General features: G+C 32.6%; 3 protein-coding genes across 3 annotated transcripts; 2 read left to right on the top strand and 1 right to left on the bottom strand.

Annotated features, from left to right (window-relative positions):
• The first annotated feature begins 14247 nt into the window (after positions 1-14247).
• On the top strand, positions 14248-17587 carry LOC103499234 (protein MOS2). The gene is made up of 3 exons (XM_008462189.3): positions 14248-15822; positions 16705-16890; positions 17310-17587. Exon 1 carries the CDS (start codon positions 14329-14331, stop codon positions 15763-15765), a length of 1437 nt encoding a protein of 478 aa, XP_008460411.3. The 5' UTR covers positions 14248-14328; the 3' UTR covers positions 15766-15822; positions 16705-16890; positions 17310-17587.
• A 70-nt stretch (positions 17588-17657) lies between these two features.
• Positions 17658-23421, bottom strand: LOC103499235 (beta-amylase 1, chloroplastic-like). Its single transcript, XM_008462190.3, has 4 exons — positions 22755-23421; positions 18857-19067; positions 18652-18768; positions 17658-18555 (listed from the first exon to the last, which is right to left on the bottom strand). Exons 1-4 carry the CDS (start codon positions 23273-23275, stop codon positions 17764-17766), a joined length of 1641 nt encoding a protein of 546 aa, XP_008460412.2. The 5' UTR covers positions 23276-23421; the 3' UTR covers positions 17658-17763.
• An 18731-nt stretch (positions 23422-42152) lies between these two features.
• LOC103499233 (formin-like protein 1) lies at positions 42153-46988 on the top strand. Its single transcript, XM_008462187.3, is given in 5 exon segments — positions 42153-44322; positions 44324-44524; positions 44647-44840; positions 45488-45732; positions 45957-46988. Coding segments are annotated over 5 exon segments (3237 nt in total). The 5' UTR covers positions 42153-42532; the 3' UTR covers positions 46764-46988.
• Positions 46989-60948: the final 13960 nt, after the last annotated feature.

Raw genomic sequence — 60948 nt, 5'->3', positions numbered from 1 at the left:
AACCACCATTTCCCAGATGAGGTGGCGTCCTTAGATGGACCCCAAACGTCACTATGGGTAAGGGTAAACGGTTGTGTGGGTTTATATGGTTATGAAGGACTAACCTAATGTTGTTTTGCCCGAATGCACACTTCAAAAGATAATGAGGAGACATCTATTTTAGGAAAGAGATGGGGAAACAAATATTTTATATAAGTAAAGTTCGGGTGACACAATCGAAAATGCCACAACATAAAGTCATGATCAGAAGTGCTAGTCCTAGAGATACTACTACTGGAGGTATCATCATCAAGGATGTAAAGTCCTCTACTATGTCGGGTAGTGCCAATCGTCCTCCCTCAACTCAAGTCCTGAAAGTAAATAGATTCAAGTAAAAAAGTAGCGTTACAGTGCAACTCACGAGTGATCTTACTGAAAGATAACAAATTGTAAGAAAGCTTAGGCACATGCAAAATATTTTGGAGAGAGAAATTGTCAAAGAGAACTATTTGTCCTTTCCAGAAATCGGGGCTAAAGAATCATCGGCTATCCGAATTTTCTCATCACCGGCTGTTGAATAAGAAATTTTGGAACCAATCACAAATTGCCACATCATTTACTAAAATAATTATATTTGGGATTAACTAAAAATTGGCATGTGTCCCAAATTAAATTTAAAGACAAATTGGACAATTCTAATGATGTCACGTGTCTTTATTATGACAATTGGGTCAAATTAATTATTTTGGTTCAATTAAATATTATTTAGTTAGGCTAAAATTCAATTGAGCCCAAAAATAAGCTTAATTTAGCCTAAAATAAAATATGACCCAAATCCATGTGATTGAGCCCATGGGTATGGTCCATGGACCAGAATAGGCTCAAGTCCATTATAGCCCACCAGGGAACTCTATAAATAGAGGAGTTCTCTTCATTTGTGGGGGTGGGAAATTTTTTACTCCAGAAGGTCTGAGAGAATTCTCCCAAGAGATAGAAGCCTTCTCAACTCCTGAAGTCGACCATCCTCGAAGATTGAAGCTCCTTTGAAGATACAAGCTTTCTTCTAAGTCTCCAACTTCAAGAACATCTTCGAAGATTGAAGCTCCTTTGAAGATCCAAGCTTTCTTCCAAATCTTCAACTTCAAGAACACCTTCGAAGATTGAAGCTCCTTTAAAGATACAAGCTTTCTTTCAAGTCTCCAACTTCAAGAACACCTTCGAAGATTGAAACTCCTTTGAAGATCCAAGCTTTCTTCCAAGTCTTCAACTTCAAGAACACCCTCGAAGATTGAAGCTTCTTCGAAGATACAAGCTTTCTTCCAAGACTCCAACTTCAAGAACATCACGTGCTTCGCTTTCTCAAATCAAACGTAAGCATCCAGCCGAGAGAGAATCAGAGGATCAAATTCTAGAGATCGAACCACATCATATCAAATCAACATAAATACAACATCAACACAAGTTCAACTCCACGAATCAAATTTCTCCGGGAATCTCGTGTGAACACCGGCACAAGGGGTATAAGAGACAAAATGCTCCAAAAAACCTGTTAAGTAATCTGCGGCCCTCGAGTCCAAAATCCAGGGATTCTTCCCATCAACACTAATAAGGCCAAGGGACTGAGACATACCTGACTGAGCAATGACGCTTAAAGTAGGAGAGCTGGTCTTGCTAGCAGTAGGGTCAGTTGGTTGAAAGGTGCTAGCATTCTCTCAATATCGTTGCGCCCTGAGCTCTGTTGCTCGTTGGAGGAACGGTTGTTACCTCTTGGAAGCCGACCGTGGAGTTTTCAACACTGATCCTTGGTATGTCATTTCTCTTCCAGTGCTCACAAATGAGACTTCGTTTTCCATTATTCTTTTCATTATCTTGGGTCTAAAATTGAGCATTAAAGGAAGCAGAGTTAGTTACATAATTTGAAGGCACATTAGGAAGTGAAATTATCGGGTTCTTGGAATACATCGATAGATCGGTCGATTTAGACTGTGTCGAGGATGCACAAACTTCAAAAACAGCTCTCCTATAGGTTTGGTTAATCCCGAGACCACAAACATATAGATGTCTATAACTGGAGGGTGCCGATGACTCGTCCACTTCAATCTCAAATCTGTTATGGAGTTGATCAACCCCGTTCCTATAGGAGAAAGATTGCTCCAAATGGTCGACGGACAGACTTGCATTGCTGTACAGATTTGACAGTTTTAGAGGTTGTTGTCCAACGGCAATGGGCGGTGCGTGTGACGGCGGATGACTAGAAGCATGAGACAGTTGGATAGACGACAACGTGTAGAATCGAATGGGATAGGCGGTGAGATTGACAGACGGCAGCGTGTAAGCCTACCCGCCTGACAGAGGTGGCGTGTGAGGTTGTTTCTGGTCGAAAGGTTGCACAGACGGCGGCGAGGGTTGGTCCATTAGATAGATCGACGATGTCTGAATCCTTTGGAGTAGTTTTTCCATACTGATGTCAACGGCGAGCAGCTTCTGTTTTGGTCTGGGTTTTTCCTAAACCTTTTTCTAAGGTTTCATTGTTGCTTCGCTCTGATACCATATTGAAAGCAATAAACACAAAACCAAGATTACATGGAAACCCAAGAACTGGGAGAATAACCACGATGTTTTTAGTTTTATTATTTTCTGATAATCATACAATAGGTACAATAGGGGAATAAATAGAAAAGTACAAAGAGATAAAAAAAAAAAGAAAGAATATTTAGAGTGAATCTCCCCAATGGGCAAAGCCTACTAATTCTAACAGTATATACTCTTAAAAACTTCCTAGATTCATAAGACTCTAACGGCCCAATTTGGAAGAGTATAAGATTCACAAGGGAAGATGACATCAGTATTCGGTGCATGGTTCTGGCGAAGTTGTCCAAGAGCTTGGTGAAGTGGACAACCCATGGACGCTGTGCAGGCATTATCAGACATCGACGAAGACCTTCTTTTGGTCATCAACCACTTATGAAGCAGGTGGTTTAGGATAAAGTAATTCAATGTAAAACTGGTAGACATGAGCTACAAAATTATAAAAACACTTTGTGTATAAACTTTTAGGGTTTATGAAGCAGCTACAAAATTACATTTTATGAATGTCTATTTTACTTGTTCTGTATCATATACATACAACGCAAAGTTGGTTCGAGGATGGCAGATAACATTTACCTTGTATAACTTTATCGGTTAGTTGTTGTATACGATCATTTAAGTTTCGTATCGTTCTCGAATAGATGTAATAAACGATTGTTTAAATAAATTTAGTATATCGTCTAGTACATTTAAAATGATCGTTTACACTAACGACATTATCATTTAGGATTTAAGATCTTTTGAAATTATTCGGTTTACGTAATTAACGATCGTTTACGTTAACGACTAATCAAAGATTTTTTTGAATTAAATTAGCAATCGTGTAGATTAATTATTGTAATCCTTTTGAAATTATTCGGTTTATGTAATTAACGATCGTTTAACATTTTGACAGCACATTTTGTGAAATTATTTGATTTACGTAATTAACGATTGCTTAACATTTTGTCAAAAGTTTGTGAAAAGGTTAAATACGCATGTTTATGGGTGAAAAAGGATAATTATCCGTGTTGTATTATTATGTAATTGCACGATCATTTAATATGAATGAAAGTGATTTACGATGTGAAAAGTTTAGGGTTTGTGAAAAGGGTAAATACGCGTGTTGTACGATTACGTAACTGCACGATCGTTTAACATTGATTACCATCATGTAAAGTGTATAACAGGATAGTTTACCTTTATTAACTCGATCGTGTAGGTATTTCAACACGACCATTTATATTTAAATCAGATATTGCGTAGATTTCAGTATTATGTAGATTATTGCATAATCTCATCGTGTAATTAATGAAGAGATTAGCGCCACGTGGCAAGCATCTTTGAGTTAAGGCTTTGTGGCTGATAATGGTCAATAAGCGTGTTGAAAATAATCAATTCTCATTTATTATCACAAAAAAAAATTCTTCCTTTTTCGTTCTTTTGTCTTCCTTTAAAACTCTTCTCACATACTATTACATTTAGGGTTTCTGAACTTTTCCTCTCAAACATTTTTCTCTCAAATTTTTCTTCATTCTTAGAAAATAAGTGTAAATGTTGTAATTCAAGATGGTGCTATTTGGACAAAGAATAGTAAATCAAGAAGAAAAAGGAAAAGACGTGCAAGATGCTTTCAAAAATGTCTACAAAAGACTATGGTATGCTCTTATCAACTTTCCTAGATTCCAAAGCATCGTCCCACCCAAGTTGAAAGTGGGCAAAATTCAAAAAGGAAAATATCGGTGCTGTTTAGCTCAAGAAGGATTAGGATATTCGAATCCTCGTACCCATTCTTCTGCAGTGCCTTCAGCAAACAATCCTTTATCTTCGGCTGTTAGAGGCGGTTAAGGTGAAGTCATCCAGCCATTGAAGAAGAGAAAGAAGAAGAAGAAGCACCTATAAAAAGAAGAAGAAGAAATAGCCATTGAGGCAACATGGTGTATGCTAGTGTGCCACAAGTGACAGCGTCTAGTAATCTTAGATATGGTGAATCAAATTTGCAAATATTTAATGTGAAAAGACTTGTTGAGTGTGAAGATTTGTTAAGTGTAAAAACCTTCTTGAGAAGGGAATGAATGCCTAAATGTTTATTGCAATAAATGCAAGCTTACAAAGCTTTGTGAAAATAATGTATAAGAGTTTTTCAGAATTTCTCCATTTTATACTTGTTTAAATTGTGTAACACTATCGCTTACGTGTTGTAAACGATCATTTAAAAAAATTAACATTATCACTTATATGTTTTAAACGATGCTTTAAAGTAATTAACATTATCGATTAAGGGTCTAATGTTAATTTTTTACATGTATTCAAAGATCGTTTTGATTTAAATAAACAATCGCGTAGATTAATTAGTATGATCGTTTTGATAATATTGGGAGATCTTACCTGACGATTGTTTTGAGCGTATCGTTTACATAGAACAATGCGATCATTTACATCTTTTAAAAGATCGTTTTGACTTAATTACACGACCATTTATATATATATATATATATATATATATATATATATATATATATATATATATATATATATATATATTAAACACTAAGCGTAAATGATCGTTTACACATATCGTTTAAAAATACGCGCTGACATTTTAAAAAAGCACACAAATTTACAATATTGTCCCTTTGGTAAAAACCAACAATATACATACCGTCTTCTTCCGTCACTTCACAATATACAAACGCACTAATCATTTAGATTTTCGTCTGAAAGATTTCCTATTCCCTTACTCCTTTTCTCTCAAACATCCATTTTTCTCTTCAATGTCAAAAGGTATGTTTCAGTAAAACTTTAATTTTTCGTTGATGAACTTGTCGTACTATAATGTTACGTTTCGTTTTCTTTATATTTCAAATGTTTCGACTTCTACTTTGAACACAATCATTATGTTGTTAAATTCTTACCCTTAAGCGTTTCCGATTTGTTTAAACTTTTATTCTAGAGATTGTTAATTAAATGTTTCAATTTATCATTACTTGTCGATTAATTTTATTACAAATGTCTTTCTGTTTGGATTAAACGATCTGTTACATCAAGTAAATGTGATACTTTAACCTAGACTAGATAATTGTATATATTGGACTGAACGATACATTATATAGTCTAAACGATGTTTAGTACACATAAAATGATCATGTACATAACGAAAATATATTATGATCATTATTTTTAGGATGGTTGTACCGACGACAAATACTTTCCTGCCACTGTCTCATGTCAAGTGCACAAGATTGACACTCTTATTAAGGATAAATTGACCAAAAAACAGTTGTAGATGTTTCAGAAAACAATTTTTAGTCCATTACTAAATGTCAACATGGTCTTCAACGGCCAGTTGATCCATCATTTCTTGTTGAGGCAGATACCTAAAGAAGCCAACGCTAATGGAAATTGTTTTTCTGTTTTAGGGAAAAATGTTCGTTTCACCCAAAAGGAATTCAATATCATAACCGGGTTGTGGCCAACCAATGTAACATTGGATAAAAATTACGACAATAAGCGCCTACAAAACCTCCTATTCAGATCAGAAAACAAGAAAATAATAACGTGCTTAGAAGTTGAGAAAATTTTCAAAAATTTTGACTTTACGAATGATGATGATGCTGTGAAGATTGTCTTAGCCCTTTTTATTGAAACTATCATGGTCGAGAAGGATAAAAAAACGTAGTTTGATATGGATGTTTTGGGAAGAGTAGATGATGAAGAAATTTTTAAGAACTTTGATTGGTCAACTTTCTTCTACATTCGTTTGCACAGCTTGAAAACAATTCTACAAAGGAAAAAAGAAGCATACGAGTTAAAGAAGGCAAGAAGTTCGAAAGTAGTGGCATTCTACAACGTCAAAGGCTACGTACTTGCTTTTCAGGTGATTTTTATTTGTTTATACACTTTAGTTAAATACAAACTAAACATCAAAGATTAACATATTTGTTTGACTGTTTTAGGTGTGGGCTTATAAAACACTCTCAACTGCAAGTGAGCACCTAGCCACAAAAAACAGTAAGAGATCAATCCCTAGAATATTAAGATGGAATTGTACACAAGCTCCATCAAAATGTTGCAGAAAAACATATTCGACAACAAAAATGTAAGTAAAAATTGTCAGCGATCGTTTAAAAAAATTGCACAATCGTTTACATTTTAAACGTGATCGATCTTGTATCATTTTATAGACGATCATTTAGCTTAATGTAATATTGTTTACATTGAATACCATATAAAGTATCATATGATTTTATAGGCGATCGTTTACTAGCTTAGTTTGATATACAACGTATTAACAATTCTTTGATTATAACTTGATTATAACATTGCAGACTGTTGTTCAACCTAAACTGAAGCTATCAACCCAAGAGAAATCTTTCATGGAGAGTCGAATTCGAGGGGATGATAACATGAAAATTGAAGACAATGAATCCATGCCAGATATTAACAGCAGTGATACCAATACTCTTGCTGATACTATGAACAATCAATTATTGGATCACAATGACTTGAATAACTTGCGATCAACTTCATCTCCACTACTCAGTACAATGAAAATGTTGATGGACTTAATTCTGTTATGCAACTGTCACTATGAAGAAAAGAAAGACAAACAGTGGTTGACTAGTCTGAAATGCATCAAATAACCAACTAGAAACATTTCAGATCCAATGACAAACCAGAACGAAGTTATTTGAAATCCTACAAAAAAACTAAAAAATGACATCAACGAAGTTCGTAAGGATTTATCCACATTAACTTCTATAGTCTATAAGATGGATGACGCAATTAAAAAGCAGTCATTGGAGCTGTCTAAAATGAAGCACATGCTGAATAAATTGGTCTAGGTAAACTTTGGTTTCATAAAGCATTTTGTTTATCAGTTGTTTAAATAAATGATCGTTTAACTAAAATATATGATCGCCTATCATATTTCAATAGTCGCTTATCACAGTTACACGATCGTTTAGATAGGATACATCATCGTATGCTTTTTTATACACAATTGTTTAATTTTAGTTTCAGAAAGTATTTCGTTTATCATTTGTTTAAGTAAACAATCGTTTAACTGAAATATTCGATCGGATATCACATTTCAACAATCGTTATCATTACTTTTGTATACACCATCTTTTAGTCATCAATTTTTTATTTTATTTTCATTTTTATTTATTTATTAGAATCAAAATCAGAATCAAGGGAATGATGATACTCATCACTTCCAAGATGATCTTTATGATGATTTTAATCATGACAATATGGACAAAAATAATGATAATCAGAATAGAAAAAATATCTTTAGCAATGAGCAACCATATGTTGAAGAACAACATACTCAAGAACTTACTAAGGAAACTCAAAGGTTAACATTTCATTCATTATTTATTGATTTAGAATTTTTATCAATATAAAGAAGTAATAATTGTATTTTTTTTTCTCATTTTGTTTAGGGAACAAAAAACAACATCACCTAAACATCAAGAGAAATCAGACATTGATATTAGCATAAACAACAGGGATGCATACTTGCTATTAACTATAAGCAATATATCAGATAATATGAATGCTCAAAGTCAGAAAGAAAAAGACCTACCAGAAATGATTACTACTCTTCCACTTATAAGCCAACTACTTCCACTTTGTGAGATACTACCATCAAGTACTCTCAAAGATCTTGTATTAGCTCCCTTAGAACAAATTTTAAAAATTCACGAAGTGTCACCATCAATTTCAATTGTAAATAAAGAATGTCAACTGGTATGTATACACAACAACTGTGTAGTCCTTTGAATTAAGAGTTTGTTTCTTATCTAATATTATGCGTTATAAGAAATACAAAAAAAATGATCAAGCAGTTACTTTGGTTGAGATACAAAAAAAACGAGCAAGTAACTGGGGAACAAAGTTTAACAATTGACAATGTGCAACAATCTACTTCGGAACAAAGTTTAACAATTGACAATGTGCAACAATCTACTTCAGCTGAAAAAATAGAATCTCAATTGGTATGTATACACAACAACTGTGTAGTTCTTTGAATTAAGAGTTTGTTTCTTATATAATATTCTACATTGTAGGAAATATAAAAAAAAATGATCAAGCAGTTACTTTGGTTGACATACAAAAAGAAAATGAACTAGTAACTGAGAAACAAAGTTCTACAATTGATTTAGAATCTCAAGTGGTATGTATACACAAGAATTGTGTACTTCTTTAAATTAAGAGTTTTTTTCTTCTCTAATATCATACATTACATGAAAGACCTAAACAACAGGTTGAGATTAAAAAAAAAAGATGAAGCAGTTACTTCGATTGAAAATGAACCAATAACTGAGAAACAAAGTTCTATAATTGACTTAGAATCTCTATTGGTATGTATATATAAGAACTCTGAAGTACTTTGCATCATTTTTTTTTTTGTTATTTAACATTATGCATTATAGGAAATGAACGAAGAACAAAAACCAATAAAAATAAGGAAGCTATGTAATATAGCAGATAAAAAAATGCATGATCAACAAGTTAATCCACCCACAACATCTACTGAGGTCATATTACAACCTACAATACATGTCCCAGATGTCAAATTACGAGATATAGATAGTTATGATTCCGTGTGGCCAGTGAATCCAAAATTGTGGAAGGCATACTTATCTTGGAAGAGATCTAGAAAAACAACTAATGAAGAGAGGACAGTAGTGTTCACAACCTGAAAGAAGGAATTTTTCAAAAAGCTTGAAGAAAACACATGGATACTAGGAGACGTAAGTACTCTTTCCAAATTTCATTTTATATATAAAACTAAACGATCAAGTACAATATTCTTTATCTAACTAAACAATCGTTTATATATAATACATGATCGTTTGATTAGATAAGCGAACAAAAACCTTGTACACGATCGCTTAGTATAGAAAAGATTGTTGTAAACGAGCACTTGTATTTGCTAAACGATGACTTGAATTTTGATAAACTATCGTTTCTATTCACTAAATGATCGTTTGATTTTTTTTTGTAGACCATGGATTTGTTATTGTACCACGTGCAAAAAAAAATGTTGCATCTGAAGCATCTTTGCAAATATATTTTTTATTTGTTCTTTAAGACTGGAATCAACAAAGAACGTTGCATAATTAGGCAACGACTTTTTGATAATCATGTGCTGACACCAGACAATAAGAAAGTTAAATAAACAGACACGACAGCACACATAGCACTATGGTCATAACCAGATTTAGATTACTATTTTAGTTCAGCTGTTGGTGATATCCAAGATAAACAAGAGTGGGGAGATGTAACTATGTGATTGGCTGCATCAACATAAAAGAACACTGGTTGGCTGTTGCAGCTGATATGAAGAAATGCAAGATCTATGTGTTTGGCTCAATGCCAAATTATGTTAAAAAAAACTTGTTGATAAAGCTCTTGCAATACCTGTGCGATCCATCCCCTCACTGCCAATTGCTATTGGAATACATGTGCATAGCAAACGTTTCATGTATGGCCCTTGGCCAGTAGTAAGATCAAATACCACATTACAAAAAAAGGCGCTTCATTAAATTACGGGATTTTTTGTGCCAAATTTATTGAATGCCTTGTAATAAATGCAGACCGTGATTGTCTAATTATGGATAACATGAAACTGTTCAGATAACAATATGTAGTAGAATTTTGGGCAAATAAATTATATTGCTAAATAAAATGTTTGTTTTGGTTGATGTACATGTACTGTTTTTACTTTTTAATTTTTATCAACTTTTGGCTGAGTGATTCTTTTCGTTTACATAGATATCAGAAAACAACTGTATAAATATATAAAAATATTAGTGTAGAAAAATATAAAAGATCGTGCATATAGCTTTAAGCGATCGTTTATATATACCACACTAATGTCTAAACGATCGAGATTTTTTAAATTAATCTAAACGATCATCTAAGATATCATAGACCATCACGCACTTAAGTCAAACCGATTTCCTAAACTATATGTAAACATACAATTATCAAGCATAAATGATTAGACGATACAAATCACACGATCATTTAGTAAAGACTAAGCGATCTTCTTAATACATGTAAACAATATTAAACGATTGTTTATATATACCATACTAATGTCTAAACGATCACGAATTTTCGATTAATCTAAACGATATGTAAGACATCATAGACCACCACATACTTAAGTCAAATTGATTTCCTAAACTATATGCAAACGTATAATTATCAAGCATAAACGATTAGACGATACAAATCACACGATCATACTAATTGATAGTGTTTCTCTATAATAAAACTCATATACATAAAAATGTGGTATCTAAATTAAACATTCGTAGAACAGCAAGAGCATGCGCACAAGGAATTTCTTCAACATCCCATACTCGGCAACTACAACATTCCATGTTTAACTTCACAATAAATTGTTGATTTCCATATGTTACTTGATATTCAATCGTACTAATTGGATCAACCTAATACATAAAACAAATAAGAACAATTAATAAAATAATAATAAATAGATTTCAATCTATGTATACATCAGATATATATATATATATATATATATATATATATATATATATATATATATATATAGATAGATAGCAATCTATCTGTGCTTATCTCAGACAAGAATAGAAAAATTGCTATCTTTATCTATCGGATAGACAAAGATAGCAATCTATCTCTAACTGTCCGAGATAAAAAAAAAATCTTACCAATAATCTTCTCAACTTTTCATGTTCTAAACGCAGAACATTCTAAGCCCAAATTCATCAACGGTGTAGGCATAAGCACAGCTAAAGAAATATTTATCAAGTAGTGGATCTTTAAAATGAAGTTTCAAGTTACTTAAAAGATGTTTTGTGCACACACAATACTCAACGTCAGGAAACACTCTTAAAACTCCTTTAGGGATGCTAAGATGCCTATTAGAAACAATGACTAAATTAGCTCGCTCTGAAAAACTACCTTGTATCTTCTCAAAAAACCATGTCCATGATACATCATTTTCAAAATCTACAATGGCAAAAGCAAGAGGGAAAATTTGATTGTTACCATCTTGTGATGATGTTGTTAATAGAATGCCACTAAACTTACACTTCAAAAATGTCCCATCAACAGAAACAATAGGTCTACGATATTTCCACCCTTTAATTAATGCACCAAAAGCCATAAAGAAAAACTTGAAATGACCACTATCATCCAATTCTAAAGCAGTGCTTGTACCTATAATAATTACAAACACATTTCTATTAGCACAAACAAAAAAGAACAAAAAGAATGTGGTAGATGTTAATATTGGTGTATCTAGATAGACTGTGATATTAGTCTATCCTCGTCTATCTGAAAATGAATTTAAATTTGATATACAAAACTGATCATACTTGGGTTAGATTAAACCAATTTATCAGAGAATATTGGAATCAATGCATATGATTCAACTGCGTCACCATGTAATATATTTACCATATGTTCTTTTGCCCTCCAAGCTTTTTGGTAACTTATATTAATTATAAGATTTGTACGAGTCTTATGCACAATCTCTTTAAAAATGGAACGATCACTAGACATGAATAAAAAATCATCTATCAAACAATTGCCAATTACTATTGAAGAAGCTTGCATGTGAGAACTTCAGGCAGTACTCAATGAACAATCATAGTGAGAAGTGTATTTTCATAGCATCCACAAATACTCTTCTTATAACAAGATCCTCTTACATACCATTTGTAGTCTTCTTGCAGACCTAAATTCAAGAGACCTCAAATTTGATACTGTAGTCCTAAATTGAAAGTTGGTCTTCACTACTATTATAAATACTTTGAAAGCACTTCTTTACTTTCAAATAAACATTTTTCCTTCAAATCAGAATAATAAGAGATGTCTCTTATAACTTCATCATTTGAAACAGAAGAAGAAAAATCTATATTCAGTGACATATCAACATTCTTCCGTACACTACTAGATGAAGAAGATATTCCCAAACAATTAACACTTACATGGGCTATTAATGGATGTCTACTAATTGCATCTTTAGCAAAAACTAAATACCAAACATCATTGTCTTTCTTTATTGGCACCACAGTTTGAACATTGGTTTTACCAAAATCAAGTAAAACAGATAATTCTACTGATTCATCCAATTCAATTCGTTCACATGTCAAAGCAACCAAAGAATTAAAGCTGACTTACATATCTACCAAAACTCCATATACTGAGTAATTCTCATAAACATTTCAACCATTCCATTGACGTCCATACAAAACAACAATAGGAATAGACATTCTAATCTTGAAAAAAAATATAATTAAGTATTTAATGCTGAAAGGAAAAATTAGATAGATATCTATCACAGAATAAGATAAGAAAATGTACTAAATAATAAAAATAAACACAATGCAAAAAATAAATAAACGATCATGGAAGAAAGATTAGAAATACTAAACGATCATTTAACAACAATAGACGATCATATAAAATAAATTAAATCATCGTATAGAATAAATTAAACGATCGTTTAAATATGCTAATCGTTTAAATCATCGTATTAACTTAGATACACGATCGTTTAAAGACGTTGATCATACAAAATATTGAAAATTTTCATGTTCATAAAAATGAATGATCGTGTTTATATATCAAAACGATCGTCTGTCTATTGGTAAACGATGATGTTGATAGAGGTAAACGATCAAATAATTCAATGAAAATTATCGTGAAAAACTTCAAACTATCGATCTTCATAATGAAATATACAATTCTTACAGTGATTCTTAAAAGTTCTAAACGAAAAAAAAAAACTTTAAATTCTTACAAACAACAAAAATTAAAAAACAACATTCATACTGAAATATAAATCTTTAGTTTGATATAAACTTTCATCAAAATCTTCAACGATCTTCATAACAAAATAAATGATGTCTGACAGTAATACCTACATATTCTAAACATTTTATCTTGCTGAAATATATAATTTTAAACGAAATTTTATAATCAACTAAATAGTTCAAACAAAAAACAATATTTAAAATACTTACCAGAACCAAAATCACTGAGACGATATTAATAGAGCAATATAGATGATCTTGATTGTCCAAGATGACAAGAAGAGAAACGATGTTACGAAAATGATAGATATGAGAGGAATGTTGTTGAAAATTACGAAAAAGGCAAACAATGATCGAGATGAAAGATATATAAAAGACGAGATGAATAACTCGAAAACGACAATCATGAAAAAATTGAGAAGAAGAAGAACTATCGGATTTGAAAGATCGTTATAAAAAAGTAAAGACAAATAAGGAATTCTGAAAAAAATAAATTGTCTTAATGGACTTGTTATATGAGTCGTAAATAGTTTACAGTTTTATTATATTTATACAAGTTTTCCTTAATTTAGGGTGGATTTGATTATTAAAATTTTGATTATAAATTCTAAAAAAAATTCATATATTATGTTTTTTCCAATGAAAATGATGATTATTATTTAATCAATCTGGACAAAAATTAACTTGTACTAAATTAAAATTTTAGAATACATTCATCCAAATGGTAATTTAAATCTTATTTGTTCATTTCCATTCTAAATGGACTTCGGGATTGAAATAAGGTTAGATCTCCTTTCCACGGAAGATAAACCCGGTTCGGAAAGCCGAAGCGTCGGTCCGTTTCTTAAAAAAACCCGGATTATTGGATTCTCCATATTTTGCATTTGTGGAAGCGGAGCTCCATTCCCAGAAATCCACGGCCACCTCGAAGCCAAGCTCTAGGGTTTCAACCATGAAGCTATCCTTCTCTCTTCCTTCAAAATCCTCTTCTTCTTCTTCCAAGCTAAATCTCGTCAAACCTTCCAAGGAATTTGACGACAAAACCCTTGATCATGGAGCTCTAAACGATTCCAAAGAGTATGTCAACGAGTTTGACGCTTCAAAACCCCTCTCCGAAACCTCTGGCAAGTCCAGAAAATTGGTTATTCCTTCCCTTGAGAACGAATGGAGGCCGCTGAAAAGAATGAAGAATCTCGAAGTTCCGCTTGATCAATCTGATGAGTCCGATCTCAAGTTCGAGTCCGTCTCTGGATTAGATCCGCTCGATGATTCGAAGATGTCGTATGGTCTTAATGTCAGGCAGTCCGTTGATGGTATGAAGATTTCCGATGAGTCTAAATCTGGAGAGGAACCGCCGCGGCCTGCTCCTTTGGAGGTTATTATGTTGGAGAAATTTAAAGCGGATCTCGAGAGGCTACCTGAGGATAGAGGGTTCGAGGATTTTGAGGAGGTTCCTGTGGAAAGCTTTGCTGCTGCTTTGATGGAAGGGTATGGATGGCGTCAGGGTAAGGGAATTGGGAGGAATGCCAAAGAGGATGTTAAAGTTAAGGAATATAGTAGAAGAACTGATAAGCAAGGGCTAGGGTTTGTCAGTGACGTTCCTGTTGGCATTTCAAAGAAGGAGGAAGAGAAAGATAGAGGTAGAGAGCGTGAGAGAAATAGGGATGAAGGTAGAGTGAAGGAAAACAGAGATCGAGAAAGTGATGGATTGGCTTCTATTGACAAACATGTTAGGATTATTCGCGGTAGAGATGCTGGTTTGAAAGGTAGAGTTTTGGAGAAATTAGATTCCGATTGGCTTGTTCTTAAGCTTTCTAAAAGAGATGAACATGTCAAATTGAAAGTTCGTGCAACCGATATAGCTGAATTGGGTTCTAAAGAAGAGGAAAGATTCTTGAAGAAACTGGAGGAATTGAAAGTTAAGGATGAAAACACAGGCCAGAAACGGAGAAGAGAAGTCGAGCGAGTAGTGGAGAAGCGAGAAAATGGTACAAGGGATAAAGAGAAGAGGAACAGTAGATTGTCTTGGCTCACTAGTCATATTCGTGTTAGAATCATCAGTAAAGAATTTAAGGGAGGGAAGTTTTATTTGAAAAAGGGAGAGATAGTAGACGTAGTTGGACCCTCTATTTGTGATATATCCATTGATGGGAGTAGAGAGCTTGTTCAAGGGGTCTCTCAAGAGCTTCTTGAGACTGCACTTCCCAGACGTGGGGGGCCTGTTCTTGTTCTTTATGGTAAGCACAAAGGAGTTTATGGTAGTTTAGTCGAAAGGGATCTTGACGAAGAGACGGGGGTAGTTCGGGATGCGGATAGCCATCAATTACTTAATGTGCGTTTAGAACAGATTGCTGAATATATTGGTGACCCAAGTTACTTGGGATATTGATTATTTGTACCCAAGATGGTGATGGAACTATTTTAGTGGTTACTCTGATATTATCAGGTACTTCTGGTTCTGAAAGTACTTCTTATGCTTGCTTAATTGGTCAATCTGCTACTTTGTTTAACATTTTGGAATGTTTCTCAGTATTTATTTTTTTCATGCCTGTTTTGCCTTGTCCGAAATTGAATACGTAGCATAAAATGCCCAATGATGAGAGATGAGGATTTAATGGAGGAGCACACCTTAATGTAGTTGTTCTTTTTCTTTTTTTCCCGGTCTGACATTTATGCATTAAATCTTTCTAAATCAAAGGGAAATCGCTGGTATTGAGGCTAAATAAATGAGCAGAAGCGATAATGATCTACACTGCAAAACTTTTTGTTGGCAACCTAATACTTTACATGCTCTCAAATATTGAAATAAGTCTTAGCTCTTGGTCTTGGCCCTACATTTCCCACATGTTATATGAGTGATGTTCTATATTCATGTTCTTATTTGTATGTCATAACTCAAGGGACATAGTTGTACGACCTATATGGTAATCTTCCTCTAGCAAGGTTGTATTTGAGCTGATATCATTCTTTCTGTTTTCCTTCATAAAAATATGTAAAATAAAATATATCTTGTCATTTTTTTCGGTTAGTTGTTATATTTCTATTAAGACCTTGTTCGGAGGTATTAATTCAGGAGAGAGAATTTTTGAAATTTTAGGACCCAAAGTAAAAAGAGGGGTTAATTTCTAACCCCAAAACTATATTTCGAATTTTAGTTCTCGTACTTCTTTCAACATATCCATAGCCATGAACTAACCATTGATTTAGTCCATTTGTTACTATTAGGTTAGGATTAGAATTTTGTTCTTGTTGGATTAGCTGATACTGGGAATGGAGACTATGCAAACTGTTCCTACTTTCTGATCGATGATATCTGTGTATCTTTCAGAGTTTTGATAAAAGCCATTCCGTGACATGTGACTCTGAACAAGTTTCTTAACATAAATGAGACGCTCATGTGCTAATGTTCGTCTTAGAATGCTCAAAGCATGAAGGGGAACGCAGAAAGCTCCTGCACCTGCAAAGTGGAGTGGTGATAATTATTCTTACACTCAAGATGCTTCTGAAACTTTTGGTAATTTTCACTTCATTTGTTTGCAATTTTTCACGTCCAAGAATAGTCTGATTGTGTTGGTGATATGCTAGGGTTAAATCTTTCGGATTACAATTTAATCCCCAAAACATGCTTCATTGTCGCCCAATATTCTGAAATGTAATGGAGGGTGGAGGCAGCAAGCTCTATCTTCCTTTCCTGTGTAATATTCATAAGATTTACTATAATTATGTAATAGGTTTAGGTGTTATTTGTTGTGTTCTTGTTTTATGTGAATTTACTGATCAAGAAATAGCAATGTGAAAGTGGCATAACTCTTGAATGGTTTTCCGTTGAATATGTACATATTCTTCCACTCGTTCATTGAAATTGAAATAAAAAATGTAGATATCTTCCTTTTTATTAATGTCTATCTATTCTTTTGACTAATATATTTCCAGATTCTAAATCTTTACCAACAATGTCGAATGCCAAAGAATGCTCACGGCTGGATGAGTCATACATCACATACTCAAGAGATGGTCGAGTCCAAAGCACGTACTTACAAGGGCGTAGTTGTTAGAATCATCTTTCATGCCCAAAGGTGTTCCCCTTATTTGGAATTTTACACATGAACAACAATTCTTTGAACACTAAATGGGCCTTCTTTCATAACACCATAGTATTTTATGCTATCAAAAGAGGTTTTATATTTTGCCCGGTATCTAATACCAAAGAATTTCTTTACTTATTTTTTGGGTAATAATGTTGGCCATTACATATATCAATTTGGGTGTGTATACGGGGAGTTGCTACATAATTTATATATTCTTGACTGATCGGTAGTTTATACAATATTACATTATAGAGCATACTACATCAAGGAACCATTGAATGATTCATGCGACATTAACTTCAGTGATATACAAGGGCCAATCTTGAAGCAGTAATATCTGTCGAGAGGCCTCTGTTATTTCCAGGATCTAGCTTGGCTCGAAAAAGCTTGGAGGTATCAGACATCTGCCTCACAAAACGTGTAAATCGAACCCAATTACTATACTCGAACATGTTCTTGTCCATCCTCACAAAATTGAAAGAAAACAAGGGCTTCTCCAACCCATCTGTATAAACCCTCGACATCTTTACAACCTGTTGAAACGAGTCGTCATCCAACCTCGATGCAGAGTTTTCACCTTCCAAAGGTACGCCACACACCCGAGCAGCCGTCAGCAGCTGCCGAAGAAACCCTTCTGGGCTACTCACAGGGTTCATTTGCTTTTCAACCACGTCTTTCATTTCGAAACATGAACAACAAATGGTAAACTTATACCTACCGAACATGCGAACAATTGGGAGATACCCGTCTCGGATCGAAGTATTGTAGTATCCAGCTGTCAACTCTGATGGGTGAGATTTTGTTCCGTAATGCCAATGAATCCCACCTAGTTTGGCTGACAAATTGACTTCACTACCTCTAAAAATGGTTTCAGCTTCCTTGCATAGTCTCTCCCCATGTAGACGAAGCATTTCTGAGTACCATTTGAGAAAAAATTCACCATAAGGAGTATTCCAAGAACCATCATCGCCTTTAAAAAATTCTGTTTGTTCGGGATTGTTCATCAAATTACTAGCACCAATTGGACCTCCATTTCCCCATTCACGCATCCCAACATTTTGAGCACAAGCATTCAAGGAGGCAAGCATATACTGAACCACAGCATTAAGAATAGAAATCAGAATTAAGTCTTAGAAAATGCAACTACAATGAAAGGAAAGGGTGAAGACGCTCTATTATTCTTCTACCTTATCGTAACACTGAAACTCTCCGAGCTCACGTGAACGCCATGCCCATGCTAGCTTCTGGGAAGGGGATGAAGGATACCTTAGTTCACCAGCTGGACCCATTCCAACTTGAATCCCCTGTAATATTAACATTAAAAAATGAATATAAGTGACCTATTCAGAAGACAGTTTGAAAATTTGATTTAGCGGATAAAGCGGTGTTTACCGTTATAATGGCTCCAAGATAAGGTCTAAAAGTATCTCTAAAATTTCTCATAAAATCTGCATATGCTTGGATAGGCGATCGTCCACGCAAAACGGGAAGAGTGTCACATCCAAGAGTAATATATTCCGAATTTCTCCTTCCAAATCTGTCAGAATATGCTAAATCGGGATCTTTATTAATCTCTTCAAGTACCCATTTAGGAAGGGGAATCCTTAATGTTTTATTGGGGAAACAAAGAGGAAATAAAGGAGACTTCAGATTCAATGGCAGATAAACCATTATCTTAGAATAACAAAACTTAAAGTAGTTCACTTTTCCAGCAAGACAACTCTTATTTCACATGTGAGCATGTTTTCATTTCAAACAAGAAACTAAATCTATCAGCTTCCAATTTTATTATTTGACAAATGTGATTAATAAATGGAATGTACAAACAAAAGGAGGCAAAGCCTCAAGAAAGTGAATACAAAAGGCCCTTCAATTGGCTTTAGTCATAAGAGTATGACAATACTAATAATAAAAATATAATACTAAACAGCCCAGCAGGAATTGACAGCAATATCTATAAACAAACCTGGGAAAGGAAAAGTTCTGGATAAGAAGAAAACTTTGACTGAGTTATTATAAAGTATGATTGACAGATATTGAAAAGCTTCGAAGATCAAGATGTACCAACCGCTAATGGATGCTGAGTCACGGATGGGAATTGAAGCAAGTTAGGAGCCATGCAATGAATGGGCTGAAGGACTATAGAGCGATCAGCCATGTAATGAATCCTCGACTTCATCCTTTTTTATCGTTTCATCTTACAGTATGCATATCTTAGTGTTATTTTATGATCAGTCGATATGATTGAAAATGACCTTTTACCTTTGAAAATCTCTCTTTTAAAAGGATCGTCGTCTTCTTTGGTACTGTCTTGAGGGTTTAAGACCCAAGGGTTCACGTTTTGCATTATTTGAAGAGACACTTTTTAGCTGATTTGATTTTTTTTTTAAAAAAAAAAAAAAGGAATAACAGAGAATTCAGGAATGGTTGAAGAAAAAACCAAAACCTTGAACAATCCAAAAAGAAGCTTACAAAAATAACATACAACTATCAAAATTATTAAGTAGGAAGGGAACCACCAAGTAGGGTATGTGGATTTAAATTTCCAACTTTAAGAGTATATATCAGTTACCATTGAGTATGCTCACTATGGTTCAATACTGAATATATGTGGCTTTATACCTCTTCCCCTCAACCTCACAATGCCAACCCCACAATGGCGTTACAATCCAAATAAAGGCCTCTTATTTCTTTGCATACTTCTGCTTCCATATTATGGTTGACAATTTAACCTCTACTACACAGTCAAAGTGTGGTATAAATTACCCCACAACAACCTTAGAGCCCGAATGAAGACCTCTTATTATGTTGATTTTTGTGGGACATCCTTCCCATAGCGGCAAGAAAATACTATGCCTCTAATCGCTCCTTTTCTGGTCCCTTCGGTGTGAACTTTAAGTGATAATGACTCAACCTTTGACAGCTAGAGATTTGATTATTCTTAATGCTTCGTATTGGTGTAAATGTTCGCAACCTTTAGAAGATCAAAGTCTTTCTATATTAAAATTTTCTTATCCTCCCCTACCCTGGGTTTTATCTTCGGGATGTACCCTACCTTTTTCTTATCCTCCCCTACCCTGAGTGTCCGATTGTATACACTGGTGAAAAAGGTAAGGCACATCCCGCAAAAGGTAAAACAAAACCCTTCCCTTGATCCTCGGTGGACTATAAACTTCAGTGACCCAAAACTCTTCGCCTTTACTGTCTAAGAACGAAATAGACATGGAGAACCTATCTCTAACCACCTCCCTCGTTAAGCAAGTCCTTGTACTCCACAAAAAATCAAAATCCCACCTGATAACCCTTCTGCATCAAGGACCTCCCCACTCAACCCTTCTTCTCTTCCAAATGCTTGCAATTCTCCTACTTCAGAACTGTCTTCTTTTGGTTTCCATTGAAATAACAATGTCCGGAGCTTCCTGTCTAAGCAAATCCTTAACCAAGCTCCTTTTAACTTGACCATTCAGGCCCTGAGATTCCAAGAGACAACTTTTAACATTTTGACGAAGATTGCCCTGCCTCCTTAGAGGTTTTCTTGCTCCCATAATTAACTGAGCTATCCAACTTCCTTAATTCCCTACACAACTTGTTATCACCCTCCTCCTTTTATCTCCGAACCCTTGTCCCCTCTTAACATTTTTACCTTCCTTGACCTCCACTTTGTTAATTCCAACCGAAGCCAATGTCGCCCAACCAGCAGCCTCTTTACCTCGCAAAGCAAGGATCCCTGATTACCAAAATGAAATTGATGGCCTAAAGAATCCCCAACAAAGTCAACATTAGGAAGAGGTACACCTTCAGTCATTGTCCCATCAACCACAGCATGGAACAACGAATTAAACACAGGCGAAAAAAGGTAAGGCACATCCCAAAGATAAAATTATCTCATCCTCCTCTACCCTGAGTGTCCAAGCCAACTTAAGCCCACCTCGACTAATCTCATGAGACAATCTACCTAACCCTACAACTTTTAAGTGTCAAGGAAACTCTTAGAAAATTAATTCGTAGATAGACCACCATGAATTGAACACATGACCTCTTAGTTATTGAGATTATGTCTCCTTTTTTTGCTGACACCTATCGAGAAGAGTTAAATCACACTACCTCCTGAATCTCCTCCTTTGATTTCCCAACCTCTCCGAATATCATGTTGTTTCATTCAAGCCACCAAATACCCTACAAATTAGCAAAGAAACTTCCATGTAGAACCACTTCGACCCACTCCTTAAGGAAGGGTGCATAAGCACCTTTTCTCGCCTATATTGTGAGCCCCACAAACACAAAACCACCTTCGCCAACAATCCCAAAGGTCGCTTGCAAACTGGAATCCCACAACAAATGATTTAGATCCAGCCAATGCCTTCAACAGATAACACACCATTGAGGGAGGAAGATGAAGAAAGAGTGTCATTAAACATGTTTCAAGGTATCAAATCTCCCAAATAAGACTAGCCACAAAAAACCTTAACCTTTGCAGGAATTGCAATAAATCGAAAAGAAACTGAAGCCTCAGCAATGGTCGTCGAAGCAGGGGAAGATAGAATGTGAAAATAGGACTAGCAAGAAAACGCCTAGAAGGTGGGCCACCAACGTACGGAGTGAGAAATTGCTACCATATTCAATGCTTCTTACTCTACTTCTTCAACTGTAACCCATGCCATAGATAAGGATTTACCGCCAATCAATGTAGAGCGTCTTGAAAATACAAGTAGGGGGAAACTGAACGAGAAGCTCAACGTGGAAAGGAAGGGAAATGGAGGAAGATGGAGGTTTAACATTTGATGCTAGGAGTAAGGAGAGAATGAGTCATTTCCCACTTCTTACTTCGCTTAATGCTGAATTTTAAAATATGTATGGATACCTGTGTATGTCAGCTTTTTGTTTCTCTTTTTCTTTTTTAACTCGCTATTAAATATTGAAAGGCTATAGCACTTCAATCAATTTAACACTGAATCATACTCCAAATCTCTAACCTCCCAAAAACTTCTGCCCTAAAGTTGTAATTTAACTCTATTCAATCGAATGCAGCTGCCAAGAAGACAGTTCTTACATAAAACCATATATCTGCAGATTTTTTGTTCTTTATTTACTTATATTCTACAGACAAACTTCTGTGCGATGTCCCCCTATATAGAACCCTCCCCCCCCCCCCCCCCCCCCAACCCAGAGGCTATCCAGAAAGAAGAATTGGGAGAAATATTAATTTTCAGGAATGGAAATACATCCTTATGGTGATGCTACTAACTAGCCAAAAGATAACATTAAGAATAGAGAGATTAAACCGACTAACCAGTGAGGATCGTCGGGCCCCAAGCCATGTTGATTGAATGTAAACACAGCCCGAACTTTGAGGCCAAACCGACGAGCCATAGCCACAATTTCCAAATACCCTTTCCAATTATAACTACAAGGAACATCCGTCTCCACCAAACCCCACCAAAGTTCAATGACAACCCCTTCAACTCCAGCCGCCGCAAGTGCCCTGAAGGACTGCGACATTGCCTTCTTCCTCCGCAGTTGGCCATCAGGAGATACAGCATCGAGAGGAAGTGTGACGAAGACAGCAGAGCCTGTTTTTCGACGTTCCAGAGAAAACCCGTGATGGAGAAGCTCGTACTGAATATCGCCGTTGTCCGGGGCACCAAAGAAACCAGCGGCGGCGGAGAAGATGGAGGAATTGAGACGGGAAGAGAGGGAAAACCTTGGAGGAGAAATGGAGGGAAATGGAGAGAAGGAAGAAGGGTCGGTTCGGGAGGAGGAGAAAGAAGCAGAAGGGGAGAAGGTTGAAGGAGAAGGAGAAGGGATGGCCATGGAAGATTAAGGGAAGAAGAAATGGAAATTGAGATTAGGGTTTGGAATGGTTGTGGTTTAGAGAAGAGGGAAAGAGTGGAGGAAGAGAATCCATTTGGTTGGGAAAGAAAGGACAGTCACCACACTAAGCAACCTCAGCTTTCTTTTCTTTTTTCTTTCTTTTTCTTTTTTTCTTTTTTTCTTTTTTCTTTTAAAGATAATTGTTACTCTAAAGTTTCTAAACCCTACCTTAAACTTTCACTCTTAAAAATATGATAGATTTCTATTAATTTATATATGATAGATTTCAGTTTGTCAACCAAAATTATGTTTTAAATAAATATTCTAAGTTAATTACTATTTGAATGATGTTTCTCTTGAATTTAACACTTTTAATGTTTTAGTTTTAAAAGAAGCCGATCTAGAATAATAGTTTAAAGAGATAAATTTCAAGTTAAACCCAATGGCTAATGGTAGCCCAAACCAGTTAGGTTTGCTTTCGAAGATGGAAATTATGACTTTAAAATGCTTCTTGAGCAAATTGAAACTATGGGGAAGAAGAGAATGAAACTGTAGTGGGAACAATAATTGTTAAAAAGGATAGGTTTATGCTATGCTATGCTATGCTAAGTAGGCAAGAGGAAGTCTAAAATTGTCAAAAAGAAACATTTTTATAGCCTAAAAAAAGTGTTATCAAACTAAGAATAGGTTTATTGGATAAAAAGAAATTTCAATACTTCGGTTGTACGGCACAAAGTATACCAACCACAAAAAGATGCTTAGCTCTATGGTTAAGAAGCTAAACAATACGCATCATCCTTTCGTTGGCTATTTAATTCAATTGTGAATTAAGGCGACTCGTGTTAAAAAAGATTTTTCTTTATGGAGAAATGACCAAAATAAAGTTTCATGTAAAAATCAAGAGGTTTTTTCAATATTCATCTCAACCAAAACATGTTTGTAAAAAAGCTTTGTTAAGTCATATGAACTCAAACAAGCACCAAATGCATCATGGTGCGAGTGTTTTCACATCACATTTATTGAGTTTCTGTGTGTGTAAGTGGCAAAAATCCTTTAAATTTATCATTGGTGCTGTTTGTTTGTTTTTTCTTTTACAAGAATGCTAAAATCACTATCGACCATGCATATTATATTGTAGAAAGAAAAGAAAAACATGTTTAAAAAGGTCATTTATAGGGTAGCTGCTTCAATTTAAAAGAAAAAGATTGTGAGAATTAATTGGGGGAGTAAGGTTATACAAATAATTGTGAATGAGGAAATTTGTTCCGACAAACTCCCAATAATTTCTCAAAAAGTTAATAAATTATGTCTGTAATTAAAGCATGGGAATGCAATTAGGTCCACACCCACAATTTCCTGCCACTAAGTTCCCACAAAACCTCAATCCTCTTTTTCTATTTCTTAATTCTCTCTCCCTCAAAAACAAATGACAATAATACCAGAAATTTTGAAATCCTTACAACACCTACCTATATAATAAATAAATTAATTAAACAAGATACCTTATATACTATTTTAGTATGCTCTATATTTATATTTAATTATGGTTGTTGAATTAAAATATTTATTTTGTTTGGTGTGAGTGTGGCTGTAGGATCAGTAGGGGAAGTGGCAGTTACATTAAAATGAGAATAATATTACTTGGTCCTGGTGGATGAAATTATAATTAATATAACATCCCATCCCTTTCAATATATAGGAAGCTCCATCTCTTGCACACAAATATTCCTTTCCATATATCTAATCGTTGAACTTTTAGTTAAATTTTAAAAACAAAAATAACAAAGAATTGAGATAGAAATAGTATTTATAAACGTAGTCTAAAAAAACAAAATAACTATCTAGACTACCTCAGGGGATGGAGCAATTTTAGTTTGATTTTTTATTTGATAAGTTTGATAAATTGAAAGAGAGATATGTAGATTGAATGTTATTTAGACCTAAATATTAGGTAGAGTAAAAGAAAAGTGGATGATAAAAGAGAGAAAAGTTAAATAAAAAGAATGTTAAAGAGTAAAAGATGGGTAGAAAAAATAAATCCTTCACAAAAAAAAAAAAAAAAGTATATATAGATTTGTTGGGGGAAAAAAGAACTTTAGGAAGAAATATTGTAAATAGATTGTCCTTAAAAAAAAGTTTATAAATAAATAAGATAAGATAATATGAATATATATATATATATATATATATATATATATAGAGAGAGAGAGAGAGAGAGAGAGAGAGATAAGAAAAGTTTAGAAAGAGAAAATCTTGGGAAAATATTATTTATTATTATTTTAGAGAAATTGAGAATAGTAGAGAGAGATTAGAGAAAAAGAAAGCAAAATTACATAAAGACACATTTTAGAGAGAGAAAGAAAAAAAGATAAATTTAGAGAGAAAAGCTTGGAAAAAAGAAATTTTAGGAGATAGATATGCTAAAAGTAGAAAATTTTTGTTTTATTTTTTTGTGGTTTTAAAAACATTTTTTAAAAAAATAAACATAAATAGAATAAATCATCGAAAAATTTGATTATAATTAGGTGTGTCTTGAAATACAAACTATTTTTGTTTTAATTATAATTATATGTATTTAAGATATAAACTATTTTAATTCAAATAAAAAAAGATAACACGATAAAAAATTTTAAAATAGTAATATTTTGATTAATTATATATTATAATAGTTAGAGATTATCAAAATTAAAGATCCACGTAATGAATGAAGTGGGTTATAAATTTATAATAGTCCTACATACTTCACTCCATTCATTTAAACTTACAAATTCTTCCTACGTTTTATTAAAATAATGTTAATTAAGCTAAATGTTTGCGTAATTTAGATTCGACAGATAACTATGCATATATATATATTGTTCCTACAAACACAATAATATCACCCATATCTCAAAAACACTAGTTTTCTCCAATAATTTAAGTTGTTTTTGCCTTCTATGGTGTAAATGTGACAAATCCTAACACAATAATTCACAACAACACCAGAACATTTTACTTAAAAAAGACATTGTTACTCCAATCCATATAAAAACAACAAATTTGTTGGATTTGGACAAATCCAAATAGGTGTGTTATTAAGTATTATATAACAACAACTTACAAACCTTTGCTCTTCAAGGCCAAGTTGTCATCCATGTGAGTGTTTGTTTCATCGTTAAGCCATATGGGAAAATAAAATCAATAAACAGCATCTAATAATGATTAAAGTTATCCAATTTTGAAGTGTAAGGACAAGAAAAAAAAATGGTTATTGAAGAAAGAGAGGGAAAGAAAGGTAATTAATCTCTTCCATCTTTAAAGTTTAAATAGCCCAAGTATCCAACTTCATTATATATTGCTTTATTTAAGTTTGAATTTTACGTGATTGCCAATGAACTTATAATGTGCATGACTTTGTGTTTTGCATTAATCATTAGAAATTTGTTAATGGGTGTCCTTTGTTTTGATTTAAGCTTTGAAATTACAACTTCCAATTTTTAACTTTTGAATCAAATATCTAAACTTTAAAATGCATTAATAAGTTTTAGTGATTTTTTTCAAAATTTTAAAAGAAAAAAAATCAAACTATTTACACTCCATATAAAAAACGATTGAAAAGACAAAATTCACGATACTTGATTATTATACAGTGTAAATATTTTGTAAATTTTTCTATTTTTGACAATTTTTCTTAAGTTGTTCAAACATTTTTATCTTGTGTGTTAACAATTCTAAAACTTTAAAAGTACCGAATAAATCTCTAAACATTTTGATTTTGCATATAATAACTTCTTGAACTTTCAACTTCGTGTATATTTGAATCTTTTTAACGAACTTATGGCTTTTTTTTAAAAAAAAAGTCATTCATATCATACATATTAGAAGCAAAATTAATATTTTAACAACCTACTTGATACTTTTATGGATCAAAAACTTATATTAGACACTTCTTAAAGTTTGAATTTATTAAACGCGTCAAAATTTAGAGATAAAACTTATTTAATGTAAATTTTTTCAATACTATAAATAATTTAACACTAGATTTAATCTTTCCAAATTGATCCACTAATTTTCACCTAATTACGTTGCTTCCTTTTGAATGAAGTCTCCTCGGAAGTTTATTATTATTATTATTATTATTATTATTATTATTATTATTATTATTATTATTATTATTTATTCTTTTTCTTTTTGACTTGCTATGTTACACTTTATAAACTTTTGGAACTTTATTATTTCTTAAAGGTGTAAATATATGACATTAACTTATAGTAGGAGACGTTATATTTTCATTGTTTGTATTTGTATATATTTTAGTCAAAAAGTGAATTAACAACAATAAAATTCGAGAAGAAAAAAACAAAAAAGAATTGCAAATGAGTAAATTCCTTTTTTTTTTCTTTGGATTATTCAAACAAAGTGAATATTTCATCAACATCAAGAAGCTGTTGGAATCACTATCAAGATAAAGATAAATAAAGTTGATGGATGATTTTTTTTTTTTTTTTTTTTTCTCTCTCTCTCTCTCTCTCTTTATAAATCTAAAGGATTTTATATGATCTTTGATTATATATTTGGTCCAATTCAAGTATAATTAGAATATTGATATGAATATTTTAATTTTATGAATATATCTGTATATCAACTAATATTTTTTTAAATGATAAAAAATATGTAAATTAAATACTTTTACGTTTAAGTTTAAATTTAGATGAAATTGTTTTTATTGTTAGATAAATTAATGATTTAGTCTAACATGAAAGAAACTTTATAAATATATTAAAATATTTGTATGTGTTTGTGAAAGATATCGACTGACGTGTCTACTTCTAATATTTTGTTTCTTATATTTTATAACACACTACATGAAGTTATTTTAGACTTATATAATAATTTTAATAATTTAACAAAATAAAGAGAGAGAAAAAAAATACCCAAAATTTAAGTTGTTTCGATTTAAACTCTATACTAACAACTTTTAGATTATATCCATTTAAACAAAAAAAATGAATAGTTATATCAATCTAAACATTTAACTTTCATAATTGTTTGATTTAAGTCCTCTACTTATAAGGTAGCAGAAAAAAAATACAAAGGTTATTCAAAACTCAATACATCTTCCTTCCAAAAGAGGTTCGGTTGGTTTCCTATCTTGGTTTTGATATCAGTTGCTAGATCAATTTTCTTTGGTGTTACAACCAAAGACAATGAAAACCCAAAGAAGAGACAGAAATAGAGAGAGAAAATAAAAGTTCATTTATATTTTATATTTTGTTTGGATATACTTACCAAGATTGATAATTTAAATTAATACATTTATATAAATTAAAAAATTTAAATTGATACATTTTTATATCTAATTTGATATAAGTTTGAATTTATAATTTAAATTAGGACAATTTGGAAACTTACTGGGAACTAAAAGTCAAATTGATATTTATATATATAAGAAAAGAATGAAAGTTGAAGAAAAACGATAACAATAAAAGAAATTTAAAATCAATGGGAACGAATGTGAATATGAATGTGTAGAGAGATTTTGAGGCCTGACGGTGGCCTGTGGCAGTGTGGGTGCAGCGTTGGGCTTAGCACCGACGCCGCCTTATGAGACTTTTGGGGAACCATTATTAATATTAATAATATAATCCCATCTTTTTATTTAAATTATTTTAAAATACTATCCTATCAAACTTTTTTCAAATATTGTAAAATTAAATTAGGAGTTTAGTGTGACAAATAATAACTCCAAGTTCATTTTGATTATTATAATATGATGGAACTGACCTTTCCATGTAGCTAATATATATTACTATTCCCATCACATGTCACTCTAACAACTCCTAAACTATATATATATATATATATATATATACTAGTAAAAGATACGTACATGACACATATAATATTTAACTGTTGATTATAACAAATATTGCACGTATATGTTTAGGTTGTGCTAAATTTAAAAGTACGAAATTTAAAATGTAATAGAATTAGATGTACATAGGGAGGAAGAAGTTATAATAATTAGATTAAAATATACTAATTTAAATGTAAGCCTTGTATATATAAAAAATGATTTCTTTATAAGCAATATATTTTCTGTACAATTTAAAGGTAACTTATTGTCATCTATGGGCCTGATTCAAACTTCTATTTTCTTCACTAAAATTCCTCTACATGAGAAAACACTTTTTCTAGGGAGATATATTCCAACACTAAGAATTTTTTGTTCTCGTGCTTTGTTAATTGTTGTTGCAAAGCATAAATGAATGAGAAATTATCTCCTCTTGAACTTGAATGAATATTCATGGTCATTTGGTGGGCTTAATGATATTCATATGAGAAAAACTTGTTTTCCTGATCACTCATTACTATTTTAGTATGCATAATATATTTTGCTAAATAATTGACATACTAATAATGTCTCATTACACAATCCATTGGATGGATTCAAATTTCTCAATAACAATGTTGCTGGAAAAAAAATCAAGGAAACCTTTTATATAGTAGAAAAAATGTTACAAAAACTTTTCAACTTTAAAGTTTTTGAATTTGTATTGTTAAGATATTTAATTTGTAATTAAAATCTAAAATGTAAATGAAAAACTATTTGCATTCCAACTCTTCATATCCTACATATTTTAATTCCATTAAACTTTAGTATAATTAATTCAAAAAGTAATGGGAAAGGGTGTGTCTTTTATAATTATATATATTATAAAAAGAAAAAAAAAATAAATTTACCATAAAACCAAATAGTGTTTTGGAGCACAAAACTAAACTCAAGAATGTAAGGGAGAGAAAAATGTTCATATGCATCGAGACTTTTATACATACTATAGATATGAATATATATAAAAGTGAAAATGTTAGAAAAAGTGGAAATATTAGAAAAAGTGAAAACAATCCATACTCATGAACTCTAAGCATTGTATCAATTTAAATTCTAAACTTTTGTAAATGTATCAACATTATCATTCGTTACATTTTGTTTGTGGATCTTTCGTGTTAAACTTATAATTGTATCAACGAAAACCCTAAATCTTCATTAATATTGTTAATATATAAGTCAACTTTTAGAATCGTTTTTTTAGAATTACCCATCAAAGTTTATGTTTAAATTGATAAAATTATTAGTTTAGAATTTTAATTGATACAACCACTCAAAGTTTAGTGGTATAAGTTGTGGATAACTAATTCTAATTTGAGTCTAAATTAAGTTTATCTCACACCACAAGAAATTTTGCCTTTTCTAATAGAAAAAGATGTCGAAAAAAAGTCTAAAAGACGCCAGGAAAGACTTCTCCAACGCTGTTTTTACCATTGACAAGGTTGTTCGAAAAACCCTATCTCGACACAAAAAAAAAGTTCCTTCGTACAAAAAATTGAACTAGCAATGATTAGAATTGGAAGGAGATATGTCGACGCCAAAATGGTTGAGCAAGCAAAAGTCACTTTTCCTAACGTCAAAAATTGGTTTATCGACATTGGAAGAAATACATATGTTTGAGAAATAACCTTTATGGAAGCCAAATTTAAGGAACCGTTTGGGGGAAGGGTTGGGTTACGGAGAGTTAGTGTTAAGATAAACCTAGTTTTATCATAATATGTGTTTGGAAGAAGAGTTTAAAAATGTAGTTTTATGATAATATATATTTGGGGGAAGGGTTATGATAGTGTTATGATAAGATGTGTTTGGGGGAAGGGTTATGTTAGTAGTGTTATGAAATTTATTTTTTTATACATTTTTTCAAAATTCGTATTCTAAATCCAATACACATGTTTTGTATATGTAATTTACTAAATCGTCATATTTTCGTAATTTCTTTAAATGTGACGTCCATTTTCAACGTTTTTTACGAGATCATTACGTGCAATTTTTGTAGATCGAGCTTTTGGTTTTCTTGTGTTGGAACATATAGAAACGAAGCTGTCGAATGTTGGTATGGTGCCGATCAAGTTCAGGCAACCGTATATCTGAATTCGGTGAGTTTATCACATATGATATCTAACTACTGCAATAGTTTTTTATTGCAAAAGGAGGAGCTAGACAAAGGGATTCCTGAAACATTTCAACCGTTACCAAATCGTTTCGATCATTTTGATCGTTACGATATTTACTGGCCGTTTAGACCATCACACCATTTATCACGTTGAACCGTTACATTTTGCTCCATTATATATATGGCATACCTTCTTCTCATTTCAACATATCAAAACGAAATACACATTCCTTTCCTCTTGTCTTCTACCTCGTATTCTCTAATCTCTCCCTTTTTGTTTTCTTCTAATTTTATTTTTCGAGCAACTAAGTATCTAGCGAGTGTTGATATACCGGTTGGCTCCAATGCAGTTTTTAACGACGAATTAGAGGTTGTTTTTATCCTGGGGACGAAAAGACACTTTACATTTGTTTGCACATCTGAGTAGAGCCTCGAAATGTCTTAAAGAAAACGAGATTTGTGACTCAGCCACACTACTAATGGGTTTTTATTTTTCAAATTTATTCTTATGACGTATAGCTCCACCAAAGTGCAAAAACATGGATTACATATGGTCCAAAGGACTCTTTACAAGTAAATATGCTTTATGATATCATATTCAAGGGGAGCACACCCATCAATGTACATGTGACGAGTTCAGTGAAGAACACTCAAAGAATATAGTATCAGTAATCTTGGAATGAATGTGTACAACAATCTTCTATTCTTCTATGTTGATGCGTATACAGTTGACAATTATCATGTACTCATAAATTGTATCATAAAGCAATAAATGATCTCTTTCTATGGTCTGATCCTAGTAGAAAAAGGGCCTACAATGACAGATGTATATATTGTGTCATTGAATTGGGTCACCAATTCTTCTGTATCAAATTATTATTTTCACTGTCTGTTACTTATGTTGTTACTTTAGTTATTAGCCTAATCGTTGTCGTAAGTCATAAAGTTAATCGTTTCTTCTCTTTTCACTATAATCTTCTCATTTTCAAAAAGATATTGTGCTCGATCTAATTTAGTATCAAATGCCCTTTTGGTTGAGAAGAAACCATAGTCTTAGAGTAGTTGGTGGAGCTGTTGTAGCGAGTCAAGTAATTGACCTTTTGACTTTGACTTTTCTTTATAGCGATAATTGTTGTAAGTTCCATATGCTTTCAAGACCAAAGAACTGATAAATAGTAGTTTGTTTTTAGGTTGCTTCCTAAAAAGAATTGGGTTTGGCTCCTTGCTTAAACATCAAATGAATGAAGGATTCAACCCCTAATTTCCACTTGTGGCAAGAGTCATTCACAAACTCGAGTTTAGAACCTCATGTTCTTTTCAAGTCTCGTTTGGTTTCGAGAGTCTCCCCCTCCCAATCCCTTGCTCATCTTTTGATATGGTTCCTAAATCTGCTAATTCATGTGGTAGAACTACTCAAAAGGAGTTGAATCCTTTTTGTTAGGTCTAAAAGCTTCCTGAAAGATTAGATCCAACAGAAATCTCAAGCGAAGGCAAATTGATCAATGAGAAAGAATGCCTACTCACTTCAAACGAATACACCACAAAGGTAGATCCTTATTGGCTCAGTTGCACCAATAACTAATGCCTACTGGTAGGCAGAGGCGAGTCAAAGGAAAGGAATATATTGTAGTTTTGAATTTTTTGGTGCAGGTATTGGTTTTGAATCGATCTTCCTTCTTTTCAAGAAGAAAAAAATAATAAAAACACTAAAAACAACACAATTTTCAAAGAAAATAAAAAGTCCGTGATGATGCAATTGAATATTTACTTGATACCGCACGAAGTTAAACTAATCAAATCAAGAGTTTTTTTTTGGCAGTTGGTTGACCTCAAATTAGAAAAATTTATAGATCAATGTAAATATAATATATATTCTAGAACTCCGATTTTCAATTAATTCTTTCATTATTTTTTAACAATATATATAGTACTAAATTTAACTTCTAACCTTGAAATCGATATTACATTATACAAATTTAAATTAACGGAACAACACCTACCATTTAAAAATGTCTATTCAACTTTATAGTCTAATGTGAATGAGAATATGGTGAAGTACAAAATATGTGTCGGTGCACGTGTCTTCATGTACTTTCTTTCATAATTGCATTCATTTTCTTACTAAATCTTATGTCACACTCTTTTTCATGCTTAATTATTCACTAAAATACATACATCACTTAATCACATTCATTTGATTTTATAATCATACCATTTTGATTAGAGTGCCCAAATGGACTACAAATACTATGCTCTCATTTCATTTAATTCTTTTGCTATTAAATATTTTATCTAGAACTGCTATTTTTTTTATTTACTGATAATATGTTTCTTTTGTTTCTCATATAATCACCTAAATAAAAACAACTTATAAAAATCCATTTTTTATGAGATCAATGGTCTGAATATTGGATATTAAACTATATATTTAAACTCTAAGACAGGGTGAGCTTCTAAATTTTAATTTCCAATGATTTCACAATGTGATTTCAATTTTATGACAATTACTTGGCCTATATCAATTATCATAATAATATATGACCTTTGATATACAAATTACTAAATTGAATATAGTCTATTTTTGTTTATAAGTTATTATAAAATAAAAATTAACTTCTAAGGAAGTTTTTTTATAGATTAAGATCCTTCTAATTTAAAATATATTAAAAAATATTTTACATAATTGATTTGATGTATTCTTTTTTTAAAAAAATATGGGTATAAAAATTTGGAATTTGAATATTTAAGAAAAGTATAATACTACATATTATCTTGACAAATGAAGTTACATTTAGGTGGGTACGAAGAATATGACCTTTTTCTTTGACATAATCGATATAAAATAAGACAAATTCACACCCACATTTATAAGAAAAATAATTTGAATGAATAAAAGGGTTAAGTAGGAATTTGTTGTAACTTTTAAAATAATTTTGAAACTGAAGTAAATCTGAACTTAGAAACTTGAAAAATGGATTATAAGGTTTGATAAATAACGCTAAATTACTGTGATTAGCGATGCTAAAATTGATAGTATTGTCTAGTAAATAAAAACTAAATTATATTATTTTAGATATAATAACTAAAATAAACCTATTATTAGTTTCTATAATTTATAATTTAAAATAATATATTTTTTCCTCTCCATATTAATTTTTAAATATTAAAAATATATCTTTCTTTTTAATACAGAAAAGATGAATATGATATAATTTAAAAAATAATGGACACATTCAACTGATGAAAATTTAAAATAGATTTGGATGAAAAATAAAAAATGTATATAATTTAAAAAATATAAAGCTAGTCGAAAACTAATTTTAGAAGACATGTAAAATGAATGTATTTTTAAGAGTGATTTTAACCTATTATATCAAAAAAATTTAAACAAAAAGTTTAAAACGATTAATATATTTCATGATCAAACACTATCACAAAAAAAAAAAAAAAAAAAACAAAAACAAAAAACAAAAAACAAAAAACAAACAAAGAAAGGTTTTTGCCGACATCGACACTATTGATGCCAAAAACTACGTCGAATAAATGTCGACGACACAAAGGGTGTCGACTTAAAGGGTCTTTCCCAATGCCCTAGTTCGAAAGGGTCAAGATAAGTAGCCTATGCTGATATCGTATAGTAGGTGTCGGGATAGAGTGGATATATGCCAATGCGAATGATGGTGTCGAGAAAGGCCAAAAACTTGAATCCCTACACTACAAGAAGTTGGGAGACTCTCGACACACACAAACTTCAGCAGAAGTGGTAAAGATGTCGAGAAATGAATTTTTGACACAGAAAGGAACATCGGGAAGACCATTGGAAGAAACGCGTCGGAAGACCGATTCCCAATGCGTCACCAACAAGGTATTGGGAATAACCTTCTTCCGACGTCTTTGATGAGTCGACAATAAGTAATCCCCGATGTCCACAGTTCTGATGTCATTTATGCGTTGAGACTAACTACTCTCGACGTGTTTATATTCGATGTCGTCCATGTGTCGGGAATAACTATCCCCGATGTGATGTTTGCAGCATATTCCCGATGTTTGTACTGTGTCGGGAAATATTTTTAATATGTAATTTTGATATTTTAAATATGTAATTTTTATTTTTTTTTCCTGAAATATTTTTCTATAATGTTTTTCAATCGAGTCTCTATTTCTTAAATATTCATATTCGTTTTCAATTCAATTAAAGAAAATTTAAAATAAATTAGTAAATTATGAAATACGAACACAAATTCAACAAAAAAATTAATGTTTATAATACAAAGAAGTTCAAAAAAATGTAACAACGTTCCTAATACAAATAAAAAATATTCCTCGCTAAAAAAAGCGTAAAGAAAGTTGTACGTCTGCTAATGAGCCTCGTTCGCCATTTTACACCGCGGGTCCTACAATGATACAACAGTGGCTAAGTTTAGTACATATATATGCATATCATCACTGTATACCGTCATTTCAAAAACTTAAGAATAATGGAAACATATATACGTACTGCAAAGCTAGGGATCATGTGGTAGTCCTTGTTATGCTCGAGTCATGTCTTTTATTAACTTTTGCATTTGTTCCATTTCTGAAACTAATACTTCGTGATTTCTTGTTTATTCTTCAATTTGTTGCATAGCTTGATCAAGCTTAGCCTGTAAATGAAGCTCTACTATGGACTGCGAACATGATGTCATGGAATAACTCGCACTGGTTGTCTTGCAGGCCTTCGGCTTAGGTCCCCATCCAACACTGTCTCGCATATCTCATCCCTAGAGAGTGGCTGACTACCAACTAGGGTAAGCTAGGATTAGAGTTCTAGCATTTGATGCTGCAACAAATTTAAAAACTATCTTAGTAAGTAAAAAATATATTATATATTAAAAAGGACAAATAAGAGCAGAAGGGTTAGTTGGATAACTTATATGTGCATCCTCCGTAGCTTAGGACACGAACGTCCCGTCTCGAACATGTGTTTACTGGAACAACTCCACATGGTCGATCGACTCCCCTCTTTGCTCAGAGAGCTAGTGCTGTTGTTGTAGAAACAACTTTGATCCACTGCTATGATTGTAAGACTGCTTCTGTCTAGCAGTCTTGTTCGTTCGTGATTGCTCCTGCATGAAAACAATTATATTGTTTATTTCTTATACAAATTAAAAGTTGAAATCATAATGAACTATGACAAAGGGTTCAGTTGCTCACCTGGAATGCACAACTCATGTAGTGATCATAGAGGAAGTGTCAATCCTCATTACGTCCCACCAATAGGTGTGGTAGGTTGGCATGAGCCTCATCGGGGTCGCTGTACTTTTTGAAATGTCTATGACAGTCACCCTGAAACTCTTTAAAAGTGTCAAGCATCCGATGCTCAACGAACATATTCATTCCTTGATCATTGAAATCAAGTACAAAAAATCGCTACACATTGCAAAAACAACACATCAGCTTGGTTAACTTAAATATGTTTCAAATGAAATTATAAATGTGTAGTGGACTTACCTGGAGGTCGCTCTTGACGACCTCGATGTGTTCTCTGCCTACGCACACTTAAGGTAGCGGACGGAAAATGTCTTTCGCACACACACGCTTATCGCCTTCTTGTAGTGATTCTATATCTTCTAGGCCTATTCAAATTGCGACTAAAGTGAATATAGATCACTTGACATATGAGTGACTTAAAAGTTACGAAGTCTATGATCCGATTCCTTCTATCTTCGATATACTTAACCCATTCAAATTACAAATAGATAAATTGATTGTGAAGATAAAGGAAAAATATTTTTTAAAAATGTCTAAATATAATGTAACTTGCAACGTTAAATTACTTATTATCGTTATTATTAGTATTTATTTTTGGTTGGTGGTGGGAGAAAAATAGTAGATAAAGGGATATATACTTTTGTGAGGTAAGATGTTTTACTTTTAAATGTGTGCTTTTCATAAAATTCCATGCTTTTGATGTGCTTTCGAAAAATTAAAAAGAAAAAAAAGAAAGAAAGAACATCCAATGGTAGTTGATGATTTTGTGATTTACACATGGCTTGCACCTTGTTTTGTCAACACATATTTTTCTTACTTTTCATTTTTTAGACAATTTATCTTCATTTCCTATCGTCCATGCCACCTAAAGTAGCAGTAGTAATAATATTAATAGAAAGTTGCTCATATTTCTTGCTACACTATTACATCAAAAAAAAGTAATTGGACATGGAATAAATGAAACCTATTAAAACAAAAGCCATATTTCAATTTCAATTACTAAGATTGAGCCTAGTTTTAATTTGGAACAATATTTATTATTTTCATTTCAATGAAAGCTTATTATCATTTGAATCCTTGTGATAAAGATATTAGGTGATACAAATCATTAGATGGCAAACGAGTCGGTAAGAATAATGTTAGAAAAGTACCACGTGACGTTCAAAATGACACATAAAATCAGAAGCAGGGCAATGTTGCAAGTTCTGTAGTAGAGATGATGTTCGTGGGCAAAAAGCACATTTCTGCCCAGAAGTTTATTATGCATGGTCATTTTTTTTTTTGATAAAATGTCAATTTCATAGCGGAAAAAAAGATGACGAAATTTCAGTAATGATGCGTGTCTACGCAAAAATAACGTTGGCAGAGACTTTGTCCACATTTTTCTTAAAGTTATGCACAATTTCTCTACCACGATAGAGGTCAAAATTTTGGTCATATATGTGCGTAAGATTATAGAATTGTATGGCATGAAAGCCATAAAATTAAAAAACTCGAACCAATACAAGGTAGTTAATCAGAAAAAAGTAAAAAAAAAGTTCTAAAAAAATTCATAAAAAAACTCGAAATTTGGTGGAAATAGGAAAAATAAAAATAATGTAAAAATAGAGTTATTTTTAGTATGGAAAATTGGTGGAAATAAGAGAAAAAAGGAAAAATAGAATGAAAAGTTTAAATCCGGAAGGAGACGTATTTGTATAATATAATCGAAAGGGGGGAAAAATGAATAGGAAAATAAAAAGGAATATAATATAATTATAAAAAAGAAAAAGAAAAAGAAAAAGAAAAAGAAAAATGGAGGAGTCAGAAATGTCAATGTCCCATAAAAGAAAACAGTGGCACCACCACTCACTTGCCTTTTCAACTCTCTCTCTCTCTCTCTAAAACTTCATTATTATTATTATTATTATTATTATTATTATTATTATTATTATTATTATTATTATTATTTCTTTGTTATTATTATACTTTAGGTGTCACGTAGCATACCCATAATTAGGTGTATCTTTGGATTCATAATAATACCAATCTCAAATGATGTAACTATTATTGAAATCATTTCAAACAAGCAAAAGAAAACTTAAATTAACTAGAATATATATGTTGACAAGAGCAACAAAATCATTATAGTGTAAAGTCAATTAATTATTACCCTCCTAATTAATTACCCATTCTATACCATAAATTTGAAAAACTCATTTCGCAAAAGAAAGAAGCAAAGGTTCTTCCCGGTCCTCCTCTTCTCATATTATATATATAATAATTATAGATTATTACAATATAAATTTAAATAAACGTAACAAAATTATAAACTATTTAACGACTATAACAAAATCGTTTGCTATTTTTTAAATATTTCAGTTTTGTCCTTCCATCTTTCTTTTCTTCGTTGCAATTCGTCTTTCTCTTGCCATTTCGTCTTTCCCGTCATTTGGTCTTTTTCTTTTCTGCGATTTCTTTAATTCTTTATTTATGTTGTTTAATCTTTCCTTCATTTTTCTTCTTTTCCTCTTCATTTTTTTGCTTCGATTTCTTTCCATCGTTTTTTTTCTTTTTCTTTTTTAATTTCTTTCCATCGTCTATCTTTTTTTTACACATTTACATTTGGGTAACCAAATCTAAACGATTGTGTATAATACTATATACAACAAAATAGCAAAATCTAAAAGATTGTGTATAAAGAATCTTGAAAAAAAAAATATTTAGATTGGAGTAGTCAAATGTAAATGATCTTAAAAATGGAAACAATCATTTAAAAAAGTAAATAATCGTGTAAAAAAAATAAAAGATCGTGTATAAAAAATCTTGAAAAAAATTCATTTGAACTTGAGTAGCCAAATGTAAGTAAAAAAGTAAACGTAAATAAATCTAAACGATCGATTTGGGTCTCCAAATTTAGACGATCGTGTAATAAAATTAAAGGATGGAATTGAAAAGATAAATTGTAACCATATCTAAACAATTGTTTATAAATTGTAGTCATATCTAAACGATCGCGTTGTAGCCATATCGATCACAAATATATTATTGGTGGCGTGGTTGGCAATGCATTTTTTGTATTTTACACGGTGAGTCTCTGAGCTTTTCCCGTTTTTTGAATTGTTCTATAGAGTGTAAATATTTTGACGTATTTTTATATTTTAGAAAATACCCCTTACTACAAAGTAAACCAGTAACTATAACTACACTACTTCAAATATAATTGAAGTTTTGTTCATTTCTTCTCTATACTTTCTAATTTGGGGTATAACAAAATTCTAAAATATTTATATTGTATAAAACAATTTCGAAAACAAAAAAAGTACACAGACCAAAAATAAAAAAAAAAAATACCAAAAATGTCTTACTATTGTCTGATAGATGATTTAAATTATTTTTTTTCAAGGCTTTTTTTATACATAATCGTTTAATTTGGTTACATAATCATTTAATTTGGTACACGATCATATTTGTCTCGTTTAGCCATGATTTGACTATTTTTTTAAGTTTAGATTTGGCTACAAAAATCTAAAATTTATTTAAGATTCTCTGGTAAACTTAAACAACATTTTTTTCAACATCTTTTATATTTAGTACACTTGGACAACTAAATAACAACTTGAAAAAAAAAACAAATCTTTTATATTTGATACATCCCAAATAACCTTTTGAAAAAAGATTAAAAAAGAAGAGAAGAAAGACAACGAAAAGAAGAAAACAATTCGTAGGGGAGAAAATAAAGAAAGAGAGATGAAAACAAAGGACAAACATGAAATATTAAAAATAATTTAAAAAAACACATTTATTTATTTTTAATTAGTTTAGTTTCGTTTTAAGAATAAAAAACAATAATTTCTCTAAGGCTAAAAAGAAACATAAAAGATTAATATATTGAACTAAAAAAATATATAAATTGATAGTACATTCTTGAATGTGTTAAATAAAAAATTTCAAACACAAAAAGAGTGAATTCAACGCCGGTGCCCGATGCGGTCCTCAGCCGACGTCGATTGCGGAGGACACCAGATTTTCGTCGTTGCACCTTTGTTTCAACTACCAACATGGAAATAAGTACTATTTTCTTTTTAATATATAATAATTACAAATTTCAAAGTTTTTGAATCCAGCTACCCACTTATTACACTTCTGCGTTCGAGTAGATTATTTTAATTTGAGTAAAAAATAGTAAACATTATAGTAAATAGTAAAAAAGTGGTGAATGTCCGATAATAAAAAAAGATCTTTTAAAAAATATAACAAAATAGAAAAATATTTACACATATAACAATTTCAAAAACAGAAAATGTCTAGGCTTCCAATGGAAAATATTTGAAATTCGTTTTCTTTTTTTTTTTTTACATTTAAATTTGGTTATCCAAATGTAAACAATGTTTTTTTACTGTTTTTATAAATAATTTGAAAAAAAAGAAAAGGGAGAAAGACGATGAAAAAAATCAAATTGCAAACGAGAGAAGGAAAAAGCCGACAAAAGAAGAGTGCAAACCTAAAATATTGAAAAAATGACTGAGTTTGTTACATGACATTAAATATATAGTTATGAAAAATTTTGTAATAAAAACTATATAACAAATTGAAAATAATATTAAGTAGAGGTGATTATGAAATTTTAAATAAAGTAAAATGGTTATTAGTGTTACATAATCATGATTTCAAACAAGTTGTGAAGATTGAAAAAACAAACAAATATAGGTCAAAAACATTGGAAGAGAAAGAGAAAAATAAAATAAGGCCTATTAATATATACGTAGGTAAAGTAATGGCAATGGGGATTTTATTATAATACGAATGATGATATTTTTTTTCCCATGAAAAGGATAAAAAGAAAAGCCTGAAAGCAACCTATATAATAAATACACTCTTTTTGAAAACGTATAGATTTTTTTTTTTCCCTAAAAAGGGGGCATATGAGATTATTTTTATTTTGAGTCTTAAAACAATTAGTAGTAATCATGGCATTGCCATTTTAAAAGCTGATTTAACACTCACTACTCAAGTTTTCTTTCCTTTTTTTTTTTTTTTTAATACTTTATTAATTTAGATCCGTTTCACTATTGCAACTCTGCTTTTATTGGTTGTCACACTAATCGGTTATATTTGATTTGCTCAAAATTTATGCTCATATTTATAGCATAATGATTTTGTTTGTTTTAATTAACATATATAATTCAAGTAGTTAAAAAAATATTCTTCTCAATACTAAGTGTTGAAATGAAATGATTTATTTATTTATTTATTTAACACTTGAAACCACTAAACACGTAGGTTGTTAAAATTTTTATTCGCTTTGTACTTTTTATTTTAGACATGTTACGTTTAGGGGTTTAAGAGGGGTGCTCTAAATCAAACCTAATTCTTACAAACATATATGCACTTATACCCAATTACTCCTTAAGATAATTCTCTCCATGATTGTTTAACAGCATTTTCATCAACTAAAGAATCAAATGAAGTAATTAAAGGATAATAAGAATAATTATCCATTTGTTGTAGGGATTTGAATAACGGAAAAATGGAGGAGAAGAAAGTGAAAAGGGTATAGAAAAAGAAGGAAAAGAGAAAAGAAAAAGAGATGAAAAAAGAAAAGAAAAGAAAAGAAAAGAAGATGACTAAGATTGATGTTGAAAATGAATGGAGGTTAAAGATGACGAAGAAGAGGAAGAAGAAGAAGAAGAAGAAGAAGAAGAAGAAGAAGAAGAAGAAGAAGAAGAAGAAGAAGAAGAAGAAGAAGAAGAAGAAGAAGAAGAAGAGAAGACATTAGAGACCAGCAGAATCTTAGCTGGATGCATCTCCCCCACACCCATACACCCACTCAAAAAAAATTACTCTATTATAACACTTTTTTTTTTCTCACTCTATGATTCCACCTTTTCACAAAATATTATCACTCACTATCTCTCTTTCTGTCTGGTAAGAGAGAAAATGAAGCAAAGCAAAATAAAAGAAAAAGTGTCCCACACATATCACTGAACCATTACTGCAAAACCTTCCTTTCTTCTTTCATTTCTCAAACATTTTTTCTCACAATATGTTTAATTCCTTCTTCTTCTTCTTCCTCTTCCCTCTGTTTTTTCAATGTAAATCTTCTGAAATACCTCGTAGATTGCTTCACCAACCATTTTTCCCTCTTGATTCTGTTCCTCCGGCGGAGCCACCGTCCACTCCCATACCCCCGCCCCCCAATCCCAAATACCCATTTTCCACTACCCCACCTACTAATCCTGACGGCTCTCCATTTTTTCCAACTTATCCCGGAACCCCACCTCCTCCGGCACCGGCGAGTTTCGCATCCTTTCCGGCTAATATCTCTTCTTTGATTTTACCTCGTTCGTCTCAGTCTGGTTCAAGTTCCAAGAAGGTTGTTCCTTTGGTTATTGCTGGGGTTGTTTCTGCTGTTTTGGTTGCCTGCATTGCTTGGTTTTTGTACAGGCGGAGACGGCGTGGTCGTCGGTCCAGCGATGACAAGACGTACAGATCGGAAAATAGTAGCCGGTTGTGTCCGGTTACGAATGTTGAAGTCGGTAATGGAATACCTAAGTTGAGACATCCCTCTGCTACTAGCTCTGAGTTTCTGTATTTGGGTACTCTTGTGAACTCGAGAGCGATCGATGAGCGTTCTGTTGGAGGAGCTCGTGTTGCTGATCCTAGACCGTTGGATTCGCCGGAGCTTCATCCGCTTCCGCCGTTGAATTTTGGTCGGTCGAGTGAGAAGCAAAATGGTGGAAATGGAGAGGAGAGATCGATGGGAGACGAGGAGGAAGAAGAATTTTACTCACCTAAAGGTTCTCTCGGCGCAATTGGCTCGGGATCTCGAAGAGTTCTTGCAACAATGGCGGCTGAAGATTTGCTTGGTAAAACCAGCGATTCGAGTACCACTTCGTATTCCACATCCAGCGGTTCCATTTCGCCGGCGAGATCACGTTCTAAGAGTCTCTCTTTATCTCCACCGGGGAGCCTGAGCCCTAGAAGATCCGTTCAAAATGAATCTTCTAATTTCTCTGTTTCTGCTACTGTAGCGACGGAGCAGCATTCGCCACCATTAACGCCGCCTCTTTCTCACGGCGAAGTGGAATCAGACGATGGCGTTAAATCCCATTGCCCATCTCCAATGCGTTTATCGACGGACAAAGTTCCGGAGAAGAATTCCACCGCATCTTCATCCCGGAGATATTCTAATGTTTCTATACACAGTGTGATGTTCCCAATTTTAACAACTGATAAGGATTTGGTTAATCATGCTGATACGAACAATCATCACGAAGAATCTCCAAGACAATCCGATAATTCAGATCCAGACGAGCCATTTCCCTTTTCTCCTTGTTTATTTCCTCTTTCAGATGGAGTTTTAGGGCAAATTCAGATTCAATTGCCCACAGTTTCAAACATTCCCGATTCGGATTCTGATGCAAAACTTAAGCAACTTCCTTACTCTTTTACTTCATCTTCACCTACATCATCACCGGAGAGAGTTGTTATGGACTCATCTCCGTCAAGAGCATCCATTATTTCAGATCAAAACAGGTCTTCTCCACTATCACCAGAGAGAATTGTGTTGACTGATTCAGATTCATCAAATAAAACTTTAGACCATCTTGATGATGTAGAATCTTCTTCTCCTAACATCAATACCACTGATTTGGGTCCTCTGCAATTGCCGGCTCCTCCACCACCTCCACCGCCTCCGCCTCCACCTCCACCACCCCCACCACCCCCACCACCCCCCACCACCCCCGCCACTGGTAGCTCCTCTGCCAGAACGACGGGACATGCCCATTTCTCCTTCAACACCAATGGACCAATCCATTCCAAACGCACCTCCTCCATTAATTCCTCCATTAAGGCCCTTTATAATGGAGAATGTGAATAATGTCTCACCAATTCAGTTGCCATCCTGCAAAAGCAATGGTGAATCCTCTGAAGACACCCCTAAGCCCAAGTTGAAGCCATTACATTGGGACAAAGTAAGGGCCAGTTCTGATCGTGAGATGGTGTGGGACCAACTTAGATCAAGCTCCTTTAAGTAAGTTTTTTCATGTTTTCTTTGCCTTCCAATAGTTTTTTTTTTTTATGGCTTTGCTTTGTTCGATGAAATAGTGTCTTTTATTGTTGTTCATGAGCTTACTAGAATTGGTTTTGTTGCAGAGTGAATGAGGAAATGATTGAAAGTTTGTTTATTGTGAATACTTCCAACTCAAAGGAGACAACTCCACGCACTGTTCTTCCTCCACCTAACCAAGAGATCGGAGTTCTGGATCCCAAAAAGTCGCAGAACATTGCAATTGCATTACGGGCGATTAATGTGACCATAGAAGAAGTTTGTGATGCCCTTTTAGAAGGTATGATAAAGATTTCTTGACACCATGCTAAAGGGTTTGCATCTTTCATTTTGCTTTAAAAAAGTGTGCTGTTGTACATACTAGATGTTATGGGCATGCTAAGATTAAGTTGCATGTCTCTTGACTTGATCATTTGAAAAACCATTTAGTTTCTGAAACTTTGCTTATAAACGTCCATTCCACTTCTTGATTTCTTGCTTTGTTATCTACCTTTTTCCGATGTTTTTAGTTTTTGAAAATTTTTATTTGTTTTTGGAAATTTTAACAAAGAATTCAACTTTTTTACTCAAGAAAGATGAAAACTGTTGTTAAGAAATTAAGAAGAAACAAATTTAATTTCCAAAAACTATAAACCAAAATCCTGATTGGCAAACGGAGCCTTAAAAGATGGATTATTGTTTCTGATTTCTGAACTTGAAGAGAAAAACTCTTCTTCCCTTTCTATAGTAAATGTTCTGGTTAGTGACAGCCGATAGGAAATCTTCAAGTTTCTCAGATCCTCCTTTGTTGTGAAAATAGAAGTCAGCTTCTAGAAAAGTCTGATGTTTGCTTTTCGGAGTATCTGATGTTTGCATTAACGATCAACACCATGAAACAACACTTCCAATCGGATAGTGAGGATAAAAACTTGAGTGATATGAATGCAGGTAATGCAGAAGCACTTGGAGCAGAGCTACTTGAAAGTTTATTGAAGATGGCTCCAACAAAAGAAGAAGAACGTAAATTAAAGTCATCCAAGGATGTCTCGCCTACAAAATTCGGCCCTGCTGAGAAATTTTTGAAGGCAATCCTTGATGTTCCTTTTGCGTTTAAAAGGGTGGATGCATTGCTTTACATTGCAAATTTCGAGTCCGAGATTGAATACCTAAAGAAATCATTCGAAAATCTCGAGGTAAATAAAGTATCATCACATCGTTTTAATCCCATAACCCTCCTTGAGAAATTATGATGGTCACTCCTATGATTGTTGGGAGCATATCTAAAATGTACTCTGACATCTCGTCTGCGTCCTGTAGTTATAAAAATGGCGACGCTGTCTTCCTTGTGAAATACTTTGATGACCTTAACGTGTTTTAGTTTTAGATTTTAATGTCAATTTGGTATCTCAAATTGTAGACTGCTTGCGAGGAATTGAGGAATAGCAGGATGTTCTTGAAACTTTTGGAAGCTGTGCTCAAGACCGGGAATCGCATGAATGTTGGCACCAACCGTGGCGATGCCCACGCCTTCAAACTTGACACACTTTTGAAGCTTGTCGATGTCAAGGGGGCAGATGGAAAGACCACTCTTCTGCATTTTGTTGTACAAGAAATCATAAGAAGTGAAGGAGCTCGTCTTTGTGTCACAAGTCAAATTCCGAACTCCAACCCGATTGATGACGCCAAATGTCGGAAACTCGGCCTTCAAGTTGTTTCGGGTCTCAGCTCGGAGCTCGCCAACGTAAAAAAGGCAGCTTCAATGGATTCCGATGTGCTTAGTGGTGAGGTCATCAAGCTTTCAAGAGGACTCGACAACATCAGAGAGGTTTTACGTCTAAACGAGGCAGACGGGCCAAACGAAAACACGGAAAAGTTCTCGGATTCAATGAGCAGATTCTTGAAAATGGCAGAAGAGGATATCATCAGAGTCCAAGCCCATGAAAGTGTTGCTTTATCTCTAGTAAAGGAGATCACAGAGTACTTCCATGGCAACTCTGCCAAAGAAGAAGCGCATCCATTTAGAATTTTCATGGTGGTGAGAGATTTCCTAACAATTCTTGATGGTGTCTGCAAAGAAGTCGGGATGATAAACGAGCGGACAATTGTAAGTTCCGCGCATAAGTTTCCAGTTCCAGTGAATCCAACATTACCGCAAGCATTTCAAGCTCTTCATAGAGTGCAGAAATACAATTCTTCTGATGAAGAAAGTGAACAATCCCCATAAAGAGGAGTTAGAAGGGGAGGTAAAATATGAAGATCAGATAGCTTTTTCTTCTTCTTTTAGCTGTGTCTTGTTTTCTAGAAAATGGTGTGGAAGTTGGTGGTTTGAGTAAAATTCCACTTTCTCCTCAATTTCTACTTGTGTAAATGCATAATGTAAAAGTTTTTGAACTGAGTTCTTTGTAGAAGATATATATAAAGAAATGATATAATACCAAGTTCCTATTTACCCTTCCTTCACATTTAGGCCATTTAGGTTGATTCAAATCAATGGCAACTCTTCGATCTGAAGACTATTCACCAAGTGTGATCAAATACTAATCCAATAATAAATTGAATCATTGAACCAAAAACAAGATATGAAAAGGACAATATGAAAGGGGTTGAAGAAACACAGTTTTATGAATTTTCAAGAGCAAGAACTCAAAAGTCATTCAAAAATTAACAAATGAAAATGAGAGAAAAATGAGTCTCCTAGGAAACTGAAACTCAGTTGCACATTAATTGAGAAGTTAAAAATACAAAGCTAAAATTGTAAAATTGCCCCAAATTGTCTTTAATATTTCCTTTAGAAGTGGACAAGCCTGATATGCATGTTTGACAAAGATTGACATAATGAATTCTAATGCACTGCACTCTTGACAACACTTCCTACCCAATATATCTACATTTTTTTTTGTCCTCTGAGCCATCTTCCAAACTATACATTTTTTTTTTGTGTCATCTTCACTCCATTATATTCTAGACTCATTGCATTAGACATAAGTGTGAGCTTAAAACTATTTTTCTCATTGTGCATTAGACATAAATTTGAGCTCAAAAACTTCAAAAGTATTTTTTCACATAAAAATACTTGTCACGTCAACTTTAGGCAACTACAACTAAAAATGACGACATGCATTGAAATGCTACGAAACATAAATCTAATAGGTTAAAATGTCAATTTTGAAAATTTGGATTAGAAGTTTACACTTTACTGAAAAACACTTGCCAAATATTTTTAGTTATATATGTTTTATTGAGTTCAATGGAGTGTGAATCAAATCATAACTTTTTCGATGATATTTAAGTATATTTTTCATGAAGCAAACAATTAAATGTACCAAAAAAGATTTTTGAAAAAAATGCCTTAGGCTAACTTTTGATTTTGATTTTGATTTTTTTTTCCTTCTTATTTTCAAGAGAATATGAAGGAAGATAATTAAAATTCATTTAAATAATTTTTTTTTCAAGTTATTTTCTATAGTTTTAAAATATCACTTCAATCATATTTTATATTTACAAATTATTAGAGTTGCTACAGAGCTCATATTATTTGACTAATATTGTTAATTATTATAAAAATTTAGTGACAAATTACATCCAATTTACAAGTTTAGTATGAAAATATAATTTAAGCTCAAGATTTGTTTTTCATTATTCAAGCATGAATAATCCCTTTTGAGTTATACACAATGACAAAAGAAGTGGAAAATTAAAGTTATTCTTATGTTGCTCCAATTTCAATCATATTTTCTATTTTCCACCTATTTGGAATCCAATTTCCATTAGAACTCTCTTCCTCCTTTGTAGTCCAACCCATCATGTGCAATTTGAGTATGTTCCACAAATTCTCACTTTCAATAGTATTTGGTTTCTTTATGTCACAAAAAGGAACAACTAAATAGTATAATATTTGGTTTCTTTGAGAATTATACAAGGTTTGAATTTTGCATGATAATAGGTTGAAATTCTTGAGCTTATTTAACCTTTATTTATTCCCAAAATAGATTGATAAGGATAAGATCACATACTATCTAACATTATCAGATAACCAAACTTCATTTTTCATAACGTTAGGTTGAAATTCTTGAGCTTATTTAGTCTTTATTATTTATTTCCAAAATAAATAAGTCTCCTGTTGATATGAATTTAATTTCCTTGCACCCTTTCTTTGTTGCAATTTCAATCTAAGTGAGTTATCTTTCACGTGATAACAATAGCAACGTTTTTTAAATGGGAAAAAAATATAGTGTGTTAAAATTAAAGTCCTATGCAATTGCTTTTGTTAGAGAGTGAAACAGTATGAACAGTTGCATCTCATAAATGAAAACATTGATGAATATTGTAATTGTTGAAAATATTTATAGAAATAAGGTAGTTTATAAACTACTTAGAGAATCCGGTGATTTTGGCTCTCTTCCATGTGTGTATAGAAGACGTGATGTAGAGACAAAAATAATTTGTAGAGATAATGGAAAAATTGGTCTAGACTTGGCTAGAACTGCCTATTTTTCAATGTATTTTCATTCTTAATGCCAAAAGCTACTCCATAATTCTGTTCCAGGAAATATAAACTAGGGTAAAAGGAACATGAGCTAAGAAAGTCAATAAGGTCCACAATCACCAAAACATTAAAAGCCCAAATGACTAAACATAATTAAAATAATCATAACTAAAAGAACTAACCCTAGATCTTATGTTAGATCTTCATCAGATTCCCTTCCACCAGAGAAAGAACGTGTTCTCATGTTGACCACCATTATAGATCAATCATCTTCTTTGTTCAACATGGCGACTGGAAGCAAATCGGTTTGATTATCATCCTTTCTCACGATGTTCCTGATTAACGAGTCTGCATGGTCCGATTTCATGCCAAACTCTTCATTTTCAAATTCTTCAATCGTCGTGCAACATCTAGTGTGTGGTACATAGTCAGATCTGAAATATTAAAGGTACAGGACGTGTAGATTGACAGAGGTAAGTCCAAAACGTAAGCATTAGCACCAATTTTTAGCAAGATTTCGTAAGGACCAATTTTTCGTGGTTTCAACTTGGAATACGAACCAACTGGATGTCTCTCTCGTTGAAGGTAAGCCATAACAAGATCTCCAACCTGAAATTTTTCATCTCGTTGTTTTTGGTCAGCATGCTTTTTATATTCTATGTCAGCTTGTTGAAGATGTTGCTTATTAACAATTTCTTTTGATATTGTGTTAGCTTTTCTGCACGTTTCCTTGTAACTAGGAATTAAATCAAATGTGTTGTTAGACACTTTGGTATAAACTATTTGATCATACTGAATTTAGTAGATCTACTAGGCATGTTATTGTAGGAAAATTCTACTTGTGGCAAAAATAAATGCCTCTGTTTAGGATTTTCTCCAACCAAACTATGAAGCATATTTCCCATAATTCTATTGATAACTTTTGTTTGCCCATCAGTTTGCGGGTGGTAAGAACTACTAAACTTTAGAGATGTGTTAAAATACCTCCATAAGATCCTAAAAAATGACTAACAAATTTCACATCTCAATCTGAAGTAATAGATTTTGGAATGTCACGTAATTGCACAACCTCAGGAAAAAAAATTTCGACACCGCATTAGCATTGAATGTTTTCTTGTAAGGCAAAAAGTGTGCCATTTTAGAGAATCGATCAACAACCATAAAAATAGAGCCAACTCCCCTTTGTGTTCTTGGTAACCAGGATAAAATCTATTGATATATCTTCCCAAATGTTATTAGGTATGGGCAAAGGAGTATATAGTCCTGTGTTTTGGGAGTGTCCTTAAGCTGATTGAAAAACTTCATAGCGTTGAACGAATTTTCCAATATCTCTTTTCAAATACGGCCAAAAGAAACGAGCCGCCACAAGTTGTACCATTTTGTCCCTCCTTATATGGGCTGCTAAGCCATTAGCATGTAACTCTTAAATTAGTTGGGCTCAGAAAGATGTGTTAGAGATTCACAACAAATTTTCCTTAAACAAAAATCCTTGGTAAAGAAAAAAATTCTCCACACTGTTCATTTGTTAAATAAGAAGCCCATATCTCACTACAAGAAGAAGGGGGGTCTGTCGACGTAGAGATACGTCGGCAGAAGCCAGGAATGTGTCCGAAAAGACTACACCAGTGCAAAAATGGACGTCGGTAAGAACCTCGTGAGAAAAGTGTTGTGAAAGGCACTCCTGACGAACGAACGGGATGATGTTGGCAAAGGGTTACTGCCGACGTAGTGTTTACGGACATGGTCAACACGTCGACATTGGAAAACTGACGACGTCTGGTAGCGACGTTGCAAATAGGTTACTGCCGACGTATATCGGCATACATGAATCAGCGACGCGGCATCGACAGACCTTCTTACGATGCAATGTCGAAAAACTTTCTGACGACGCGGCATCGTGAGAACGACCATTTGCAACGCATAATGTACGTTGCGAAATCCTTATTATAATATATATATATATATATATATATATATATATATATTATTTATTTAATTTTAATTTTTTTAACAAATTAAAATCGAATTCCATTTAAATTCATTCAAATACAAAAAACAATAAATGTAAATAAAATAAAATACCAAATAAAATTTATATTAAAAATAATTAAAAATTACACATTCATAGTTTAGAAATTAGATGCATAATGAAAACCAAAAACTTAAACTAAAAATAGAAAACTAAACACATAATCTAAACGCCAGTGTCCTATGAAAGTTTCCCATGGCTTCAAACCTACAATGCCACGAATTTAAGTTTAAATATATATATCCAATAATTTAAAATTAAAGAATGTAAAAGTTGAAAATTATGTACTTCAATGAAACTAGGTCCTTTCGAAGCCTGGGAGAGGTCTTCAATCATTTTTCTTATTTCTTTCATCTGTTGAGCCTGTGCTTCTATCAAGCGAATACTTTCTTCGTGCTTCCTGTTACTCTCCTCTTCTACTACTTCAAGATGACTTTTTAGCTTGTTAACCTCCATGGCGTGAGCCAACTCTCGCTTGACAGATGTAGATGAAGAATTACCAGTAGTGTGTTAGGACTTTGCCTTGAGGCCTCAACCAACCTTTTGAGTAGCCTGGTCGTTTACCCAAAACGGTCTCGCATATCTCGTCCCTAGAGAGTAGTTGAGAAACCTCTGGGGTAGGTTGAAACTGGAGTTCCAACATTTGATTCTGCAAATAAAATTTTATTAATTAAGTAAAACGTGTAAATCAACTATTGTGTGAAACAAGACAAATGACAACTTATAAGCTTACATGCGCATCCGCAGTTGCCTGCGAAATAAATTGGCCACACTGAGCGTGTGTTTCCCAAAATAACTCGACACAGTCAATTGGATGATCCCGTTGTTCAATGAGCTCGTGTTGTCGTTGTAGAAATGACTTGGTACCGCTGCTGTGGTTGTAGGGTTGGTTCGTTCTAACAGCCTCGTTCATCGACGATTACTCCTACATGCAAACAATCAAAATATTACATAAAAAAAAACAAATGAAGTACCATTTGAGAACATTAAAAGTACTAAATCACCTGAAATTATCGAGTGAGGTAATGGTCGTAGAGGAAGTGTCAATTTTGCACCCAATTGCTCAATCTGGGGGGTGGGTTGACACAAGCCTATTTAGGATCATCAAACTTCTTGAAATGACGGTGGTTCTGTCCCCTGAACTCCTTCTCCACGGTGAGCATTTGATGCTCAACAAATTGAGTAAGTGCTGGATCAGTGAAATCTAGGACGAACCATTGTTGTAAAAAAAAAGTACACATGGATTAGGATTGAGTCTATGTATATTCATATAGGCAACATATATGTACGAGTGATTTAAAAACTTACCTGTAAACTGTCTTTAACGATCTCAATGTACTTTGGTGTCACATCAGCCCATTAAGAAAGTGGACTGAAAAAGTGTCTCACGTTAACACGCCGATGGTATTGCTAAAGTGAACGACGTGGGCGGATAGACTTGTCTTGGCTTGAAGCTATAGATATGGGGATCTTCTCATTTTATTCAACATAGCTATCCAACTCCATGTTCTTGAAGTGCTGTTGTTTCCTAAGAGTGGGAGCAGCAGGTTGAGAGGTATCTAGGAAAACAAAATAACTTCATAAACATAACAAAAATACTTAGGCATAAATAATTATTTATGTTACAGTGACTGACCAGATGTGTCGCCAACCGATGACGTGCCTGGAACGTTATTAAACTCCTCGGTATTAAAATCAAATAGATCATCGCTCTCATCGAAACCGATGAAAAATTGAGACATAGTACTTGTGGACTAAACCAAAATTAATTAAACATATGAGAGTACGTGAAACTGAATATGGAAAAAAACAAAAAAACTACGAATACATGATTCGTTAGTAATTCTTCGTCATCGCTTGATCCACTTTGAATGAATAATTCTTCATCACCATCATTTATAAAGTCGTCAACGACATGATGCACAATCAATCTTTTCATCACTGTAGGATCAACGTTGACTCTGCACAGGGTGTCATTCTCAACGTGATGAATGACATGATAATCGACAATAATTTCATGTACATTTAGTTGTTGATCCTCAACATCATCCACTTTGGGTACGTCCCATATATAAACATTTTAGACCACCTTAATAACCTTCCAATTGGTACCGTATTTTGGGTCATCGATGTAAAAAACTTGATGTGTCTGGATTGCGGGAATGACTGGTTTTTTAGGAAACAAAAAACGGGATGTGTTGTTAGATTTGTACCCCAATTTCACGTGTTTTTTTTATCATTTTTGTTCTTGTCCATGTTAAACCATCTACATTTCAATAGCCAAACACGACGGTGCATTGGATATGCCACGAAAATAACCTTTTTTAATACACCGTAAAATGATTATCGTCGCTTTCACTCACACTGCTTTCACTGACTACCATGACTCCACTATTTTATGTTGTTCATTGGAAATCTTGATCTATCATGTGAAATCATATCCTAACCATGATGTATCCAGTGTATGATCGAACGTCAAGTGAAGGTCCCATCGCAAGTGATAAGAAATCATGCAAAGGTTGTCCCTCTCACGCACTTTGATGACTTGAAATTGTTTTGCTAACAACTATATACATCTGTAAAATAAGCCTAAGAAAATTTCAAATGGATTTATGTACTCCACATATATACCTGATCTCTAAACCAATAAAAAAAATGCTCGTTGATGTCTTTTGAATTAGTCGACAACGCTACTTGTCTAACGACGTATCAGCCTCAAGTGTTTTCTAAAGTTCATTGTTGTGAGTTTATAACGATCATAACTTAAGAAAACATAAAGCGTTAGTGAAGTATTTATTGTTGGAAGTACGAACTTACGGTACTTAGCAATTTCATATACATTGTTCAAGATGTACCAACGGATCTAGCGCTTCTCTTATTGTGATAGAGATCTTGAACTTGTTGCGCCTAATGGTCGTACCTTCTGCATAAACACTTCAAACTCACCAACTATCTCATCCTCGAGAATGCTATCATCATTTCATTCATCCCAAGAAAATCGAGTTTCAATCCCACTTAAATATCTCGAATATAAGGTACTTGATTCATTCATGACATATGCTTTAACAATGGACCCTTTGGGACATGCTTTGTTTCGAACGTATTGCTTCAGCGTGCGTAGGCTTCTCCCAATGCATGGGACACATCCAACTGTAATTAACCAAACCAATGACCTTTGCTTCATATGGTAAGTGAACAGTAAGATGTACCATAAAGTTGAAAAAAGCAGGTGAAAATATTATTTTCAGTTTGCAAAGTATGATAATGATATCTACTTACAACCGGTCCAAATCACTTACTTTTATCGTCCTCACGCTCAGGTCACGGAAAAAACTACAAAGCTTAGTAACAACAGTGTACACATTTTTTGGTAAGTATGCTCGAATACTATTAGGTAGAAGTCGATGAAGCAAAACGTGACAATCGTGAGTCTTAAAGACTTGATATTTTTCCATCTTTCTCATTCACACATCGTGAAATATTAGAAATAAAACCATAAAAAAACTTAACTGATTTCAGGAAGTTACAAAACACAACTCGTTCGCTGCTAGTCAATATGTAACTTGCATGAGGCTCTACGAATCTGTTACTGAATTCTATCAAGTGTAAATTTTTTCTTATTTTCAAATCCTGAAGGTCTAATTGAGCATTTGTATCCTTTGTTTTCCCTTCAATGTTCAACAGTGTACCTACCAAGTTGTCATAAATGTTCTTTTCAATATGCATTACATCCAATTTATGATGTATTAGTAGATTTGGCCAGTAAGGCAGATCGAAGAAGATGCTTCTTTACGTCCAATTTAGAGGTCTTTTTTTTTTTTTTTTTTTTTTTTTTTTTTTTTTTTATCTTTCAGTGATGAATGTTTACTTATCACTGAAAACTCAAGGGAATCTACTTGTTCAAGATATCATACCCATTCAAAACAAACGAAGGAGGCCTACGCTCTACACTTCCATCATGTAACTTACTTTTACGCCAAACATGATTATTAGGAAGATAATGCCAGTGTCCCATGAAAGCTATTTTTTCTCTTATCCCGAACGATAATTTATCTCTCATGCAGATGGGACATGCTGTTGATACCCTTTTGTACTTCATCCGGATATGTGACCATACGTCCAAAAGTCATTAATAGTCCTTAACAAAGTAACATACAACTGAAAAAAGTGAACGGTAAGAGAATCATAGAATCATACATATGAACACCAAAACTCTATAACTATTTCAGTTCCTTAATCAGTGGTTGGAGGTAAATGTAGCCACCTAATTTTGTTCGAATTTATTTAAAATCAATTTAATTGCTAGATTAATTTTTGCCTTAATTTGGCTTATTTTTAATTTTGTGATTAACTATATTTTTCTTAAAAAAAGTGTGTTATTTAATTACTTTTAAAGTTTTGTGGGTAGTTGGTTAGAGTAACTAAATTAATTAGTTAGTCTAACTAAGGTGGAGAAATACCAAATATGGTAACTTTTTTTTGAATTTGATTTTGGTTATTAAAGTTTCCATGCCATTTTGATATGATATGAATGCTAAAAGTTGGTATTATTTTCAAATTTAAAAAAACTAGCCATTTTGAATTTTTAGCCATTTGAAGAACATTTTTGGCTATAAATAATCATTTCTTCTTCATCCATGAGGGACAATATAAAGAAAATGTCACACAAAAAACCTTAGAAATTTTTACAACCTTCACATCCTCTCTTCTTCATCTAAATCTTTAACCTCCATATCCCCTATTCTTTTAACTTTCATATCTTCTTTAAAAAAAAAAACAAAAAATCTACAACGTCCATTTTATTTTCTTTCTAGCAACCCCTTTAATCTTCATCTTTCTTCCTTCAATGCCAAAGAATCCAACACACAAAAAACTCTAACTTAGTTGGAGGTATATGGTAGGGCTTTGGTTCCAATGATCCACACCTCAAACAACTAATAAGTTAAGTGTGTTGAGATTTCAACTTTTATTCCTTTTCTTTTTTCCTCTTCTTCTTCTTTTTATTTTGTTTATTTTCCTTCAAAGTTCTTTATTTTTTTTTCATATTCTTACTATTCTCATTATTTTATTTATCTTTCTCTTATAAATATTTATTTATATTAAATATTTGCTTATTATTCTTGTTTCTCTACTTTTCTTTCTCTTATAATTATTTATTTATATCTTGTGAGTTTCTCTTTTATAGTTTTTTTTATTACATATTTCTTCATACTCTTGTTGTTATCTCTTTTTTTATTTATTACTATGTCTTTCCTTTGTTAATTTATTCTTAAGTTTTATTCTCTATGTATTGCATCTTTATTTTATATATATATATATATATATATAAATATAAAACTACATTTTTTATTTACTTCATTCTTTTTTCTTTTTATAGTATTGATTATTGCTTCGTTAGTATTTTCTCATCTTAATTATTGCTTCTTCAATATTTTTCTTATCTTGATTATTGCTGCTTTAATACGTTCTCGTCTTTTAAATGTTATTTAATATTTTATTTTTCTCTTCTTTTATGGTCAATTTAATATGTTATTGCTAATAATTGTTTAAGTTTGTTAACATTTTAAATTATTTTTCTTTAAAAACATCCGTTGACGGAATCTAGAAAATTTGGGAGTCCAATTTCTTAGAATTCTTGAAGTGAGGAAATTGATTCTTTGGAAGTCCGAGATCGATCTCCAATATGTTTTTTTATTAAAATCCCAATATATTATTTTGTGTTTGCATAATTTATTATGATGCTTATTTACTCTTGTTTCTACTTTATCTAAATTTTCTATTAAGCCTCATTTGTTTCCTATTTAAAATTTTTAACTCTTTCTAATTAAAATTCTCAATGTTTTAAAATCCTTCTAATTTAAAATTCTCCAAGTTTTAAAATCTTTCCCAAAACATTTTTTTAAAATAATTTAGATTTTTTTTTCTTTTAAAGTTATAATTTTTTATGTTTTTCAAGCGTTCAAATTTTAATCTATGATTTCGCGAGGCTTCTTAATCAATCTTTTCTAATAACTTATATCGTTTTTCTTAAACAAAATCCTATGATGGAATCTAGGAAATTTGGGAGTCCGATTTTTTAGAATTCTTGAAATGAAGGATCACATCTTTGGAAGTCCAAGATTTGATAAAAAAAAATGATTTTAATTAATGTTTAAAAAAATCTCTTTATTAGAAGGATATTCCTATGATGGATTTTGAGAAGTTGTACTAATTTCTCAATTTCTTGAGGTGAGAAGATTTTCTTCAATATAGTCTAAATGGTGGAATGCTCTCCACTTATTTTATGAGATCATTGCTTCAAATATTGGAGTAATGAGGGGTAAATAAGATATTAGTTTATAAAAGAAATTAAAGAATATTTTTAATTCAATATTTGAAATTTGGACACCGTTTTCTAGATGTGTGTTGTGAGGTGCTAACACCTTCCTCATACACAAATGACTTTCGACCTCAACTCTAGTTTTCGCAGATAATTTTTTAATTATTTTATTTAAAGAGTGTTTACTATATTTCGGTATCCAATCACACCGTAAAAAGGATTGGTGGCAACTCCTATTTTGGTTTAAAAACTAACTCATTTTAAGAACGTCGGCCGCTCCGCGTCGTCTCGGATATGTGGCAATAGTAAACATCAATTTCCCTATCGAGAGATCTTGGATCGGGTAGCAATGACATGAAGAAGTTGGACTCCTTCATGCATTTTCAAGGTGGCAAATTTGTAAGAAATTAACACCACAAACCACATACTATAGGCGATGCTCATATACCCAAAATGATTTAACCCATCAGAAACTAATCCTAAACGAATGTTCCATGGATCTGAAGCAAACTTAGGAAATTCAGAATCAAAATGCTTCCATCCCTCTGCATTAGATGGATGTCTCAACATGTCATCCGTTTTGACTCGTTTGTCATGATACCATCTTATTTTAGACGAGTCCTCTTACGATACAAACAATCTATGTAATCTCGATATCAATGAAAAGTGCCGTAATACCTGGTGCAATATTTTTTTCCTCTGATAGGACTAGCCTTGTACCAAGACTCACCACAAGTTGGACAATGTGCTAAATCGGCAAACTACTTCCAATACAACACACAATTATACTTACATGCATGAATAATATCGTATCCCAGGCCGAAGTCACACGAAATTTTGTTTTGCTTCATAGAAAGAACTAGGGATAGTAGTACTACACAATGGAAATGCACGTTTTAACAGTTGTAATAACATGTTGAACGACTTGTTACTCCAACTGTTAAAAATCTTGACGTGCATCAACGTAACCAAAAAGTTGAGAGATGAAAATTCTAAATAGTCGAGGTATAGCTCATGACGAGCTTGGTTTAATAACTCATGAAATATATTCGCCGTCTGCTCTTTGACACCACTATTAAACGACATGTCATTCTTTAAACTTGCTTCCTCTACTGTTTCTTCGTCGTGTTCAATCAGACTTTGTAAATCATGCAACATTCCTAACATTTCATTATCTTCAGAAAACAGATTACTACTGGTTTCTTCAATATGGAAGAGGTCACTACTAGTTTCTTCATGGAAAGGGTCACTATTAGTTCCTTCATCAAATCTTTCTATACCTCTATACAAGTTCACTGGCTTTCCATGATACACCAATTCTGTGTAGGAGGGGCACATTCCAATGGTTAATAAATATTTCTTCACACCCCTAATAAGTCTCAATTTGAGTTCATACATCTCTTGCATGGACACCTTATCCGTCCATACTCATCGACATGATACTTGCAACGTCTTAGAATTTAAAAACTCCCTCTCTATACTCAATCGATAACTTATTTCTAATGTTCATCCAACTCTTGTCCCTCGTGAAACACCTAGAACATAAATACATGTAATTATCTTGCATTAAGGGCAGCCATAATTCTAACTAAATAAATACATTCTTACTTCTAACAAACAACTCGTGTTCACAAATAATAAACTACAGGCTACCATAACTGTAGGATAGCCATAACACATCAATAAAAAGTTTCAAATTCTTTAATTCCATCAATATCACAATTTCAATCATTATTATCACAATTTCAATAATAATCATTCCCTAACATATTACAATTGTTAAAATTTCATTCACACATAGAATTTGATTTTTAAACAATTAAATATATATTATAACTAAAAAAACTCTAACAATTTCAATTTACAATTTAAATTACAAAGATATTTACTTATTCAATCTACTAAATTTTATACATTCTACAATATACATTATTCCCTAACATACACGCACAATATCAGTACAATATATATTATTCCCTAGCGTACACATACAATCTGATTGATACATACAATATACAATTTATACATACAATCTAATATATATTTTTAAGAAACGCAAAAAAGAACAAAATACACTATTTTTGTCGATAGAGACGACGAACCAAGTAGACGACGACATGAGGATGGTGGGTGGCTGTAAACCCGAGATTCTCTTTGGATTCTTTGCTATTATCATATAATATAGGAAGTTGAATTTGAGTTATTAAAGAAGAAAATGAACAAAGCTTTTGGTTCAAGTTGTGTTAGTCAGTTTGGAATTTTAAGAAAAAAATGAATGAAAAGAAAGCAAAGGAAAAAGAAAAAAGGTGGAATTATATATATATATATATATATATATATATATATATATAGGTGCAAACGGGTTGGGTTGGGTTGTCGGATTGTATTATTTTTATTTTTTTTCGTTTCTAAATTTTAATATTTGTAAATGGAAATCATTAACCATAAATCAAATATGTTTTGCATCAAGTTAAGCAAAAAACAAAAAATCTCAGAACTCAAGATTGTTTAACTTTTATTAAATAAATAATATATATCTATTAATAGTTATATTTATTATATTAATTCGGGTTGGGTTGGGTTGACCCAAATTTTTCAACCCTCCAACCCGCAACCCAACCCAACCAGAAAAAAATCAAAAATTTCAACCCAACCCAACCCACATTTTAAACTAACCAAACCCAATCTATATAATATGGATTGGGTAGTCTGGATTATCGAGTTGCTCGGGTTATTCTTACACCCCTATATATATATATATATATATATATATATATATATATATATATATATATATATATATTTTAAAATGGAATAAAGAAAAGAAAGAGGAAAAGTGGGAGAGAAGAGAAGTTCATTTGGTTTTTCTTTCTCATTCTTCTTTTCCACTGCCAAACACTTCTTCCCAATTTTCTCATCTTTTTTGGGTCCTTAAACTCCAGAGAGATGTGGAGGTAGAATCTGAGAAAGAAAAAGAAGAGGAAAGGACTGTGAATTAAGGTGAAAGAGATGAAGAAAATCATGAAGGGATAGATAGCCATAGTAGAAGCTTGGTGTTCACAGACATCTTCTGGTTTTTTGCATTGGTTTGAACTCCTCAGAAAAAATTAAAAGGTGAGATTTGTTTTTTTTGAAAAGTTCATTCAAGTTCTAACAATTTTTGTGAAAGAAGCATGATCAAATTCTAATTTTAGATTGGTGTTTTTCGAAGAGGCATTTAGGTCTTAATTTTGGGTGCAAATTCGTGAATGCTCTGGTTTTTCAAGTTTTTCAGATCGCACATAGAGAGTTAGAAGCTTTATTAGGTATGGTTTAAAAGCTTATGAAATTTCCTACAACGTTTATGAAGAAAGTGTGAGCTACAAACGACTGGAAGTAAGCTTAATTTCAAGAGAAGTCAGAGGATAGCAGAAGACTCGATTTTTAACTCTCTCTGTTTCGGGTCATTTCTGTAGTAATCTATTGGGAATCTCATTTTCCTTCCTTCAAGTAAGTTGAGAGTTAAAAACAAAGAGTTTTATATAAAGTACATTAATGTTGGTGAAGTATGAAGAAAGTTATGAATATTTGAAGTT

This window comes from Cucumis melo, chromosome 4 (genome assembly GCF_025177605.1).
Source record: "Cucumis melo cultivar AY chromosome 4, USDA_Cmelo_AY_1.0, whole genome shotgun sequence".
NCBI lineage: Eukaryota > Viridiplantae > Streptophyta > Magnoliopsida > Cucurbitales > Cucurbitaceae > Cucumis > Cucumis melo.
Note: the sequence above shows the minus strand (reverse complement) of the source record. Positions and strands in the feature narration are given on the sequence as shown.

Excerpts from the sequence above, each read along its gene's own strand:
- LOC103499234 (XM_008462189.3), top strand. The coding sequence starts at position 14,329 with ATGAAGCTATCCTTCTCTCTTCCTTCAAAATCCTCTTCTTCTTCTTCC.
- LOC103499235 (XM_008462190.3), bottom strand. The coding sequence starts at position 23,275 with ATGGCCATCCCTTCTCCTTCTCCTTCAACCTTCTCCCCTTCTGCTTCT. Across the intron at positions 19,068-22,754 it reads GGGCCCGACGATCCTCACTG|GATTCCCCTTCCTAAATGGG; the intron begins GTTAGTCGGTTT and ends TAAAACATTAAG. Across the intron at positions 18,556-18,651 it reads AGTTTCAGTGTTACGATAAG|TATATGCTTGCCTCCTTGAA; the intron begins GTAGAAGAATAA and ends GCTGTGGTTCAG.